General features: G+C 38.2%; 2 long non-coding RNA genes across 2 annotated transcripts; both read right to left on the bottom strand.

Annotated features, from left to right (window-relative positions):
• Positions 1-33,273: 33,273 nt before the first annotated feature.
• LOC109249926 (uncharacterized) lies at positions 33,274-39,841 on the bottom strand. The gene is made up of 3 exons (XR_002072817.2): positions 39,564-39,841; positions 34,856-35,244; positions 33,274-33,461 (listed from the first exon to the last, which is right to left on the bottom strand). It is a non-coding gene; the product is annotated as an uncharacterized LOC109249926 (long non-coding RNA).
• A 185-nt stretch (positions 39,842-40,026) lies between these two features.
• LOC109249927 (uncharacterized) lies at positions 40,027-60,525 on the bottom strand. The gene is made up of 3 exons (XR_002072818.2): positions 60,264-60,525; positions 41,889-41,991; positions 40,027-40,411 (listed from the first exon to the last, which is right to left on the bottom strand). It is a non-coding gene; the product is annotated as an uncharacterized LOC109249927 (long non-coding RNA).
• Positions 60,526-72,089: the final 11,564 nt, after the last annotated feature.

Raw genomic sequence — 72,089 nt, 5'->3', positions numbered from 1 at the left:
CAAGGTAAAAATAGCAGAATATCATTCATTGTATTTCTCTTATCCTCTCATTCTTAGTTGAGGGCCTATGATCTCCTACCATAATGTATAGTTTGTATTTGTGTATTTAATTTCAGTAAAATGATATCTGTGGAATCTTGATGACATCTGTGGAATCTTTAGGGCCGGATCCACTTTATAACTAAATCAAGGATACAATAAATGAATGAGCCTATGAAGTTTGACACTTTCTTGATTTATAAATAAGTAAAAAAAAGAACAACTTCTTTCAGACTCTTATAAAGTTGATTAGCTCTGTAGACCCATTAAAAAAAATCGAATTACACTAAACCTTTTTATTTAAGGTCCAAATCACTTCATCTAGATTTGAAAGTCATGTAGGAGTGTCCAAAACCAAGGTAAGGACCACTTTATTATGAAGGTTTAATAGTGTTTTTAGGGTCAAGTTACCGTTAAGTTGATAAAGAATTAAAATAGAAACCAGTAAACCTATTACGAAGTAGTTTATACATGTTCAGATTTTGATAACTTAGAAAGGCAGAAGCCAGTACCCCCATGGGCAAGTTTCTTTCTTCTACTTAACCCCAGTCAGAGCTGATAATCAAAATGGCTTCGATGGCCTTACACAGTTTTCCCAGTTTGGACAGGTCCCATCCTGTCATGTGTAATTTAGATGGCAGGTATCAACACACATACCTTATTAGCTGTTGTTGGTTACAACATCCTGTGATTCTGTGGCTTTTGGAGGAGATACCCATTTCATGGAAGTCTCAGCTTCCATATAAAGCATGAAACAAGTGAAATAGGTTTTAACCCACCCAGGTAGGTTGTGAGTCTCTGTGTGTGGCACAGACCATGTTTTCTGTGACCTGTCACCACATAAAATTCAGCTTAGAATTCAAAACATGGTATGTGTTTCCATAGATACTTTAATGGCAGTTAATGAAAATAATATTTGAGTAGTTTAAGGACTGTGAAAGGCAAACTTTATAATGTATAGGTTTGAAGTCCATTTTTCCAAAGAGATTCTGTGCTTCTTGATGATAGGAATGTAAAATACTCATATCTGTAATACCAACAAATGCTAGTGGAGTAAGTGTGAAACAATCATTTGCCAGTGATCAAAATAAAGTTTATTGAGTGAACCACAATTAAATACAAAATGGGGCAAATACAAAATGGGGTGAGAGTACAAAGAAATATAAATTGAAAAATAACCAATTCCCTGGGGTGCCTGGGTGGCTCAGTCTACTTGCGACTCTTATTTCCGCTCAGGTCATGGTTTGTGAGTTCAAGCCCTGCATCGGACTCTGTGCTGACAGAGTGGAGCCTCCTTGGGATTCTCTCCCTCTTCCTCTGCCCCTCCTCTTCTTGCTGTGTCTCTCCCTCTCCCTCTCCACCCTCTCCCTCCCTCTCCCTCCCTCTCTCTCTCTCTCTCTCTCTCTCTCAAAATAAGTAAATAAACTTAAAAAAAATAAACAATTCCCATTGTAAGAAGACATAGAAATAATAAACTGTCTTGGGAGGGTGGACTGTACTTCCTTCTTGTTAGAAAATTGTTATGTAGGGGCGCCTGGGTGGCTCAGTCGGTTAAGCGTCCGACTTCGGCTCAGGTCACGATCTCGCGGTATGTGAGTTCGAGCCCCGCGTCGGGCTCTGGGCTGACTGCTCAGAGCCTGGAGCCTGTTTCAGATTCTGTGTCTCCCTCTCTCTCTGACCCTCCCCCTTTCATGCTCTGTCTCTCTCTGTCTCAAAAATAAATAAACGTTAAAAAAAAAATTAAAAAAAAATTGTTATGTAAATGAGTAACATTATAATAGTAATTTAGCTTTAAAAGATCAATGGGCAGAGGGAATGCTCCCAGGGAAGTTCAGTATCTTTATGTCTGAAAAGCTTGATGGCCTTCTCTTTGAGGGATGGGGACATTTTCGTCTGTTCTCCAAATGCACACTCACACATAATGATCTGGAACCACTGAGATTAGTGGCCAGCGATAGATGTTAATATATGGAAAGCCAAGTATGTTTTAAGAGTATGGTGGGCCCTTGAAGTGTGCACACTGAGAATACTGTAGGGCAAATGAGCAAAATCCCCAAAGGAAAAAGAAGTGACTTTATTTTTTACCCATCCTACCAAAGGCCAAATTTGCTGCTTTCAAGTAAATCAAGATGAATATAGGTGATTTACTGTCGCAAGTGTGTGTGTGTGTGTGTGTGTGTGTGTGTGTGTGTGTGAGCATGCACGTGTGTGCATCAGCAAGACCTTTCTATTGCCAAGAGGCTACGTATTTCTATATTCACTTAATGAGACTTGATTTCCTCCACTTGCAGTCCAGCTGGGAAGTTTTGCTCTTTTTCCATGTATCCCCAGACACAGGAGAGGTCTGAGGGAGTGTGACGCAGGCAGGGGCCTGTGGCCTGGTTTCTCCCCCCGTCACTGCCTGCCTTTTGGGGCCTGGCCTGGTGTGTGGCTGCTGTTTATACCTGCTGAAGTGCTTTCTGTGTTCGAGTGGCCTCTGCCAGCTTACATGCTTGGAGCCCCAAGCTGTTCATCAGGTCTGTCCCAGAGCTTTGAAACCTATGAGCTGGCGGCTGGGGCGAGAGAATGTCTCTCTCACTTTCTGGGTGAACTCCATGTTTTTTCCAAGAGGTTAGATCACTGTCCACAGTCCAGGCTTGCTAGACAGAATGTAACAGTTACTGTTTGAGACATCCTGAACTTTTAAAGGCAAAAGGCGGAGGGGGAAGGGAAAGAAAGTTCCCAAGGTCAACTCAACAGCTTGAAAATGAGCATTTTTATATCTGGTAAACAAAGATTTTTTTTTTTTTTTTACAGAACTGGAAAGCTTTATCACCAAAGAAGGAAAAAATAACCTTTCTTGTTATGGCAAGAGGGTATGTTGTTCTACCCTTACCAGTTTCATCTCAAGTCGTGTTTGAGACCCAACCAGATTACTCAGCGGTTGTGGCAGGGGTATTAGAAATGATGTAATTTTTGTAGAAATGTACGTGGCCACATCTCTCGTTCTTCCATCGGTCCATAAGGATTCCTAGATTTGTCTTTTTTTCAAGTAGCAAAATTAGGAAAACTCTGACACCCGCTTGTCCTCTGCCCATAGTTGTGTGTTCTTTCTTCCTATTGCCCCCCTGCCTTTTCTTGTTGTTGTTATTATATCAGGAATATCACTGACTGCTTTTTGCCTAAGATTTCTCTTCCCTCATCTCTTTCTATGCGAAGCCTTAGTTCATGGGAGGGATTCTATTTTGGCTATATAAGCTTGAGTGTGGCTAGAAGTATATATTTTCCTTCCATTTATATGTGTGTGAATGAGCGTGTTATAGGTATATAAAAGACACCATACCTGAGAAGCTTGTAAATTATTTCAAAGTGTCACACCAAAGTGTAACAAGTTCCAAGTAGAAAAGTAGACATGTGAAAGAATTAAATTTAAAGCTGAGTATGACTGAATTCTGAGGTTCATAGCAACTTTGTTTATAGGAAAACATAGAAGAGCCCTTGTTACATCCTCTTCCCCTCCAGCCCCAAACAAGCACAAAGTCTATGTTCTTGTAAATATGTTAAGAATTTCATCTGTAATGTTTGTCTATGAAGAACATAAAAATGCCTTTGAATGGGGTTAGTGCCAGTCTTATTTCACCAAGCCAAGGAGAAAAATAATCACCTCTCTTGGGTTTCCACCTAGAGAAATACTAGTGGGAAATGAATAGTCTCTCCTAGACTCTTGAAGGGAGATTTATTCTTGGGTCAACCTCAGTGGTCTTCCATTTTATAGTGACGGCTTCTTCCTACCTCCTTCTTTCTACCTCATTCCCAACCTGCCTCATGCCATTTGCCTGATAAGGCTGAAGGATGTATAAAGGGAACATTTAGTTTGACCTTGACTAGAAGTAATGCCCTTAGAGACTCATGTTGTATCAATTTCAGTGTCATAATGTTCCATCCTATGGGATAGCTTTGTTTGTCATTCAAGAGATTTATTGATGCAATGTGTGTTCCCTGGTCCTTTCTTGAAAAAAATGTTTATACCTGTGGGCATGTCCAGATGGTAGTGAATGATTTGCATTCATGAGAACAGCATTCAGCAATTCATGGTTGCCAAGGTAAGCAGGAAAGGCATGCCCTCTGCCACTCTATTACCTTGTAAAGAAACAGTCTCTAAGGTAACAGACTAGCACCCTTGAGGCCAGAGATCCTTAGTGTTTTAGACTTGGTGGGGAGGTGGAGGTGGGGAGAAAAGAGGAGAGAGACAACATGAAATAATACCCAGAAAAACACTTTATGTTATTGTTCTGGCATTTAAAAAGGGGAAAGAGTGGGGGGAAAGGAGGGGGCTCGGAATTGTCCACTGTGGTTCTCAATAGAGATTTAATTCAGTACTGCCCTGTGCATTGTGAGCATAATGCTCCTTTCAGAGGTTAATTTCAGGGGCATAGGCAACTAATGGTCCAAGGCATGACCGAAGGGGTAGGCTCTGGGCTGTCACTGGCTGTGATTGTCGGGTGGTGAATAGGCAGGCACTCTGATTCTCTTGGAATTTGTGGCATTGTTAGGATTGATTTCTTTCTGTACTGTATCTCCTCCATGCTATGACTGGAATGGTTAAATGTCACCTGAACATTTCCGAAGAATTCTCAAGAACATATTGCTGCCCTGGACTTAACAATTTTGATGGGAAGGATTTTTTTTCATTGGACCACCCCCAAGTGCAGAAAAATCTCTGGTGACAGCTTCTGGCTCTTGCAGCCAGCTGGAGTGTAGATTGTGAACCCATAGGTAATGCTGAAATATTATGTCCTTTACAGAATTTGGCACATTGTTACTGCTCAATACATGATATATTAAGGGCTGGGAAGGGGGAAGGCTTTTTTCATCGATGGGGAAAACAGCTTTAGAATTAGAGAGGTTCTCACATTAAAGGAGGAGAATGGTTTTTGATAACTCAGTTTGTGTTTTTGCGTTACTGGTGAAAAAGAAGTGTTCCTAAATATCACCATTGGAGCCTGGATTATAGAAACATAATTGTTTTTGCTAGCTATCATCTTGTTGATATTATTCAGGTGTTATTGAAATGGCATGAGGGGAAGGACAGGGACTGGCGTGTATGTTACTTTCTAGACCCAAATCGACTGTAATGAACACATCTGGTCGGATTGGCATAATGTCAAACCCAGTCTAAACCTCAAATCTTAAGTGAACTAGGACAGGCTAACAAACGGTCGATCTGGGTTAGGAGAACTTCTGCTTGTTCAAATTCTTTCCCTTTGGTTCACTATTAAGCCAAGCAGTGTATTGGATACTTAACAGAGGACACAATGAATAGATTGGTTCTTTAGCATTCCCTGATGTGACATAGCAAAGGGTCAATGGAGAGGTCAGTGCAGCCTTAACAGGGATCCACAGGTCACAAGGGCAAGACAACTGTCCCCTTTTCATTAACCCCTTTGAATAGGGTTACAGCAGACGATTACCTTTGTGCTAATGGGCTGGGAGAGGGACTCATTAGCAGTCACAAAATCTACTGCCATCTAGGAGATTCCTTGCCATACACAGTTAATATACCACAGTGGACTTCTTCTCACTTATCATCTAGCCACAGTAGGCCTGGGCTTGGTCCACCACAATAAGGTTATATTAACCATGAAAGGTACTAGAAACCATCAGTCATTTCAGATACTGAAATGCTACACATTCCCTGAAAAATCATATTAGGTAGAGGGAAGTTGAGCTGAAGTAAAGCCTTCATGAAGCCCAAATAGGGAAGGCTAGAGAGATACCTTCTCAAGAGCCTGATCACTAAAACCTGTATAAAAATGGGATGATAGAAGGGGCACCTGGGTGGCTCAGTCGGTTAAGCGTCCAACTCTTGGTTTTGGCTCAGGTCATGATCTCATGGTTCATGAAGTCAAGCCCTGCATCGGGTTCTGTGCCAACAGTTCAGAGCCTGCTTGGGATTCTCTCTCTCCCCCTCTCTCTCTGCCCTTGCCCCACTCATGCTGTCTCTGTCTCTAAATAAATAAGATAAATAAATAAATAAATAAACAAACAAACTTAAAAAATGGGATAATAGGGTTCAAAGGAAACTCATAAAATTCTCTTTGTTTAATACTCTGTTTTTAAGCAGTGAATATTTAAGTCATCTAAAAAAGGGAATTAATTGTTCCTTTCTTAAAATTTTCAGAAGGAAATACTATAAATAATTCCCTGAAAGTGAATTCCATGTTTTGGCCCCAAAAGATGTTTTGGGTCAAAAAAAAAAACACACCTGCCTTTTAACATCACACTTATTTCTTACTGTTTATTAGCTGTGTAGAAAGAGAACAATCTATCATTCTACTCAATACAAATTGAACATATTCCTGTAACTTCCTGTCAAGCGAATTTACAGGAGTTCCCAAATAGAATACATATTCCACTTTAAAAGATATTTAGAAATTTACAACTTACATAGAAAAAATACCTTACATACTACTAATAATGGTAACAGTGTTTGTTGCATGCTTACCATGTGCCAGATATAGTTCTAAATGCTTAATGTTCATTAATTCAGTTGTTTCTCTTTAATAATGACATTAGTCAGTACCATCTTCCAAAGATTATTAAAATTGAGGCACAAGGAGATGAAATAACTTTTTCACACTGATAGCAAATAGAGAAATTAAGAATTAAACACATCCTGGCTTGAGAGCATACACACCCAAGATAATGTGTGTGTGTGTGTGTGTGTGTGTGTGTGTGTGTGTGTGTGTCTATGTGTGCATAAATGTTCTCAGATTTCCTTAGGCCCAGAGTCTTTCTTTGTTTTCTGTTTTTCTTAGAACAGTGTGAAACACAAAAGGCATAAGAAAGCTTTTCCTATATCCTCCTCATCTCTGTTTTGGTTGTTTTTTGTGTTTGTTATTAAGATCCTGAAGGAGAGACAGAGCTGTGTATTGACAAGATTTTGGGTGCATAAAGGATCAGAATGGAAAAGTAGACTCGGGGGTCCTGGACTTTTCAGGGGCAGAGGAGGCTTAGAAAGGACAAGGACTGGCCTGCACCATCACCCAGTAGACAAGGTGACAGGGCTGAAGAAAGGGCAGCATGGTGGGCAGGGAGGAGGCAAGAATAAATTCATTGGAGCTCACATTTCTTTACTCTTTCCATTTCTTCATTTTGTGCCAGTAGACTTGTCACAAACACTCCCCTTGGGAAAGAGTTGGAAATGAAAAGAGATAAAAGCTAGAGATGTTAGATTTGTAGAAAGAAGGGGTTGGGATGGGGAGAAAAGCTACGGAGGCTATTTTAGTGAGGGCAGGGATCTGACTATATGTGGCTGGATGGGTAGTTTTTCGTCTTTTTACAATCATCGGCTATAGCTTCCAGGGAGGTCACATTTGGAAATAAGAGTCCAAACCCAACTTGCCAAGAAACCACTTTGGCACAGCCCACACACCAGTGATCTTTAGTACTTCGTAAATATTATTGTACATAGGGTGTCCCTGCAGGAGGTAGACAATTTAAGATCAATGTAGAGTACATTAACAAGGACTAGACAAGAGGGAATGTGTAGGAAGGGTAAAGCAAGCAGAGCTAGCAGAAGGCAGCTGGATGACTTCAGGGCCATGCTTTCTGGTCAGGGAAATGCCTTACTAAACTGCTAAGTCCTGTGGTATTGGTCTATCCCAGAATAAAGGCGGGGGATGAATTACCCAATGCTTGGATGGGAGTTACTTGAGAAAGCTTTTCTCCTTGAAAAAATGAACGGACTTTCTTTTGTCAGCATCAAAAGTTTATAGATCGCCCCCTTCGACTCTGGCTTTTAACTTAGCTGGTATTAGGCGATTTCTGTGTATGTCTAGGGGCCAGCCTAGCTTTGAACTCCAAAAGGGGATGAGGCTAGGCCATGCTGAGGAGTAGAATCAGTAGGCTATCTTCTGTGGGATCCTGAGGGTCATTTTCTGTAATTCTATAAATCAATAGTAAAATTATGACTGGAAAGAAAAAAAAAAAACTATAGTAGAGAAACATGTGAGATACATTCTACATTGACTACCTCAACTTCCTTCATTGGTGATGGAGGGCATTGCCTGAGAATAAGGCAATATTTAATAATAATTATTAATAGCAAATAATTAATAGTAATAGTAATTAATAGTAATAATTAATAGAAAAATGAGACATTTAAACTCTGTGTCTGAGCTATAGGATTAAAAAGATCTTAAATTCATGGACTCTTGCAGGATCTCAACTACGAAGCTTTATTTGTTTTATGGTTGGTTTAGCAGATTATTATCTTTACAGTGATTGTAAGATCTGTCATTTGCCTTAAACGTATTTTGGTGTATGATGGTGAACACACTGGTTTTAAGATACATTCTGATTGCAAGACATTAGAAGGTTACTTACAATCAAGGAAGTACGGTTTTATGTAAAGGGCAACACCTGTATTTTTCACTGTTTCAGCTCACTGCTTTTCACCATTGAAGCTCTGGTTAGATTTGTCAAAAACAATGTTGAATTTTACTTATGTTTCATATTTTTTCATATTTCGGTGAAAGTTTCTTACATGTTATAGTAAGTAAAATTTGGATGCCCCTAATCAAAGAATCATGGAAAAGCCCTCAGTTTTGTCTTCTAGAATATATTTTCACTCCCTGAGTTCCAATAAAACATAGGCATTTTTAAGTTACGTAATTTGGTCTTAGCAGTGAGGAGATATTTTCACGGACTGTAGTGTGATGGAGTAGAGAGAGAGCTAAAGGAAAGTAGAAAGTAGGAAGAGTAAGGGAAGCAAATAACCTGGGTTTTAGTATGTGCTCTGCTATGCATGTGACACTGGGTAAATCATGTTGAAATGCCTGGGGTCTTTCAAAGCCACCAGAGCCTCAACTTTACCGTGAACCACACTATATTAATTTCGCTGGTTTCCACATAATGAGTACAAACTGACCAGAGAGAACCTTTTGAAATTACTTCTATTTAACATAGGATTATTCAATATAAAAAGAATTACTCAATATTAGCTCATTTACTTTATCAAGTCTAAAGCCTGTAGAGGTTACAGGCAGTGATAACTAAATAGATACCTGCAGTGGTCCATCAGCCGTCTTGTAAACGTGGATGTTCCTGGTCTTCCTGTAGCTGCCTCTGCCACTGTGGGGACTGGATCCTGGAAGAGGGCTCATTTTAAAGTGAGGTCCAGAACCTTCTGCTGGAGCCTTGATCTTCCAGCTATAGGAGCATGGAAAGGCATCATGACCTTGCAATGGGAGCAGCGTCATCACTGACTATGAAAGCTCTGGGCTTGTTTCCATATCCTGAAAAGGGAGTTCCATTTTTGCAATTGGTTTCCTTACAGGTGTTACAGCTCATAGCCTCGTTATGTTTGACTACATGCAGATTATTCTAAAATGTTGATCGCAGTGATCATTAGTACAAGTTATGGTCTGGCTATCCTCACCCATATGGTGGGTGACCTAACAGATATAGAAATTAGTTAACCTAATATGTTGATGCTAAGATGTGATTAGACTTAGGTGGCCCTTTTCTATTAGTGTTGTGTTTAGAACTGAGACTTAGGTCGTGATTCATACATTCAATAGGTTTATCAAAAAGAAAAAAAGAAAAAGAAAAAAAAAATGAAGGGGCTGGGTTTGGGTCTCTGTTATCTACAGAAAAAATGAATTTTTAATATGATCTCTAAATTTTCTCCTGGGCCAAGTAAATATTGAAAATATTCCTAATATTTATAATCCAGCAATCTTATTAGATAACAGTATGTTCCTTACTTGAATGAAGGGCAACAGAAAAGTCCCCTTAGTTCCAAATATAATTGCCTGAAAGTTTATTTTTATAAATAATAATGCAGGGCATAACGATGAGGCATGCAAGTCAAACTATCTTTTCTACATTTCTAACCATGCTAATCATGAGTATCAGCATAGAATGTAGCCTTTTAAAAAATTGACCTTTTGAGTGTGAGTTGACCTAGAGAAATCTGAGAGGATTTCCCCCAAATGTACATAAAAATTAAAAATCACGTAAACAAATATGGAATGCTTGACTTCAAAGCTAAATTTTATCCCAATTGTTAAAATGGGTCATTCCCAATCAGAAATGGCTGAATATTAGAAATAGCTGTAGTCCTATTTACATGCTCTTTAAATACCACTGATTAATAATAATAAAAACTATTAGCATGTTCCTGCAAGTTTCCTCAATTAGTTTATATTATATTCATTGGCCCAATTAAAAATGAACATTAAAAAAGAGAAAGTGTTCTAGATTCCATTCCATATACAGAACAATTTCTCTTTAGCTTTAGAGAATTCATCAGTAATAAAGTCATATTAGGTAGAATGTGATAAAATACATTTTAATATTTCTCCTTGTATTTCTTTTTTTTTTAACGTTTATTTATTTTTGAGACAGGGAGAGACAGCATGAATGCGGGAGGGTCAGAGAGAGAGGGAGACACAGAATCCGAAGCAGGCTCCAGGCTCTGAGCTGTCAGCACAGAGCCTGACGCGGGGCTTGAACTCACGGACCACGAGATCATGACCTGAGCCGAAGCCGGATGCTTAACCGACTGAGCCACCCAGGTGCCCCTCTCCTTGTATTTCTGCTTTACTTAGGATCAGGCACTGGAATAAGTACACTGACATCAAATAATAGGTATTTATAAGAAATGAATTGTGTTTGAGATTTCACATGCTGATGGTAAATTTTCTCAATAGACTCTCAGCAATTCCATTCTGAGTGTGGACTGGCAAACAGAAGCTTATATTTCTCCATTGCCAGCAATGGCACCAACTTCTGTCTCTACTTTGACACTCACATCCACGGACATTCTTTTCTTCTCTCATTTTCTTTGTATAGGCATTGGCCTATAATTCTTTCAACTTCAATATTTTTCTGTTCCACTTAAAATTAAGGTGTAAGAACTACCAAATTTTGGCCAAGAGATTCTTTATTTATTCATATAGATTTAAGGCCTCCTTTCGAGGTCTATATGACCTAAAGGGTATGAAAGCTGGATGCTTTTATATGACACCATTCTGCTTATGGCCTCTGTAAAAGTGAAGAAACCATTTCCAAATCATCATCAGCAGCAGCAGCATCATCATCATTTTTAAAATTTTTAAAAAGAGACTTGTATCCATTATGTCAGTGTTAATCAATTGCCAGTACTAAAATAGCACTTATGGCCATTATTTCAAATTAATACTTTAGGTATAAGTAGACACTTTCATAATAAAAAAAATAGATTAATTTATGTTGATTAGCAAAATTGTTTTGGAAATTCCTGAAAAAATTGGAGCTTAGGTTTGTCTTTAGTTTTCAGGAAAATCCAAGCCTGTATCTGTTTCATTTCATTGGAGAGATTATCTGATTGGAAATAGTTCCCTGTTTGCTAAGGTCGTATCTACTATGAGACCAGTAATTTTACATGTAGAAAAAACACATAGGTTTTAATGTTAGCATATTTCCAAAGCCCACAGTTTTGCAGGTGTTTCATCCCTCAAGGAAGCACTCCGGATAAAAATGTATGAACTGTTGCACCCAAAAAGAATTGTGGAAGACTATAGCAAACTCTGGCTGTTCCAAGGAGGTAAAGACTTCCAAACGGAGGAAAAGGATTTGGACAACAAGGTTGCTGAAGCCCTACCCTCTGTTCTATAAAGCAGGTTCTAACATGTGAGGAGCCATTTTATCTTTGGTTAAATGTAAAACATCAGCTAGTCTCTTGACAATTAAAATAATTTATTGTTGAAGAGCACTTAGAAAAACCTGTTAGGGAGTAAGTTATGTTCACCAATAATATACTCTGAGAGGCTGTGTCTACATGATGATGAAAACAGAAACGTTCCCAAGCAGTTAAAATGTGTGCCTTATCCCCTTGGTTTTTATCATCACATTATCAATCATTTAATTTTTTTTATGTGGGAAAATATACATAATTATAAAATTTGCCATTTTAAAGTATATAGTTCAGTAGCATCACACATATTCATATTATTGTGTAGCCATTCCCTTGTTCATCTCCAGGACTTTTTAAACATCTCCTACTGAAACTCTGTACCCATTGAACCATAACTCCCCCTTCCCTCCTACCCAAGCCCCTGGCAACCACTGTTCTAATTTCTGTCTCAGTATTTGACTATTCTAGGTCCGTCATATAAATGGAATCATATAATAATTGTCCTTTTGTGACTGGCTTATTTCACTTAGCATACTGTCTTCAAGTTTATCCATGTTGTAATAAACATCGAAAGCCATAATAAAATTCTCTGAACTCTGAAAGTAAAAGATCTTCATACTAAGAAAGATCTTATAAAAGAGATGAATGATAATGGTAATGGTTTATGTGTCCTGTTTTTTAAGAAAAGCAAGGACTCTAAAATTCTGTTTCAAGAATGATGTCCCATTCCTCCACTTCAGTAAGAAGAACAAGGAAATTCACAAACTGAAATCTAATGCTATGCAAAATAGTGTGCTCTGTTCTCTATGCTTCCTTGGCTTTTGCTTTATTCAGTAGGCATTGCCAGTATACCATTGTCATAGCAGCTTGTCCTCTTTATTTAAAGCTGCTTTAAAAAATATTTTTATGATTTCATTTAAACCAATATAGGGGCACAGAGGTGGTTCAGTTGTTTGAGGGTCTGACTTCAGCTCAGGTCATGATCTCGTGGTCTGTGGGTTCAAGCCCTGTGTTGGGCTCTGTGCTGACAGCTCAGAACCTGGAGCCTCCTTTGTATTCTGTGTCTCCCTCTATCTTTCTACCCTCCCCTCTCTCATACTCTGTCCCTCTCTCTCGCTCAAGAACAAATAAACATTAAGAGAACAATTTTTAATATGAAATTTATTGTCAAATTGGTTTCCATACAACACCCAGTGCTCATCCCAACAGGTGCCCTCCTCAATGCCCATCACCCACTTTCCCCTCCCTCCCACCCCTTTCAATCCTCAGTTTATTCTGTCTTTAAGAGTCTCCTTATGGTTTGCCTCCCTCCCTCTCTAACTTTTTTTTTTTGCCCTTCCCCTCCCCCATGGTCTTCTGTCAAGTTTCTCAAGATCCACATAAGTGAAAACATAACACATTAAGAAAATTAAACCAATATATATTTGTTAGTATCAACCAGGAGCTCAAGGCTATGCTACATTGAGGCTATGGTCCTTACTCTTGAAGAGATGAACAATTTTGAGGAGAAACAAAATGCAAGGTCTTTCCTTAGCATTCTGTTTAGTTTTATTCTTTGGTATCAGACTAAGAAGAACCAATTCACATTAGCTGGGTCATTCTCATGGGGATTATGACTGGATTGAGAAATATTTTAGGACACTTCCAGACTGGTTTAGAACTTTGGGAAGTTCAGGTAAGTATCCTAATTTTTAATATTTATTTCAATTGCTTTTCAAGTATGAATCACCTGATGTTTACTCATCTACTCCAAAAAATTAGTTTTGTCCTTTTAAGGACATTTCAGGTCTTGGTCTAATATTATTTATCTCTGTAGTATTTTTCAGTTATTTTTAGATATATTTCAATATAATTTACTAACTATTACAATTTTGGACAAGTGCAGTATATAATTATAAAGCCTGAGTTATAAAATCTTTTAAATGAAATGGAATAGTATTACTTTTAAACTCACAACCATAACAGACAAATAGCAGAACTGTTTGAATGAGGAGAAATCAAAATCCTGTAATTCACATGTTAATTAGTAGGAAATGTACGTTTTAAAAGTACTTCATGGCGACTCAAGATAATCTGTTTTCCTAATCCCACACATTCAGTGAACATTCATCTGGCTCTTGTTATGTCAGGTTCGGGACTAGAATGTTGTCTGTGTTCTCTGTACCATCAAGAGAAGCGAGGACATTTAAGTTGCTTTGATTGGAGCTCTGTGATGTGAGCCAATCTGTAATTTTGCTGAGGTGCAGTATGAATGGGAGGCTAATGTGGGGGGAGCCACTTGGAAACTATTTCAGCCTGTGTCGTAGAATTTTATAGACAGTACATCTTGAAAACTTGGGGTGACAATTTAAGTGACATTGGGGAAAGGTCATCTGTGATGACCAATAGAAATGGTATTTCAGAGGAAGTCAGAAGCTGTAGAAAATGTGAAGTTGGGGATTTGTGAGTTTTGTTTATGTGGATTATACTTATATTTATGATATTAGAAATCTTATTTGAAGAATATTTAAATTTGTATGTGTTCATTGTTATATTATTAGTTTTAAATTTAATTGTTTATTGTTTCAGGAACTCATTGCATGTAAACATAACATTTTATGAAAATAACTCTATTCTAAAACAAAATTAGTCAGAAAATTGGCATCATTTCACGTTCTAAAAATATCTTTAAAATACTTGGTTTAAAAGCAGACAGCAGAAATTCTTACATCATTTCTGCAAATGCTGTGTGTGTATGTGATACTTCACACCACAGAGGCAGATAAAGTCTTAGTAGTATTATGAAAATAGTTTTGATCTTGGGGTGCCTGGGTGGCTCGTTTGGTTAAGCATCAGGCTCTTGATTTTGGCTCAGGTCATGATCTCGCAGTTCATGGGATCAAGCCCCACGTCAGGCTCTGTGCTGACAGCATGGAGCTTGGTTAGGATTCTCTCTCTCCCTCTCTATCCCTACCCCACTTGCACACACTCTCTCTCTCCCTTGCTCTCTCTTTCTCTCTCAAACATAAGTAAATAAATATTAAAAAAAAAAAGAAAATAGTTTTGATCTCAAAGAACATCTAAAAGGCTGTCAGGGACCCTAGAGGTGCCAGGACCTCACTTAGAGACTGACACCCCTCCTTACACTCAAGGACCCACTGAGAAAGTAGCTGTCATATGAGGCAGGTCATGATAATGGCCTGAAATATATACAGAGAATGAACAGAGGAAAAGAAGAATTAAATGAATATAACCTAAAACAAAACAAAACACATCCAACTCTTGTGCAGATTGGATCTTAAAAGTAACACTTTCAACTTTTGGGTGCTTTGTTTTTCTCACTTTTGATAGGAGCAATAATGATAAGAGCAACAATACAGGATTGTTGCAAGGCTCACATGGGATAATAGGTGTTAAGCATTTGTTTTATTTTAGTTAGAGAGAGATGGAACGAGAGCTAGGGAGAGGGACAGAGGGAGAGAGAATCTTAAGCAGGCTCCATGCTTAGTGCGGAGCCTGATATGGGGCTTGATCCAATGACCCTGGATTGAAATCAAGAGTTAGATTTTCAGCTGACTAGCCACCCAGGCACCCCAGATGTTAAGCATTTAGAACACTGCCTAGCACAAAGTAAGGCTTCAACTAATGATCACCATTATTTTTGTTAAATTCAGCCATTAGGGGTAACAGGAAGGATGCACCTGGGAGAAGGGTACTATGATCAAAGGCTCAGGGGCAAGACGGATGGGATGCATTCTGGGAATTGTGTATGTTCCTCTAGGGTAGGTAGACTGATGTAGGAAAGAAGCAAAAGGTCAGATTGTGGAGGTTCTTTCAGGGTAGATCGGGTAGTTTGGATTTTATTCCCAATGGAATAGGGAAACCATTGAAATTTGGGAGGAGGAAATGTCCGGATGAGATCTGTGCTCACAGCAAGCCTGGAATCAAATTCTACTTGTGTCATATTTCCCGAATTCATTTACCCAGCTACTTCTTCCTTTTTAGGTGTGAGTGGAGAGAAACTTCAAGTCGCTGTCTATATTTCCAATCAAGTGTGAGGTTAAAATTAGCACTGTTATTTCTGTTTTGCGACTGGGCAAAGTGAAGGCTGTGAGGGTTCAGTTATTGAAACTCATACCCTTCATACCCTCCGTTGGTGGTACAGCCACATCTGGGACCCCAGATACCCACTTCTGTGTTTAGCTGGTTGATGGATTAAAAGCTCTTGTCCAGTCATCCGGGGACTGGAGGGTGCTTTTAAGGGAAGTGGGGTTTGACAAGGTCAAGGACAAAAAGAGCTCCTGGAAAAAATAAACAAATAATTTGCATTCAGGATATATTTAAAAAATCCCTCCAGCAGTCTGAGAAAATCATGCTAGCATTGCCAGTGTTCTACTGCAGATCTTTTAGCCAGACCCCAAATAGCAATCTGCCTTAACCATAATTCCTGCATTCATTTACTTTTGCATTGCTTTTTATTACTCGTGGTCAGCTTTTAGCCTTTGAAACTGTGGTACATGAATAGCTTTAATCCTTAGGGTTGTTGTTTTTGTTTTTTATAAGTAAGTCATAATTGAACTTTATTTTGAAAGCTGCCCAAAGGCCTAAGGATTTTGCATCTTTATTACCTCAAAGGGATGTTGTGAGATAAAGTGAGATAACATAAGTAAAAGTGTTTTCAATGGGTCTGTATGGGTTTACAGATAGGGAGGTAGTTTAGAGGTGTATGTGGGTGTTTCTTTTGTCTTTAGTAGTTTGGGCTTCAAAGGAAAGCAGGTTCAATGCAATAAGATTTTTCAGTTAATTTGGAAACGCAGGCTGTATCAAAATTCCATGGAACGAACTCAAGAGGCTTTTTTTTTGACATGCTAATAGGTTATGTTTGAAAGAAGTCTAGCAATGGCTGTAGTTGGGAATGTTTTAATGTCTTTACAAAAAAACAAAAACAACAAAAACAAAAACAAAATCCACAAAAATAAAAGAAACGAATCATTTTCTCTTCATGTATTTTTTTCTTAGTCTCAGCTAGTGGACTTGGAAGTTTTAAAACTGGAGTTTTTTTGTTTGTTTTTGTTTTTAGCAATAGCAGTATAGTGCCCTTGAGGGATGTCTTCAACATTACATGGAAGAATGTGCTAAAGACAACATTTCAGATTCTCACAGAAATGGGGAAAGAATTCTACAACCGTGGCAGCTTTCAAGACATAGCTATAGTTCTCACATTGCTGTATGTGTAGTTAAGGCCATTTAGTGCTAGGTTGAAAATTCAATTAGTTTAGGCAAGAAGGTGTCAATTATTCTTGTGATGTACCAATATATTTTTCATTCTCTTTTAAAAGAGAATATGTATTCTTCCGATTATAAAAATAATACATGTCTTTGTTAGAACTTTATAAACACACACAAGTATAAAGCAAAAATGAAAATTACTTACCACTTTCTTACCAGGTAGGAATAATTACTTTGACCTTTCCATATATTTTCTTCTAACTTTTCTATCTATATGTATTTGACTGGTTAGCAAAATTGGGATAATGCCACATATAAATTTTTGTGTAATGATTTCCCCCCTAATATAATGTAAGCATATTCCACATTATTAAGTAGTGTTTGAAAACATTTTAATGACCGTCTCAGGTCCCATTTTATGGATAGATATGGGAGGTAATATGTGTAGGAATTAAGACCATGGATTCTAGAATCAGACTGCCTGGGTTTGAATCCCAGCTCTGCTCCTCACCAGCTGGGTGCCTTTGGGAATGTTACTTAACTTCTCAGTATCTCAGTTTCCACACCTCTAAACTGAGATAAAAAATAATAGTACAGTTTATAGGGCTGTTGTAAGGATTAAATGGGTTAATCTGTATTTATCAAAGGATTTAGAATAATTCCTGGTGCAAAGTAAGCTTATTATCGCTATAATAATAAAATAAGACATTATAAATTATTATTGATAATTTTAATAGTCACTAGTAATTAGCCATTATTATTATGTAATAATAAAATAATCCATTGTCTTTTTAAGCATGGTTAATATAATGTTAGGTAGGCTATGTCTCTCTTTTTTTTTTAAGTGTATTCATTTTGAGAGAGAGTGTGTGTGTGAGCGAGTGGGGGAGGAGCAGAGAGAGGGAGAGAGAAATCCCAAGCAGGCCCCATATTGACAGCAAAGAGCTCGATGCAGGATTCAAACCCACGAACCAAACCATGAGATCGTGACCTGTGCCGAAACCAAGAGTCGGACACTTAACCAACTGAGCCACCTAGGAGCCCCTAACATTTAACTCTTAAGCCCATTTGGAATGTATATTGATTATGATTTGAGGTAAGAATTTAATGGTATATGGGGCACCTGGGTGTCTCAGTCGGTTAAGTGTCCGACTTCGGCTCAAGTCATGATCTCACGGTCCATGAGTTCGAGCCCCGTGTCGGGTACTGTGCTGACAGCTCAGAGCCTGGAGACTGCTTCAGATTCTGTGTCTCCCTCTCTCTCTGACCCTCCCCCGTTCATGCTCTGTCTCTCTCTGTCTCAAAAATAAATAAAAAAAACATTAAAAAAATTAAAAAAAAAAGAATTAATGGTATGTATTCTCTAAATAGCTAACCATTTTTCATAGAATTATTTACCGAGTAAACCTTCCTTTTTTATAGACTTACAAAGTCAACTCTTTAATATGCTAAGCATATTATACTATGCTGACTGTAATTACTGAGCAAGCCTGTTTCTGGCATGTTTCTTTGCTTCTGTACCATTGAAACTTTATATGGGACATTTTGGTATCTGTCGGTGCAAGTCAGTTACTTCTCCTATGTTGTCACACACTAAGTACCATTCTGTAAAGTCCCCAGACCATTCTAATCTCCTTTTCCTATATCTTCCTCTACATGAATGCTGGGAAGTCTACATCTCACTCTTCCAGCTTCCCTTGCACCTGTATCTGGTCATGTGCCCAAGGTCAAGCCAAAGAGCCAAGATCAGAAGCCTGTAGGGGATTTTCTACCAGGGGAAAACTAGGGGACATTCTAGTTTTGGTTTGTTATGGTCTTCCAGAGATGGAAGGCTAACAATCCTATTGTCATTCTTTTTCTCCCAATAGAGCTATAACAAGTATGAAACCTTGTTAAGCACCATTTCCTGTGGCAATGTTTCTCCCACATAGTGTTCTTTAGATGTTAATAGATACTTCCTACCAAAAGGAGTCCACGGTCAGTTGGCAGTGGAATCCTATACCCTTGGAAATATATCTTGTATCTTAGCTTATCAAAGCATCTGAATATAAACATTTTAACATTATTAAACCAGGAATTTCAAAACCAGTGTGAGCATGCAGAGTCACTCCCTCCTTTCCTTTTTTTGAGAGAAACACTTTAAAGGTGGGGGGAACATTTTAAGGTGTTTGTTGTTTGTAACAGTGTAAATTATTTTATTCACTAGATAAATGACTAAAAATATAGACTGTGCCCACTTGATTCAAATTACATCTATCTTAGTAATTAGAAAAAAAAAAGTCTTCTTCAGTACAGTTTTTTTGTTTTTTTTTTTAGGTAATCTCTATACCCAATGTAGGGCTCAAACTCATAACCCCAAGATTAAGAGTCACATGCTCTACCAACTGAGCCAGTCAGGCACCCCTCTCTAGTACAGTTTTTATCTAAGAATGAACTAACTGTGTAGTGAGTTCTCTAACAGTTTATCATACCATAGTAGTTATACACATATATCGTGACTACAGACATTATATGAGTAAAGCTATAGGTGGTTTCATATTTGGGGGAAACTAAAAGAGACACTGCCCAAGTATCCATTTCCTCATGTTTTTGGACATCTTCTCTTTTATTCTGGTTTGCATTCTGTTTCTGTGTTCCTTGCCAGTCCCTATTGGATTAGTCACTATTGCCAAATTATCAGTCTCTGTTGTCACTCTTTGGCAGTCACTGTTGCCAAATTCTCAGTCTGTATGTCTACAGCAGCCAATCTTCAGTTGGATAATTGGTATTTTTTGCGAACCAAATTTTGTGAATAGTGTTCTTTGTTCTTAAATTTTCTCTGTTAATTATATAGAGATGGGGGTGGGGTTGGGGAAGAGGAATTTGCCTCATGTGAACCTAGTACTTACGTGCTGTAAAATGCCTGGACATGGTTTACACAAGAACTTTATGACTTTAGTCTCAGTTCGACTAGGTGAGGGTTCCCTGGACACTCTTCCTTTTACTCAGAAAGATCTGCTTCCATAATGTAGCTTTCAGTCTCTCTTGTATCCCATTCTTTTGTACTGTAGTAACTAGAGGGACAGCAGTCTACTTACTGTGATGTGGATACTTAAGATGCTAAAATTATAGGTCTTAAGGAATCAGGTTTTATGGTATATATCTTCACAGTTACATAATGAGGAACTTAATCAGTGATTCCTGGTAATGTCAAGATAGGGGCCTGAGAGAAGGCAGATCAAATGGTTGTCCTGCTGTGGGAGATAGTCATTGACAGCCTTGCCATAGGAAGTAACTGTCAAGGTTTGGAACATGGATGCTATTGCCTTCAATTTCAAAGAGTTGAGTGAGGATTATGATTTGTTCAATTTCAGAGGAAGTATCGTTTAATACAGTAGGCCATAAGTGGGAAAAAGCCCAAGGATTTATTGTAAGGAACCCGCAACAATACATGTGTAGTATGTGTATTGTTTGTAGGCTGAATATAGTAGATGTTTTACAAATTAGATGCTTCAAGAATACAGTGGTTAACAGGGTAGATAGGTGCCCTGCTTATATTTTGGGGTGGGGGGAAGACAGGCAATAAATGAATAAAGAATAGCAATAGTAGTAGATACAGATAAAATTGCTCTGCAGAGGATTCCAAGGAGGAAATGTGATAGAGAATGACTGGATGGCTGTTTAAATAGGGTGGCCAGAGAAGGACTTTCTGAAGTGTTGTCCTTTAAACTGAGATAAGATAACTAAAGAGGAGGCAGCCATGCGCAGATCTAGAGGAAGCACATGCCGGATGGAAGATTAGCAAGGGCAACCATCCTGTGGAGGCTAGAAGCTTAGTCTGAGGATCAGAAGGAAAACTAGAGGGTTAGGCAGGGGCCAGATCATGAAGGGCATTGTAGGCTTAGGCAAGAAGTTGGTATGTTATTCTTGGCTTGGTAGGAAATCTTACATAAATTTGTGTTTTATGACCTGATCGGATTCAGGTTTAAAGGTGACCACTCCTTATGCTGTGTGCTTTGAAGAGGGACAAAATTGGGAGCAGGGGGATCGTGTAGTAGTCTGCTTGTGAGTTACTATATTTGGAGTAAGAATTGCGTCAACAATACTCATAGCTAATGTTTATTCTGTACTATGATGTACAGGCATCCTGCTAGGCATAACATGCATTATCTAATTTAGTCAAATATGGACTATTTTTCAAAGATATGAGAGGCTCTTGTGATCCCCCAAAATGATTCCCATAGATTAAAAATACTCCTAATGGTACTTTTTATTACCTAATAAAAATATTAAAATCATAATTACACATGGAGAAGTCTGTGTAATTTCTTCACCTTAAAGTGGCCCTTATATTTGAAAATACTGGGAATGAATATGTGAGGTGGGAAAGAATATCAAGTCCTACTCAGTGACTGTCAGGAATGGCTCCCAAGAGGGTCACACTGCAATGTGGAAACCAGGAGGATCCTGAAGGGACTAAGCTTAGCAGAAGGAAGTAATGGAGGCAGGATAAGCTATAGATCCTTCCACCTCAATAAAGGGACTGCAACCCACAAAACCCAAAATTCAGGAAGTGTGGTGAAAATGCCATTCCAACATAGATAGGTATTGACCTCTGTGGGGAAAGGGCCTTATTGGAAGAGAAGAGCTGGAGACAGAGTATGGGGGGCTTTTTGTAATAGCCAAATACTAAGACGTGTAGTTTGAGTTGTTAACTAGGGAAGGTGGTCTGATTTAGGGTTAAGCGAATTGGAGATACATTTTAACTCTAGGAGGCAAGAGTATAGTAGACATGAAGAAAAATAGTAGGCCCCTTGTTAGCCATCTTGGCCAGACACTGTAGAGTGTCAATTAGATGCAGAGTCAGGGCCCAGAAGGAGGTCTACAGTGGGAGAAATAGGAATAGAATAGAATAGAAATAGGAATAGAATAGAATAATAGAATAGTTAACCAGGAAGGTCAACTGGACTCTCCAAAGTACAGACAAGAGTTTACCTACCCAAAGTTAATCTCAGTGCTCCGGCTTCATAATTCCTTGGCTTGTTGGTCACTAGATATAGATAACGAAGGTGTCCAGAACCAATTACACTCAGGAGGGAAGGATAACCCTTTCTGACACATTTGGTTGGTTTTAGAATGGAGACAGGGTGGCAGAATCTGGTTTATACCTCTGTTCAATGACATCATCCAGTTGGTTTAACTGTACACCAGTCGTTGGCATAATTCACAGGTGACGGGATATGATATATCAACGGTACCTAATTCTGGGAGATATAATTTTAGGTGAAAATTTACCCCAGGGGTTTTGTAACAGCAATCTTAATGATTATTGCAGATTGCTGACATAGCAAGGACTGTGCAGTAGGACTGATAATCCACTCTAGCTTACCTTGAAAATATATCAGAAATCTTTTATATCACCTTCCTTAAAATAAGCCCTGGTGAAAATATGCTACAGGGATAAGAATCAGTGATGTAGTCTTAGCTGGAACAACATGGTGTCAACCATAGGGTGCATGTGCAGTCACACAATATTTTTAGGTGAATAGAAAGTCTGACTTTTCTTTTTAAATTCAGAAGTACAGACTGATGTTATTACATTTCTTACAAACTTTGAAAGCTGGTTTAACAAAAGATCTAAGGAACTATATTACTACACAGTTGAATATTTCCACAATAATTTAAAAGTGATTTGCTGCCTTGCCTTTATCTATTTCAAGCTAAAGTTCAAGGCAAACCAGTTACCTGAACATTAAAGCATTGTAAAGTTCATAGTGACAAGTATAATTTCCCTGGATAGTGTTCCACTTAGAATGTTAGCCTGATATGAAATTAAAATTGAAACATAACTTCAGGAGGTAATGGTGAAATACTCAAGTTCAGGTGTTTGCTATTTTCTCCACCTTTTTTGAAATATTCAAAACAAACTGCTCAATTATAAAACCCTTCCTATGACGGGATTTCCATAGAGCGTGGTCAACTTTCTGGGAAAATTAGATTGAGATCAAGAATTTTGAAATCTGAACATCAAGCCTGCTGGATTTCCTGTTGGTTTCAGATTTTCTTTCAAATGTTTTATTGCACATTGACTCAGCATTCTCAAGAAATCAAAATATAATAATAAGGGTTACAGGTATTCTATGTAAAGTACACCCATCTGGAACTCATTTTTATTCTAAAAGAGCATATCTTCAATGTTAAACCAAATTTTGGAAAATTCTTTTGCTTGAATTATACTTATGAATTATTTGGGTCTTTCCATTTTCTTCTGCAAAATATTTTAAAATTCCTCTTGATAACCAGGACTGTTTCTTTGAAATTTAATAGGAATCAGGTGTCTCCAGCAACTCGTCTTAATACTCAGAAAATTCCTTTCCCCCTTCCTCTCTATACCCTTCCTTGTACTCTTTTTGAATGCATGCTACTGAATGCACACATTCAAAAAGCCAAGGCAAGCTTCTGTTCCACACCCTCCTGCCCTTGATATCGACACCACATCAAGCTTTCCTCCACCCAGATTCCTTTTTAGCCACAGTAACCATGAACATTTAACATTCGTCTTTACCTTTCTCTCTTTGGTCTTCAAGCCAGGTATGAGCTATAAATTGAGGTAGAATGTACAGCTGAGTCAATAAAGGGTGGGGACAAAAATTAAATAGGTTTCCTATCGTTTTTCACAAAGTTTGAGAAACAAGGTTGGCAAAGAGGAAAAAAATAAAACAGGAAGCAGGATTACACATATAAATTAAATATTTTCACCCCAACCCTTTTTAGATAGCCCAGGGGTATTAGGAGTGTATGTTTTGGATGGGCTCAGCAAGCATTCCAACAGTAAATGGCTTCCTGTTCAGCGTGTTCGAAGTCAGGCTGTCTTTTGGGGTTGGTTAAAAATATGTGTGAACTATGTGCTTTTATTTCAAGCCAAGTCAAATGTTTTCAATCATCCCCCCCTTACTTGCTTCTCCTCTCTTCCTATCCTGTCATTTCTTGCCCCCTTGACAGTAAAATATACCCCAAAATGTGTTTTTTCCCCAAAAGGAAGTTTAGTGATTAATTACGAGTTACATGTAAACATATATTATTGACCTCGAAGGTATTCACCAAGAACCTGGCCACTGTCACTCCTGGCTGGCATTTTTAAGTGTTAGATCCTGGTGAATAGAAGTTAGAGAAGCATGCAAAGAAACCAGGTATTTGGCTCAGGCACAACAGGCAACCAATGGATAATTGAGGGTGAGAAATGGTCTATAACTTTTCACCCCAGTGGTGATGAACCTATAATTCTCAAATTGTTTGTGTAATTTTCTATTTCTACCACATCAGTGGCAAATATTATTTTGTACTGCATGTTCCTTGTGGATTTTTTTTTTCATCAGTAAGGTCCAATTAGGATGCCTGAAAGGAAAATAGCATACCTGGGCCCATCATACCTAGTAAGAAATGCCACAGATGTACCCAGGAGGAAAAATATAGACTTCTGGTGGAAGCCACAGAGTCCCTTCTGCAAAATGCTGCTCCAGTGTTGATAGACTTTAAAAATATATGTCATATGATCTAATTAGAGGAAACTCTCAGATATTCAAATTTGACACCAAGCTGTCGAGGAACCTTTTATGTTTGGCATAGGCTACTGAGGCTGCAAATACTCTCTACAAAAGGCTAGTACTGGCTTTGTTTGCCCACTCCTCCATTAGACTGAGCCTATTTAACTTCCGGAGTGTTCTTAGACAACTATGTTTCCTTATGGTATTAGGTATCAGAGTTCACCCTTTCCGTATTTTAAAATTTATTTAGTGTAAGAGGTGATTTTTTAGAAATCCTATGTGAGTTACATGGCTTGTGTGTGTGGTGGGAGGTGGGGAAGTCAGCCTTTCCAAATGAATCTCTAAGGATAATTTGTTCAAGGAATGTTTCTTGACATGTGATTCCAGGATTTTGGTGTTTGCTGTTTTCAAATTGGTTTAACTTAGCAAACATTTATTAAATTGTTGACTGTGCAGAGCTCAATGATGTTTAAAGAATGTTAGTGACTTGGAAATAATTCAGCTTGACAAAGTCTAACACTTTTTAATTATAAGAACTGTCAGAAATCAGTTCCCTTTTAGAGAACTTCTGCTATATGATGAAAGACATTTATAAAAAAACGAACTAATAAACAAAAAACAACCCACAGCTAACGTCATACTCAATGGTGAAAGACTGAAAGCTTCCCTCATAAGGTTAGGAACAGAACAAGGATCTCCACTTTTACCATTGCTATTCAATATAGTTCTGGAAGTACTAGCTAGAGCAATTAGACAAGAAAAAAAAATTAAAAGATCCAAATTGGGAAGGAAGAAGTAAAAGTATTTTTGTTCACAGATGACATGATGTTATATATAGAAAATCCTAAAGAATCCACAAGAAAACTACAAGGGGTAATAAACAAATTCAACAAAGTTGCAATTGCCCCATGTTTTAGCACTTAGTGTCCTCACTAAATAAGTCTAATGGCTTATCCTCAGACCAACATTTAATGTTTTAAAAAGTGAATATAGAAAAAAAATTATGAATATGGAAGTTCTCTTATTATATAGTGAAAAGTAATTCTGTTTGCTGCCCTCATATTCAGCTTAGTGTGTGAAATTCTCATGAGATTACTTTGGCAGTAGGTCAGATTTTGGTTAGGTTCAAATACTTATGGAACTAATAGCCCAGAAAGTCTCATTATGCCTTGAAAAAGACTCATTACTGGGTTATTTCCTGAAAGCAGGCGATACTGGGTTAAAAATTGAGGGAGAAGAGTGAAGATTACCCTTGAAGTCAAGTCTGGAGAGAGGGACAGAGACATGAGAGAAACTTTAAAGGAAGGTGAGGAAAGTAGGGACAGAGGAATCAATAAACAAAAGATACCATAGACCTTTGTTGTTCATTATGGTAGCCATGAGCCATATGTGACTACTTAAATTTAAATTAATTAAAATGAAATAAAATGAGAAATTAAGTGCCTTAGTGTCATCATCCACATTTCTAATGTGTGGTTATTATATGTGGCTAGTGACTATCATCTTGGACTGCATGGATATAGAATATATCACCACGGAAAGTGTCTTGAAGAGTTCTGGTGTAGGGGGTATTTTGTCCTTATTTAACTCAATAATATATAGCAAATATGTTTTTTGTCACAAATATGTTCATTTGTCACAAATGATCTTAAATTCAATTTTTAATGATTGGATAGTATTTGATTATACGAATACATCATGACTTTTACAAATAAAATCAGCTATTACAAAAGGAGCTTTTGTGTAACTTTCTGTTATAATAAATATGAATATGATTTTTAAGAAGCTCTGGTAGTAGAATTTTTTCATTCATCTTTATTTATTTAGAATAAATTCATAGACATAAAATGCCTAGATCAAATATCGTGAAGATATTTTTTAAAGCGTTTGACATGTGTGGCCAATTTCCTGTCCAGAAAGTTTGTCTGTTTACATACCCTAAGCATAAGTGACAGGAGACTCATTTAATTCCGAAAGAAAAAGAATTATACCCTAAAAAGCAATAACAAAACAAAACAGACTGGTTGCATAGCTGCCTCTGTGAAGAACAGAATTTCAAATTTGGGTAGGAAAGAACTGTGAAGAGGTAAGCTGTGAAAAACAACAGCAACATAATAAATAAGTAACCCCTTTTTGCAGTATTCCTACCTGGTGGGCACCATGTAGGCATTTTATATGGCAGTCCAATCCTCAGATAACCTTGTGAGTTAGGCATTACTGTTACTACCTTCATGTAGATAGAAGCAAACGAAAAATAAGCAAACAAGCAACAAGAGCAACAGCAAACTGAGGCACTGGGAGTTAAGTTACTTGTGTAAGATCACACACGAGGCAGCAAAGCTAGGATATAAATTTACCTGAGTTCATTCAGACTGGTAAGTGTTCAAGAGTCCATGCCTTTAACAACTATGCTCCATTACCACTCAACCATTGTATTCAAATCCCAATGGAATTAAGTATTATGGATTGGATTGTGGGCCCCCCTCCCCCCCCCCCCCCCCCCCCCCCGCCGCAAAAGATACGTTGAAAGTCTTAACGTCTAGTACTTCAGAACGTGACCTGATTTGGGAATAAGGTCACTATAGATGTAATTAGTTCAGAGGAGGTCATAATCAAGTACAGTGGACTCCTAATCCAATATGACCAGTGTCCTTATAAGAAGACAGCCCTGTGACAACACAGGCTTATAAGGAGAACACCGTGTGACGTTGGAGTTATGCAGATATAATCAAAGAATGCCAAAGATTGCCAGCAATCTGTCAGAAGTTAGGAATAGACAAGGAAAGATTCCCCTACAGGTTTTAGAGGGAACATGGCCTTGCTGAAACCCTAATTTCGGACCTCCAATCTCCAGAAGTCTGAGATGATACATTTCTGTTATTTTAAGACACTAAGTTGTGGTACTTTGTTATGGCAATCATAGGAAACTAATATACCAAGTAACTTAGAAAGACATTCCAGGGTCTGACCAGATGCTTCTTAGCCCATGAACACATCTCACCTACTTTTTGCCCCAGGATCACATTTCTCAGATAACTACTTGGTGTCTGATCACATGGGCTGAAGGCCAAAGACAATATATTTGCAATTGAGACTGCATGTCTTGGAAATATCAAAGAGCACTCTGACTCACAAAGAATATTTTATTGAATTTGCCAACATTTTATTCACTTTCTGGGAAGCTAATAATTGTATATTTTTGTTTGGAAGGACAGTAATTCACTAAGACATATGAACTATGCTGGTACCACATAGTAGTATTTAGATGTATCTACTTTGTAGGAAAAACTGAGGTTTAAATAGCTCTAGATTATACATGGATTTGTCATTTTGTGCTGATTTCCACTGCCAGATTCAGTTATATTGTAGTTTATTCAATTTTGGAAAATCAGTATGCTTCTTGGCTGAAAAAAGTTAACCAATAGTTTATTCTGTACTCTGATAAAAATAAATCTTTACAATGAAAGTAACTGGAAGTTATCTTATACTGAATGAGCATCTGAAATATGATTTTCAAATGTTAAATATATGATTTTCTAATTTCTATTTATAATATCAGAAAGGGAGAAGAGTCCAGAAGTGTCAGGAATCTCACAGGATACCTTGCTCTCAAACATACTTCCCCCCCACCCCCAACCATCAGTTCATACTCCTAATTTATTCTCCTCCTCTGAAGGGATACCCTCTCCAGCCTATGAGGGTGCCTGAAATTTTAAAAGCAATCATTTTTTTTTAATTAGGCATTACCTTCTCCTGGCAAACCTTATTTAAAAGAAAAATTAATAATAGCTTCTTTACAATGCCTTTACTATGCCAAGCATTGTGCTAAATGTATTTACATAGATCATTACACTTGAACTTCATAAAAACTCCATGAAGAGTAATGAGATAGGTATTGATGAGGAATCCAAAGCTCAAATTAAGTTCTGTTACAAGGTCTAGCAAGTGGCCCTTCAGGTTTCAAATCCCAGGATGTTTGAATCACAATGTACTTCCATGCCCTATGCAAGAGTCTGGGCAATAAAACACTGGGACCCTGAAAGAGGAAGCAGGAGAGAAAGTGGAGAAAAGAGAGAAGACGAGCATTAAAGACAAACTTCTGGCATCTTCTAATTTTGCCTGGGACTTCCCTTGAAGTTTTTAGATTTATTCTGTCTAGTATGGCAGCCACTAGATGTATGGGACTACTGAGCACTTGAAATGAGGCTAATACAGATTGAGATGTGCTAGAAGTTTAAAATGCATACTAGATTTTGAAGACTTCAGATAAAAAAAGGATGCAAAATATCTCAATATCTTTATATTGATTACATGGTGAATGATAATATTTAGATATATTGGCTTAAATAAGATATATTATTAAAATATATTTTACCTGTTTCTTTTTACTTTTTTAAAACTGTGGCTCCTGTCGGGGTGCTTGGGTGGCTCAGTTGGTTAAGCATCCAACTCTTGGTTTTGGCTCAGGTCATGATCTCACAGTTTCTTGAGTTCGAGCCCCCTGTTGGGCTCTGTGCTGGCAGAGCAGAGCCTGCTTGGGATTCTCTCTCTCCCTCTCTCTGCCCCTCTCCCCCTCGCCCTGTCTCCGTCTCTCTCAAAATAAGTAAATAAACTTTAAAAACATGTGACTTCTATTAAAAATGTGAAATTATGTATGTGACTCTCATTATGTAGCTATCCAACAACACCTCTTCGACGTCCAGATAACATGGACACCCTGAATAATGTTCACCTAATTTAAATGAAAAAAAAAATAGGTTTTAATGTTTTGAGAAAGGTAAATAGTACTGGAATTCAAAACTAACTTTTAAAGCACACAACATGCTGTTTTTATCTTCAAGGTAATACCGTTGTTCAGTTTTTAAACCTAAAAAGATTATAACAGTGAGATGTGAAGCTTTTAGTCTTTGTGGTAGATTGCTTGCAACCCTGGACTCAGCTCCTCCTTCCTTTGACTTGAGCTAGTTGGCAGGTGCTCTCAGGAGGGGGTGGGTCTATTTTCCTACTCTGTAAATCTTCAACCACAAGGGTTGGTCTTGTGAGTTGGTTGGCCAACAGAATATGGCAGAATGATGGTGTGCCAGTTTGAGGCTTAGATGTATCGACAGACTTTGCACTCTGTCCACCCACTGCTTTGGTATCTGGCCCACTTTTTATCTGAGTGGACCCTGAGAGAGCCTACTGGAGGGTGAGAAACCACGTGGAACAGAGACAGATGCTCCCAGACAAGACCACCTGTATTCGTTTTCTATGGTTCCTACAGCAAATTACCACAAATTTCGTGGCTTAAAACAACACCAGTTTATTGTCTACAGTCCTGTAGGTTAGAAGTCCAGCATGGGTCTCACTGTATTACAATCAACGTATCAACAGAAATGTGTTCTTTTCTGGAAGAAGATGAGTCTTCTCATCTCACTTCACTTTGACCTCCTTTGACTCTCTTTTACACCTTTGAGGACGCTTGTTATTTTTTGGGCTGACCCAAATAATCCAGGATAATCTTATTTTCAAATGACCTGATTAACCTTGATTCCATCTGCAATCATAATCTCCCTTTGTCACATATTCAACCTCTCAAGCTGTTTAATAATACTTTTAGCTCTTTTTTAACAAGAAGAAACGTTAAATGTTAATGTTGGATTCAACATGCAGTGACTTACTTTTGGTTTGCACTCTGTGGTGTAGATTACACATCAACTTTTGGAAGAATCCGCATTTTGTTTATCATTAGGGGAAAGCCTGGATATGCCTCCCAGTGTAAATTCTCTGCTTCAACTGTGAAACAGAAAAGAAAACTAAGTCAAGGAGTTTTCTGTTAGGCATGACATTTTAGCCTCCTGAGTACAGCCTCAGAGAAACTGGGGCTAAAAAAAAAAAAGTTTCAAATGGAAAATATGAACCAAGCAGAATAACTTCTAATTGAGCTCCATGAAGTTTTTACCGTGTAATGTTTTTACCTTGTAATGTTTGATCTATGATCCCAAGATTTCCATTTCGCGTATTTACTAGCATAATATGAAGGAGCACTGGGTCCACATCATCAGTTTCGTGGCAGAGTCTTGTAAAATGGTACCCATTTGCCTACTGTAGCCTCATGCCATAAAAGTGCCACTAGATGTGTGTGTCAGTGGTATGGGGTTTTTCGTTACCTGCAAAATTTATTAGTAAAGATCCCGAACCTGGAAAGGAATAAACAAAGTAATTATTTGGCACCTAAACAAAATTCACACATTCAAAACTCTTGGAAATTTAAGACACCTGCCAATGATTCCCAGTATAACAAGTAAATCAAGGAAATGTATTTAAGGATAAATAAATAACTTGCATCATTGAAATTTCTTGGTTTTTTGCTTTTCCTTCTTAAGAGTGTTTTGAACTTTGTCACCAAGAAATCTTCTGAGAGGGATATAAAAGAATTTGCATTGTTTTCTACGTTTTCCCATAGAAGGCAGGATGGATTTGGAGTGGCCTATGAAATTCTGAGTGTTTTCTACATTGGGCTACATACTGAGATTGATCGGTTTCTTAATATCATTATTATTATGTTTCTATTGGGAGTCATGGAACCAGAGGTTGGCCTCAGGAGGATGTCACAATGTCTTTTGAACTGTGAATTAGATAAAGGCTTCTTTCTTCTATGTGGCTAAACACATTCCTATTTGAAAACGGCTTTGCTGCTCACCAACAATTAAGCGCAAAATAGTTCACTTAGTCAGCGACTTGGGGTACTGGGGAGCTCTAAACAAAACTGTGTTGTAGTGATACTGCGTGACTCTGTGTTTGTTTACTAAGTGGGACTGGACAGAGCAACTCGCACGTCAGCACATATGTGTGATGTGTGTACCCATGTGCAAATATGCACTCATGCCTATTGGAAAATGAGGTGAGGAAACATGGGTTTTCCTGCTTGCAGGAAAAGGTCAATGCGCTTAGCAGGGCTTTGAAGGGTTTTTACTTTATGTATTAAAACAGCATTAATTTGGGGCACCTGGGTGGCTCAGTCTGTTAAGCGTCCAACTTCAGCTCAGGTCAAGGTCTCCTGGTTCGTGGGTTCGAGCCCCGCATCGGGCTCTGTACTGAGAGCTCAGAGCCTAGAGCCTGCTTTGGATTCTGGGTCCCCCTCTCTCTCTGCGCCCCTCCACTGCTCGTGCTCTGTCTCTCTCTCAAAAATAAATAAACATAAAAAAATTAATTCAATTTAATTAATCTAATAAGTTCAAATGCTAGGTAAATGAAGATGAAAGGGAGACAGAAGGAGAAAAGACGTTTGTCGAGCACCTATAGTTTGGGCACTGCCATTACCATTGCTATATTAATGTTGGCACCAATAGGTATTACATTTTCGGTGTATGAATAAGGAAACAGTTCAGGGAGATCAAACCACTTTCTATGTCAGAGCTAGGATTCAAACTCAATTGATTACAAATCCTATGTTGTGGTCACTATTCTATGATGCCTCTTCACCTAATAGGAGTTAATAGTTTAGTCTAGTGTAATGTTCGTCGACATTTACAGACACTTTCTTGATTATGACGTAGGAAGATTTTACACACACTGTCAGAAATGATGGAAGAAAACAAATGAAGTTATAAAAATACCTTTATGAAATTCATAGTCACCAACATATTAACATAAAAGGAGTCTCCTAATTAAGTTTTAAAAGCTCTACACCTGCTTTTTTCTTGTGTTTAATGAGAACTGGACTGAATGTAGCAGAGATAAAGATATTACTTAAGTCCTTTAAAGAGATCTTATTAACATTCATATGTATCTGATATTGTTTATCTTTTAAAATATATTTCTTAATGGGGCACCTGGGTGGCTCAGTTGGTTAAGCCTCCAACTTTGGCTCAGGTCATGATCTCACAGTTCGTGGGTTCGAGGCCTGCATTGGGCCCTGTGCTGACAGCTCAGAGCTTGGAGCCTGCTTCGGATTCTGTGTTTTCCTCTCTCTATGCCCCTCCCCCACTTGTGCTCTGTCTCTGTCTCTCTCTCTCTCAAAAATAAACATTTAAAAAAAATTAAATATATTCTAAAAATGTTTTAAAACAGCTTTTAAGGATAAGACCATAATTGTTGTCCTTTCTGAAGTATCTACCCCTTATTTTGAAAATGCAAAATATTTGGCTTACGCATATCTTATGTTTAGTCCTTTCAACTACTCTGAATAGTAGGTATTAATATCCAGTTTAAAAAAAATGAAAGTCTTGGGGTGCTTGGGAGGCTTAATCGGTTAAGCGTCTCTCGATTTCAGGCATGACCTTGAGATCCAGCCCACCCTTGGGCTCCACGCTGAGCATGGAACCTGCTTAAGATTTTCTCTCTGTGTCCCTCTATCCCTCCCGTACTCATGCTCTCACTCTCTCTCTGTCTAAAAAAAAAAAAAAAAAAAAAAAAAAAAAAAAAAAAAAGGAAGGAAAAAAAATAAATGAGAATCTCAAGGCTGTAGAGATTAAGTAACTTATAAACATTAGTACTAAGTGTAAGCCAGTCTTACAGAAGACCCATACTGTTCCTCACATACCTCACATTGCCTTCTCGTATACAGACTTGAATATCATGAATAAGGTTCAAGATAGCCTTATGATTGAGGCTATAAGAATGATTGCTGCATTGATTTGACTTAGAAAGTTCAGAGAATGGACAACAGAATGAGAAACACAAAAGAATAGTTGGTGTTTTTTTTTTTTCAAATCACTGGATTAGAATAGCAGAAAAAAGAATTCAGAAGACAAAAAGTGGTTAATTAGCTAGCTGTATCAAAAGTAGCTATGGGAATGACATCGCCAGGAAAGAGAAGAGTAAATATTTCACAAGACAATCTAACTCAAGGCTAATAGATCTAAAGCAAAAGGTTTATTGATAACCCTCCATTTTCTCTTCCTGGCGAAAGTGGTGGAAAGAGCTACAAGAACATAAGACTGAATTGTTCTTCAAGGCCAGGTGACAGGCAGCTGGTTCATGGTTAACTGCTGGAGCCCCGTTGGAGTTGTAAATACTGTTAGTCTTTGCAGTTTCATGACAGATACCTGAAGAACACAGATGTTTATGTAGTGAGTCAGAAGTTTATTTCTTGGAACCTTTTTTACGTATTCACTAGATAAACACTGAGCAACAATGATTTGCATGGAAAATCTGTTTAACAGAGAAATAGACGTGTAGTGGTTCTTGAGCTCTCGATTCTCTGTCACACACACAAAAATTCTATCCCTCTGTCCCACTTACTAGCTGTGTCTGTGTTTTCCTGTCAGTACAAGGCATGTAAGGTTCTTGGGACAAGCTTATTGTATAAGTTAAATAAATGGATGTACAGTTGACTCTTGAACAACATGGGTTTGGACTGCATGGGTCTGCTTATACGTGGAATTTTTTTTATAAATATAGTACAATATTATAAATATATATTCTCTTATGACTTTCTTAATAAACATTTTCCCTCGCTTACATTCTTAAATTGTAAGAATATAGTATGTAATACTGTACAAAATTTGTGTTAATTGTTTATATTATCAAGGCTTCTCATCAATAGTAGGCTATTAGTTAATTCTGGAGGGAGTCAAAAGCTATACATGGATTTCCAACTGTAGGTGAGGTCAGCACTCCTAATCCCCACGTTGTTCAAAGGTCAACTGTATATAAAACACTTGGCATGGTGCCTAGAACAGAATAAGAAACCAAACAATAGTTGTTATTCATACATATATTGTAAGATGTAATGTTCTGCTGACTCTTCTCAAAAGGAAACCAATATCCAAATTTGTCTCGAGTATTGGTCTCTCGATGCTCTCAGGATGATTGATCCCTGAAGGCCACTAAGCAGAGTCCAATGGGAGAAAAACCAGTGTCTGACTTGTAGCTGTGGAAGGCTGGTATTTAGGTGTGAGCTCTTGTCTTTGGTCCCTTTTAATCTGGCCAAACTCGTGCTTCAGCAGCGTAAAACTGTTTCTTCCAAAGGTTTTCATTTGCAGAAACAAGAAGACCCTTGAGGCCAATAACTTGATATTTATTTTTAAATGTTTCAAAATAAAAATAATAGTGTGAGGCTTTGCTTCAGCTTTCTTTCTGAAATGACCCTTGACAGGAACTGGAAATAGTTCTTGTCAATGCAGCCATTATCTCTTGTGACCAAACGGGATGTGGGAGGTAGGGTGGAATTTCTGAGTGCTTTGTACATAGGAATAAAATGTCTGTCACTTAGTTAAAATAAATTATTGATTTTTAAATCAAATCAAAATATTGAGTCAAACAAGCAGGTACTGTACTTGGATTTTCCCTTATTTGTAAGAACTGTTTTTCACCATTTTATGAATAGTGGGAAAAAAATAAGGAGTTATAAATAGCAAAAAACATGTTTTGGGCTCCATGAAATCCATACAGGCAAATAATTATAGGGCAGTCTGAAAAAAAAAAAAGGTTAAATTACCATTGTTTCCTAGGAAAATGATTCTCATTCTTGCCTTATCAGGTAAGCAAGCTGACAGAATGTTCAGAGTACTTAGGTCCCATTCCCACTGGATGCTGGTACATGAAGCTTAAACCATTCCTTCCCCACACCAGCCTTCTCCTCTTCTTGGAAACAAGGGTGTTAAGTGTCCTCAGCATCCCTCAGGGCTTGGGCTTGGGCAACTGGAGAGCAAAGCAAATGACTGGGTGAGCTGGAAGGGAAATAGAGGAAGCTGGACATGTATTAAAGTGGAATAATGACAGATGCTTTAACAGGGCAATTGTTGATTTCTTCCAGGTATTGAGATGACACAGTCTGGGGTGACCATGTTGTTGCTTCAGGACGTGCCAAATTTAAGTATCCATGGCCTGGGAGTAAAGAAAGTAAAAGATTGAGCAATGAATGATCACATTTGCTTCTTGCTTAAATTTCCTCCAAAGCTCTAATTGTTTTAAGAAATAACTTCCAAACCCTCAGCCTGAGATTCTGGCGTTTTCTTGCTCTCGCTTCTACCCACTTATCCAGTTCCTGTGGTTGTCTTTTTTTCTTTGAACCTTGGACTTCACATGCTCTACTCATAAAAAAAAAAAAAAGAAAGAAAGAAAGCAGTATCACTGGACTATATCAGAAATGTGTTTCTTTGCCTTGAATGTCATACTCCTTTTATCCAGAGTGCTCCTACTTCCTTTATTTCCTAGGCTAACTGATAAATCATCATTTAAAACACTCTACTCATACATGAATCTGGGTTGTGTGTACTTTCTATGTTCTTTACTTTTGTCAGTCATTTCATTTGTCATATTATAATCCTGTTTTATTGTTTGCATCAATCACCAAGCCAGTGTCTTTGATTTGAGTGGTTTGATTTAATACGTGGGGCCTCATCTGTGGTCTGTTTTAAAAGCTCCCTGGTGATTCTGGGTTACAACAAGGATTAAAACCCACTGAACCAGACTGAGAGCTCCATGAAGACAGGATGGTTGACTGTCTAGTTCAACATCACACCCCATTTTCTAGCTCAGTGCCAGAAACATAGTAAATGCTCAGGAAATATCTATGGATCAAATGTCATTGTAGTCCCAATGCTTGATGTGGTATTAAGCATAATTGTTGAATGAATGAATGAATGAATAGCTTAAATTCTACAAGGATTACACAAATTAGTAAATCACAGATCCTATTTTTAAAAAATTACAGTTGGGAGCAAGTGAGGGGAACTGGAGAAGCACACATTCTGATATAATCACTTACACAACCAATGATAGAAATGTTTGCAGTGGTTGTGATGATTTGTTATGGAGAATCTCTCTCACCGTGAGGATTCTTCTTTCTGAATGCAGAAATTTTCCAAGTGGTTTGGCGGATGTCCAGTTAATTGAAGCTTTGAGCAAACTCCCTTTAAGTTTTTTAGAAAACTGCTAAATCTTCTGAGGTCATTCCAGACCATTTGCCTTTCTCTGTTATGCACTAAGGCAGGAAATGTTTTCCTCCGTTTTGAAATGAGCAATTCAAGGGGCCAGTAAAGAATGCATGTGGTGGGGCGCTATCAGCCCCCTCCAGCTGTTTACCAGGGTCCTTTTCATTCTTAACAGGGACATCAAGTTCTTTTGGATACTAGTTAGGTTTTATACATAAGACAAAATAAACATTTCCTGGAGGGCTTCAGAGGGTAACTACTCTTCCGTCTTATCTTGCATTTGCCTTCAATCAGAAAAGGAAAAAATAAGATTTAATGTGAGAGGGGCCTACCATTTATCAGGTTGGCTGTAGTCAGTTGATACATTAAAACATTTTCTTGAGCCTGAAAGCAGTAAAACCTCTCCATTTTCTCCATCTTGCTTGCTTAATTTTTTATGCTTGTGAATTGTCCGGGCCCCAGCCCAAGGTCATCTGAGAACAATAGTACCTGAGTCATTAACGTTCTTAAGGTCTTGTTTAGGAGGGGTTGTTTGGGGCTGCTGTAGTCTGACCTGAGTCATCCCACACTGGGCCAGGGAGGCTAAAAAACTGGACTCTTCCCAAAGGAACGGTTGTTATTATAGTGAATCTCCAGAAGGAAACGTCGTTAGTGCTAACTGAACATGTATTTTGCCTCAGATTTACTGTTGGGCAGGGACAGATCATGACCTTTTAATCAGAATAGGCTTAGATTGAGTTTTTTTGGTACAAAATAAATTCGCTTCTGGTAGGATTTGCCAGAGACCACCCTGGGGGAAGGTTCGATGGTTCATTTGGAGATCTTGGGATTTGGAGTCAGGTAAGACTGAAGTTTAAATCCTGTCTCTTGCCAATGTACTATGTGAGTTAGGTAAGATAACTGTTTGGGGCTCAGGGTTCTCATGTATAAAAGAAAATAACTAACAAAGAAATGCAATATCACTAATTTTGTCAGATGCTCCCTTGCCTAAAAAATATTAGTTAAAACTATGTTATGTGCTTTCCAAAAGTGTCCTCCTCCCACCCAGGTATTGTAATCTATGTTATTATAGAGAAGCATGTAGAGAATGACAAACACTTGAATAAGGTGGAACAAAAGAATATGATGGAAAAAGCATTGAATTTGGAATTGAAAGACCTCATTCTTAAACTCAACCCTAGCTGTGTGTCTTGAGGCTCGCTTATAAAATAGAAGTAATATCTCCCTTCATATTATTATTTAGAAAGTCAGATGGTATAATGTTTATAGATCTACTGTGAAAGAGTCAAGAGCACAGTGCCCATATTAATTATTATGAAGGTTGTATTTCTTCTCCTACTAACCAAAACCAGGTTTAAGAGTGGGGAACAGTACACAGTTGGGAAAGGGGTATTTTTTCAAGCCAGAAAGGAAGGTAGTGATTCAGGATGCGATCTGAAAGCAGTGTTTACATTTTCGCAGCTGCCCCTTGGAGCGGAGCTAAACCTCATGTAGACAGCCCAATGTTGGCTTTAGTGGGGCAGTTAGGGGGGACTGAGATATAGACGTGCCTGGAAATAGAGCAATCCTGCATAAATTTTGTGCGATGTCCTCATGAAAAGGATTGTGTTGTGTAAAACTATCGAGAGCAAGACTGAGGACTTAAAGAGAACAGAGGTTTGTGGGAAGAGTAATAAAAATAGTGTATATGTGCACTTATTTTAAAGTCACAGTTCATAATAGTTCTTGAAGGCATCCATTACTGAAACAGACAGAGTTTATTGGTGCTAAAAAGCTGCTCCAATGGGTAATCATTTTCCTGACTGTCCTCCTGAATCGTTCTGGAAGTCTTCCAAAACAGTCTTCCGTGAGTCATCTCTTACAAACTCATTTTACAGCTTTCAGGTCCCATTGACTTGGCGTTTAGCATTTTTTGCACTTATATTTTCATTTTGTTAATTTCTTCAAGTATTAGGAAAATGGGTAGCCCTTCCACCTGGGCCTGGTCTTCAGTCCCCATCATACGAAGGTGGAACCTAAACGGGTCTGTCTTTTAATTTTTTTTTTTAACGTTTTTATTTATTTTTGAGACAGAGAGAGACAGAGCATGAATGGGGGAGGGGCAGAGAGAGAGGGAGACACAGAATCGGAAGCAGGCTCCAGGCTCTGAGCCATCAGCCCAGAGCCCGACGCCGGGCTCGAGCTCACAGACTGTGAGATCGTGACCTGAGCCGAAGTCGGACGCTTAACCGACTGAGCCACCCAGGCGCCCCTGGGTCTGTCTTTTATACTGCATGCCCCTTCTCTTTGGGAGTCCAGAGAAAGAGCAGCAATGAGACTTGGGCGTTTTTGTTTGGAAGAAATCAAGTACACAAAATACAGGTAAAAATAGTGCAGATGTTAAATTGTCATACAAACGCAAAATTGCATATTCTTCCAATTGTCATTTGAAGCCCACATACAATGAGTCACTCATTTGGGTGATATCTCAGGAAATAGCATGGTCTGTTATTGTGAAGGGAGAAAACACCATTTATCATTTATAGGCATTCACTCCAAGTAAGTTTATCAGAGAAACTCCGGTATTTTCTGATAAATTTTCCTGTGAATCTAAAACTGCTCTAGAAAAGAAAAAAAAAGATGAAAAAGAAAAAGAAAACAAGCCCCCCCCCCCAAAAAAAAGGCACAACAAACTGGGTGAGGTGTGAGAACAAAGGACCATGGAAGTTTTGAGATGGGAAAATTACTTCAGACTTGGTTTTGGAAAGTAGGGGACAGAGGTGGAGTAAGAGCTCACTAAGATGTCAAACCTGAGCTTGACCTTGAAGGAGAGGTCTTGGAGTGTGGAAAGGAATGAGCAGCAGCACTGAAGCCACTGAAGAGGGGGAACATTCGCGTCACAGAAGTGGCGTGGTCGGATTGCAAAGACTCGGGCGACTATTGGTGGCAGCTGCTGTCATGTTAAATATTTCTTCCTGAACTTAGAGGGGAAATTGGACTCAACAGCATATTAATTAGAAGCTCTTTTAAGTGTTATTTATGCATATTACTAATATGGGACACAGGAGATCTAGAAAAGAATGATGAAAAAATTAGTAAAATAATGCCTTTAATATTCCTATTTAAAAATGTTGATTTTTAGGCTTTTTTTTTTTTTTTACTTTGTGAAGCGTTATTTTACACATTTAGCTTAGAAGTATTTTATTGGATATTTTCCCATGTCATTAAAATATTAGCCACACTTTTTTTTTTAAAGTAAAATCATTAAATAATAATTAAATAATTATTTACCTAGAAACAGCATAATAGTTGAGCAGCTACTAAGGGACCTCTCGTGGTGAACAGATACCCCTCGGAAGCCTCTGATGCCTCATAGAGAAGGTCAAGAGAAAACAACAGCTCAGTGGGGTGAATTGTTGAAATCTGGAGGTGTAACTGGATTCATATTTTCTGATTCTTTTCTGTAAATCAGTTAAATATTCTTTTCCAATTTATTAATGTGACACTAAACAAAGAGAAGTTTAAAAAATTCACAGTCCTCATTCAGACACTACGTTCTTTTGATTTTATGATTTTGCTATAAAAATAAACAACATCATTGAGATAAAGGAGACACGAGGTGAGCCCTACTGTTTCCCCGTTGTTGTTGTTGTTGTTGTTGTTGTTTTTTTTTTTTGCCTGGGACTGCTTCTTGCCATGGCACAGGGTGGGGAGCCCAAGCAGATTTACAGTCATGCTGAGTTTTGGGGTCTAAGATTGGAATTTGTGGCTGCCTGAAGCATCTGGAATTTGCAAGCCAGTGGTATTCAGAGAAGAGGAAGCTGCACAGAGGGTGGGCACCAAAACTCTGTGTGAGGATTCGCCTGGGATCTCTGCTGGGGGTTAACCAGGCTTGTGTAAGGCAAGATTCCATGAAATCTACCAAGGATCTGCTGCAGGGGTGAACGGTGATTTCTGAGGTTGTGCAAGGTTGTGTGTGGCTGAGAGAGGTTGGAGAGCTGGCCCAATCAGCAAATAGAAGATACGTACACAGAATTTTCAGGGTATGCTACATCCATGTGCCTCTCTCTCTTCTTCTCTCTCTCTAATTTGTCCATATGAAAGTGTGTGTCCTCTTCCAGGTCCTGCTGAAGTAATTCCTAGGAACAGAATTACCCATTATTTACCCAGTCTTACTATTATGAAATTAACATTTATTTGTAAAACAACGGGTAAGAAACACCACCTGATTTCTAGATACAGTCTTAATCTAGTACTGAATCAAAGCAGAGGGAGTTTGAATGCACACTATTCAAATTATTTTGAGAGTGATCTGGGTTTGACAGTTCTCAAAACTAATTTTTTGGTAAACTTTCAGCTTTATTTTTTAAGAATTAGGATTTCAAGGGAAATTAGCTTTCTACTTTTGCTTTAAATACCAATTTTTTTCCTTCTGTACAAATCCTTTTGCATGGAGTTAAAAAACATTGAAAAGACTTTTAAAAATTGATGGGGTGCCTGAATGGCTCCGTCGGTTCCGTGTCTGACTTCGGCTTAGGTCATGATCTTTCCTTCATGAGTTTGAGCCCCGCGTCAGGATCTCTGCTGTCAGCTCAGATCCTGCCTTGGATCCTCTGTCCTCCTCTGTCTCTGCCCCTCTCCCAGGTGTGCTGTCTCACTCTCTGTCTCAAAAATAAATAAAAACACTAAAAAAAAAGTAAAGACTTAAAAATCGAGAACAAAAGGATATTAAAGTGTTCAGGAATTATTTTGAGTTTAAGTAAAAGCCTATAATATTCTTGAGTTGAAAACTTTACACCTAAAATATTTTCAAACTTTGGAAAATAAAAACTAGTCATTGTTTTATTTAGAATGATGTTACTTTTAGGGGGCCTCGGTTGAGCATCCGATTCGGATCTCACAGCTTGTAAATTCAAGCCCCGTGTTGGGCTCTGTGCTGATGGCTCAGAGCCTGGAGGCTGCTTCAGATTCTGTCTCTGTCTCTGTCTCTCTGTCTCTGTCTCTCTCTCTCTCTCTCTCTCTCTGCCTCTCTCCTGCTTGTGCTCTTTCTGTCTTTCAAAAATAAACATTAAAAAATTAGAATAATGTTACTTTCAACATAGTTAAATAATAGTAACATAGTTTGATACTAAGATAATGCAGATTATTGGTGTAAGGCAAGCAGTCTTGAATTATTAGCAGTGGAACAAAAATAAGAAAGATCTCATGGTATAAAATAGCCTTGACCCAGTGGCTAAATGTACTTTTACAGCTGTTTGGACTTTTCAAGAGTCTTGCTATCTTTATAATGCACACTTTTAGTTTTCTGTATTGCACTGTGTGTATTTATGATCATTCATGCTGAACAGAGAACAGTTTATGTATGTTTACTCCTAGCATCCAAGCAACTTGGCTGGTACTTTTTTTTTTTTTTTTTTTTTTTTTGGTCATTTTCTGTTAGCTCAGATGTTTGCAAGCCTATTTGCATAGAAAGGGGGGAAAACCTGGGTAGAGTGGCTGTCTGTGTTGCCTAGGGATAACAGAAATCCATTCACAATTGCTTATTAAGTTTAAAAGTCCTTATAAGGAGTATATTCTATAAAGATGTGTATGAGAACAAAGAATATATGGTTTTACCTTTTATTGGATAATCACCATCCTAATAAACTTGCCTTTTCATTTGGCCAGATATTGGTCTTCCCAGCCTCTAACATATCGAGGTTTTCCCAGTTCCATATACCTAGTAAACAGGATAGGTACTCTTAGAGTTTTTTAGCCGTGAGATGTTGCCTATGAATTGGACTCGTTGTTTTCATCCTTTAGCTCTAAAAAGAAACCATTTTTACACATATTATTAAAAACATAGCATACTACTGTTGCCCCCTACATTAACTGAAGATTTATATATCAATATGTGTAATTTACCTATATGTTTTAGACAAATTTTCTTTTTTTTCCCTTCCCCCTCCCCCTTCCCCCCCCCCCCCCCCCCCCCCCCCCGCCACAGGTTCATTTGTACACACAGCACAGGACACCAGCCCCATGCGAAGCCCAGGGGTCATACTCGTTCTTCTATAGAAGGTTATCTGCATAATTTTGTGACACCTGAACTGTGTGTATTCCTTCAGGTAGGATATTGTTTCCTTTAGCCAAGCATCCTGGGACATGATTTACCTAGTAATGCTTTAATTATTTTGAGTTTCCTCAGATCCCACAGGTAACCAGTTTGAACCCGATAAACCTGTAGTTTTGGGGGTGCCTGAGTGACTCAGTTAAGTGTCCATTTCTTGGTTTTGGTTCAGATCATGATCTCATGGTTCCTGGGTTCAAGCCCTGCATCAGGCTCTCAGCACAGAGCCCACCTTGGATCCTCTGTCTCCCTCTCTATCTACTCATCCCCTGCTTGTGTGCTCTTTCTCTGTCTCTCTCTCAAAACTAAATGAATATGAAAAACCAACAACTGTAGTTTTGAATATTTTCCCCTCAAGCCCACACAAAGATAAAGAAGTTTTCTTGACACTTCTCATCAGGAGATAAATATTTTCTAGGCGCTCTGGCCTGCCCCCGGTCTGGAAAGGTCCATGCTTATGGCCAGAATCTTAATTTTTTTTTAACATTTATTCATTTTTGAGAAACAGAGCACAAGCAGGGGAGGGGGCAGAGAGAGAGGGAGATACAGAATCTGAAACAGGCTCCAGGCTCTGAGCTGTTACATTTTAACTCACCATCTTGCAAGTATCTAAAAGTAAAAAGTCACTGCACTCTAAGTTCTTGGGATGAGCAAATGCCCTCAGGGCACTATTTCATTTCAACCTTCACATATCCCTCCATTAACTGCTTCCTCTTCCTGGTTGGACCCTGGTGTTTTTTCTTTCTTTCTTGTTCAGCAGTGCTTTTTCATTTGGAAAATGTTTACTTAAGTGTAATACCCATACAGAAAAATTACAAGCACAAATTATAAGTAATACAGTGTGAGGAGTTGTTACAAACTAAACATGTTCATGTAACTATCATATAAATCAAGACAAAGACTATTACCAGAGCCCCAGGAACCTTCTGACCCTTTGTAAAGGCATCAGCCACTTAACTATAATAGCCTCTATCCTTTTATTTTTATAAATTAGCTTTGCCTGTTTTTGAATTTTAGGTAAATGGAATCATATAGTATATATTCTTTTGTCTATGAATTTATTTGCATGACATCATATTTGTGAACCTTACACATATTTTCATGTGTAGCATTAAAATTTTTTTTTAACATTTATTTATTTTTGAGAGAGAGAGAGAGAGACAGAGTGTGAGCAAGAGAGGGGCAGAGAGAAGGAGACCCAGAATCTGAAGCAGACTCCAGGCTCCAAGCTGTCAGCACAGAGCCCGATGTGGGGCTTGAACTCAGTGATCATGACCTGAGCCCAAGTCGGATGATTGACCAACTGAGCCACCCAGGTGCCCCAGTAGCTTTAAAAAAAAATTTTTTTTAAATTTTATGACTGTACTACAACTTATCCAGTCTATTTATTGATGGACAATTGAGTTGTTGAAAATTTGGGGTCATCACAAATAATGCTGCTGTGAGCATTCTTATAGAAGTCTCTTAGTGAACATATACATTCATTTCCATTTGGTATATAGCTATGAGTGGAATTGCTCGGGTGTACATATGTTCTTTGGCACTTTTCCAAAGTGGTTGCTCGTGGTTACGTTCAGTGAGCAGCGTGGGAAAGCCGCAGTAATTCTGCGTCCTCCCTGACACTTGGTACCGCTGGGCGTGTTTGTTTGTTTAAATATTAGCCATTCTGATGAGGGAGAGGAAACTCACCACTTTAACTGACATCTCTCTGTAGGTTAATTATTGTGAATACCTTACCTAATGCTTATTAGACAGCCATTCGCTTTTTTTTTTTTTTTTTTTACTTTCTTAGTTCTGTTCTGTGCATGAGGTCTTCTTAATATATATATATATAGCAAATATCTTCTCCCACTCTGTGACTTCACTGTCTTACTGTTGTTTAGATGAGTAAAATTGCTTAATTTTAATGAAATCCAGTTTTTCATAGTTTTCCTTTCTGGTGAATGTGTTCTTTGGCGCTGTTTAAGAAGTCTGTTCCTCCTTAATTCTTGAGGAAAATCTTTACCTGCTTAAATCTTTATGGCTTTGCCTTTCATATTTACACATCACAATTCGCATGGAATTGGTTTTTGGTTGTCATAAATCGAGAGACCATATATTTGACTGACTGTTTCTAGATTCTGTCTTCTTTTCCACTGGTCTGTTTGCTCATGTGCAAATACCACCCTCTTATTTACCATAACCTCACAGTAAATCTTGAAATCTAGTAGTGTGAGTTCCCCAACTTTATTTTTCTTCAAGAATTGTTTAACTGTGCTTGACCCTTGCTGTATTCATACAAATTTTAGCACCAGATTTTCAGTTTCTGTTGAAATACCTATTAAGATTTTAGTTGGATGTTATCAAATTTGTAAATTAATTTAAGGATATTCAAAGTTTTACAGTATTGATTCAACTAATTCATGAATATTTATTAAAATCTTTTAAATTTCAGTAATATTTTATAGTCTTATACAGAAGTCTTACACATCTTTTGTTAAATTTATTCCTACATATTCAATACTTTATGGTCTTGTGTTATCATTTTTTTTAAAACTGCATTTTCCAACTGTTTTTGCTAGCATATGCAAATACAAATGATTTTTATACCCAGAAACCTTGTTAGATTCACTTACTAATTCTGTCAATGCCTTATCAATAAAAATTTAGATTTTTTACATTCACAATCATGTATTCTGATTCTTATATGTTTCATTCTTTTTTCTTTCATTTTTTAACTGGATAGTGAATAGATGTGGTTTTATCGAACACACTTGTTCTATCTCTAAACTCTGAGGTAAGCTGTCCATTGTCCACCAGTAAGTATTACGTTTACTGAAGGTTTTTGTGGAGATCTATTATCAGGCTAGGGAAATCCCTGTCTATTGCTGTTTGCTAATAGCTTTTATAATGAATTTCTGTTACATTTTATCAAAATTGCTGTGCAATTGTTTTTTCTATTGTATTTTTATGATTCATTTTCTATATAAGGTAAAAGTTTAGTTCTCTGCTTGAGTAAAACAGGCAGTCATCTATCTGGTCAGGATGTGGGTAGTTTTATACATTTCCCTTTTTTTTATGTTTATTTATTTTTGAGAGAGAGAGAAGGTAAAACTTTAGTTCTTTGCTTGAGTAAAACAGGCAGTCATCTATCTGGTCAGGATGTGGGTAGTTTTATACATTTTTTTTTATGTTTATTTATTTCTTTTTGAGAGAGCGAGCGAGTGAGGGAGGGGCAGAGAGAGAGGGAGACACAGATCTGAAGGAAGCTCCAGGCTCTGAGCTGTCAGCACAGAGCCAGACTCGGGAAGCTTGAGATCATGACCTGAGCCGAAGTCAGAAGCTTAACCCACTGAGCCACCCAGGCGCCCCAGGATGTGGATAGTTTTCAATGTCTGTTTCTTTTCAGGGCACCTGGGTGACTCAGTTGAGTGCCCAAATTCTGCTCAGGTCATGATCTCAGGATTCATGGGTTTGTGCCCTGGATCGAACTCGCTGCTGTCAGTGCAGAGCCGGCTCTGGATCCTTTGTTCCCCTCTCTCTCTGCCCCTCCCCTGCTCACTCTCTCAAAATTAAATAAACATAAGATAAATTAATAAGTGCCTGTTTCTTTTAAAGACTTCAATCTACTCCTCCTGTTTTGAGTTCCCCCACTGTCCACTCCCATGCATTTTTATACCCCCCACTTTGGGAGCACTTAATGCCTTTAATTCCTTATAGTTTCCAGGATTGCGTGTGCCACAGGTTATCTCTCTTTCGTGGCTTCCTCATTCCTGTCCTCTTTTCCTCCAGCCCTGTTGATGTTTAGCACTTAATTTTCTGTAAGTTGCTAAGTTATCTACCATTATCCCCTCAGCTTTTCAGCCTCCAAAATTCTTATTCATTCATTTGACAACTGTCTTGCAGTTAGGATGACCAGATTTGGTGAATAAAATCCCAGGATACCCAGTTAGATTTGAATTCTACACAAACAGCAGATGGGATCTCTCTGTACTCAGACATTATCTGCTGTTTATCTGAGGTTAGTTGGTCATCCTGCCTTTTACCTGGCATTCTTATTGTGAGTACCAATTGGTTTAGGTATTGTAGGTGTAGGTGATACATGAGAGATTAAAAATGTTCAAAAATCCCTGCTCTCAGGAGGTTACATTCTGCCGGTAAGACAGATATTGTACATGTGTAAATTATGTAGCATGTTAGTGATATGTGCTATGGAAAAGAAATGAAGTGGGCTAATGGATGTCAGATATATAAAGATTGAGATTGCACTTAAGGTGCGTCGGAAAAAATATCAAGGAGAGAGTGAAGCTACAGTAATTTTAGGGAGAAGTGTACCCCAGGCAGAAGGGGCAGCACATGAAGCCCGAGGCAGGAGTGTAGCTAGTATGTTTGAGGCGGGAGGCCATGATGGTCCAAGTGGGTTAGCAAGATAAGGTCAGGAGCAGGACAGGAACGGGAGTCCAGACCAGGTAAGGCATTGTGGGCCATTGTGAAAACAAGGCTTCTCCTCTCAGTCAGGAAGGAAGACAGTGGAGTGTTTAAACACGAGTGATGTTGTTGAAAGAAGCAATCTGGCTTCTTTCTGGCTTCTATGCGGAGAATGCGCAGTGGTGGCTCAGGGGAGGCTAAGGAAGAAGAGATTACTGCAGTAACCTAGGCAAGAGATGATGGTAGCCTTGACTAGTGTGGAGCGGTGGAAATGGTGAAAAATGTCAAAATTCTCGATCTATTTTGATGGTAGATCTAACAGGATTTCCCGACGGGTAGGATATAAGTATTAGCAAAACTGTGGAATCATGGATAATGCTATTTTTGATCTGAGCACTTGCAAGCAGGGTTCAGTTCTACGCCATCTCTCATCTATTTTAATCTTCTCTTATTTTTATCTTCATTGCTTTATGTTTGTTTATATCCGTTAATGATAGTTTAGGGAGGCTTTGGGTTGAAGCAGTGATAAACCTGTGTGTTGAAATCAACATGTGTATCCAGAAATCCATATAGTTATTTTGATAAATTAATTTTATTTAGTTTTGATTTGTGGGGAATAAGCACCTTTGGAATTTAACTGTAATGTGATACCTTATTTTGATAAAGGTGATGGAAAATAAATGTGACCAAAACAATGTGGCTCATATCCATGTAATGTAAGACATGTGATTCAATTAGAATTTCCTTGTTGCATTTGGTTTCTGTAGAGAGAGATTATTTTTTACCCTTGTGCCACTGCCAAAATGATACCCATGAATTAACTTCTCTGCCATGAAACTAGTCCATTTTTGTATTTTGAAATGACTGATGGAAATGATCCATTTTATGTGCCCAAAGAGACATCATATACCCTGCATAATTCCACAAGGAATTGGAAAAGGTCCAGCTAATCAGATCAGATATTTTTTTTTTAATTTTTAAAAAATGTTTATTCTTGAGAGAGAGAAAGTGAGCATGAGCAGAGGACAGAAAGAGAGGGGGACAGAGGATCTGAAGGGGGCTCTGCGCTGACAGCAGAAAGCCCAATGTGGGGCTCACGTACCATGAGATCATGACCTGAGCTGAAGTCAGAAACTTAACACTAAGAGCAGATATTTTTAATGCTTCTTATTGAGAAATATGAGCATGAACTTCTGGATAAATATATAGATTATTATAATCAGTCCTTTTTTTTTTTTTGATCAGTACTTTGTTAATTAACTTTGTTTCCTGTCTGAGCACAGCAAGGCAGAGTTTTATGCTATTAATGGCTACTCACTGCTTTTTCTTCTTACTTTGTAAAGAATGTCAAAACTTAACTAGATTTGCTTATATCTTTTAGGTATTTCCCATATTTCCCTGTCTTTTCTATGGCCTAACCTGATCCACTAAAAAAATAAAGAAAGAAAGAAAAAACAAATGACCATGTATTTTAAAACTACATACTGTAAAATGTTCTTTATACAAAAACCTGAAAACTTTGATGAGAGTGATTTGGGCAGCCTGAGGCATTAATTGAAGACCTATATGATAACTTTCAGTTATGTTGAGAATCAGATATACCTTCTGAATAAATTAACAAATAAAATTCTCCAAATTAAAAGTACACTTAATCACATTTTAATTCTTTTCAAATTGTTGATACACATGAAAATTATCAGAGAACCAGAATATTCAAGATTTATCCGCACTGTGCCTCCTAGTTCATAACTCTGTGTTAAATAATTTGTGTAATCTTTTTCAGTGACAGTATGCTAATTGGACTTCTATTTATATTTCCTGTTGTCATGCTTATCAAATTGGAATAACTGAACCTGTGGGAACCCATGCCAGGTCACTGGCAATTGATACCCCGGGATGAACAAAGTAAATCTTCCTAGGGCATCTGTTTTTTGTTTTGTTTTGTTTTTTTTGTGTGTGTGAAAACTTTCTGTACTTAAGCAGATATATATTGGTGTGTAACACAAAGTGTAAAGGAGACATAAAAGAAATTTTTACTTGCTACAAGTAGACTTTGGACTTTACCTCAGCCTACCATCGATCTCCTGTACTGCTTTGACATAAATGTTTGAGCGGCTCAATTTGGAAGTCTTCAGGAAAGATCCTGTGATTCTAGCATGTTGTTCAGATATTTCCAGGGTTAGATCCTGATATCATATTTTATAGCTCTTGTAAAAGTGCAAAATATTCTAGAATAGCTTGCAGAGTACAATGTAAATGTCTAGTTATCCTACTAAGTTAGCCAGTCTTCCTTTTTTCCCGGAACGTGCCTAATTTTGCATCAAGTAAGTCAATTCCCTTACCTTGGATGACATTTTCAATGTTCTATGGAAAATAACTATAACAGATATGAATTGAGAGCTTTGTTTACATTAAGAGCCCCTCTGTATTCTCTCTTTTAACCATGATAGCAATCCTCTGAGTTAGATACTAGTTTGATTTGTTTCTACAGATGAGAACTTGGACACAGAGTGGTCAGGTTACATTCTCCAGGTCATACAGCCTTGGAAGAAAAGGATCCGGGATTTGAACCCAAGTTGTCCTCTTTGGAGGCCCTACCTACCTTTAAACATTATTCTTTGTCCATAAATAATCTTGAGTTAACACACTCTTTTGTTTAAAAAAAAAAACAAAGGAAATCTTTTTAATTATGGATAGCAGGGCTGACTTCTGCAACGTGATGTGATCCTTAACTGGTGGGATGAGCTGCACACAGTACCCAGTGTACATGAACGGTATAGACTTAACACACATTCAGAGGTACACGGTGAATCTCAAACCAGACTATGAAGTTGATGAAATTCATGTTCCATTTCCACAGGCCTCAACTTCCACATTCTTGACTTCTCTCAGCACTTTCTCTCCAACTGCTTTCTAACCTTCCCCTCTTGTGTAAACTGAACAGAATGTGATACCAGCCTTTATAATGTGGTTGATGGATTCCACTTTACATGGGTGTGAATAAATTCCAGTAATGTGCATTATCTCCACTAGGCATCTTCATTCAAACCTTTGGCTTTATCTCTAATAGAAAGATTTGAGTCCATTAAAATGCCAGCCCCAGTAACCATGTGGTAAGATAACTTGAGAGTGGTAGACCCTTGATCTGACTCTATACCTTCCTAAGCTGCTTTATGGAATGAGACTGACCAAGGGTATAGATGGCCTAAAGGAAGACCACCACACAGCTTCTTTGCTTATTTAAAACTATCATCCTTCGGTGAAACTAACAGTGACCTATCAGTTGCAGCGCTAAGCATTTTCCAGGAGTTTCTGGAGAGCAGAAGAGCACCTATCTCATTGTTACCATTTTCTGCCGAGACTGGAACAGTTGGCTACGGCACATGTGTTCCTTCTAGGTGCTGTGCCCACCATCACTGCCTATACAGAGGCTTCAAGATTAAACACCTCTGGCCTCCTGTTCATTCTGATGTTGTGACATTTTGGTAACAAGCATTGAGTAGTAGCTTTTATAGAAACCCTGCTCTTTGGATACCCGGAAATGCCTCTATCTTTTGTATTACTTTGATCTCTGATAAGAAGTTGCTAAAAATTAAATTACCTTCCTTATTAAAAGAGGTGCTGCAGTGGAATTTTCTTCTTTCACACAGGTTTTTTTTTTTTTTGTTTCCTCTGTTTATATGTTTATCTTTCCCACTTGACTCGGTCTCACTGGACTGTTTTTCTTTTCTCTTTGCATCCCAACTGCCTAGTACAGCACTTGACAGAGTAATGGAAATGTGGAATGAAGGAATTCATGGATGAGGGAGTGAATAAACAAGTTTTTTGAGTCTGTGTATAACTTTAGCCTCTGTAGAGGCTATGTATGTGTAGAATAATGCTTCAAACACAAAATATCCAATGGTATTAGGTAGCATAATTGATGCTATTGGAATAAGATATTGGCTTAGGCAAAATTCGTTTCATTTATTAACAAAAATTTAGAACTCAGGTTTTAAGTAAGTACTGATTTTAGACTATTTTCCAGGCAGGCTCCAATTTGTGGAACATTTTTAAGAGTTCCACAAAAAGTTTCAAACTGGCTTTTCTTATTTATGGCTGAAATTGTATTAAAGAAAGCACAGTAGCCCTTCATTACTTATCACAGGTTTTAGTCCTCTCTGGACTATATCTAGCTCAACTCTTCCCTTCCAATCTGATATCCTTCCACTTTCCACATGCAGCATTTCTCTGTGCAAACCAGTATCCTCCGTAATCTCCCGTTACCCCAACACCTTGGACTCTTTATGGCCTTTATTCATCCAGCCCTTACCCTCTCATCAACCCTTTCCCAATCCTTCCTCAGTCCTACTCCATCAGTTTTTACCCATCTTCCTCCACCATGAATTCTTCCCTGACAACTCTTACCAAATGGTTTTTTGTGCTCTTTTTCTGAGTTCTTAGTACACATATGGCTAGTGCCACAGTTACAACCTGACTTTATTTCTGTTTGCTCTGTTGGTTTTCTCCCCAGATGTAAACTCTTTGAACGCAACGATTCTGTCAGTGCCTCCAAGTCTCCCATAATACCAAATAAAATATTAAACATACAAAAAGCGTGCTCAGAGCCAAGGTGACAAAAGCACAAAAATTAACAAGTGAGACTTCATGAAAGGAAAAAGTCTCACAGCAAAGAAAACGGTCAACAAAATGGAAAGACAACCTATGGAACGGGAGAAAGTATTTGGAAATCACATATCTGATGAAGAGTTAATATTTAAAATATAGAAAGAACTCATACAACTCAATAGCAAACAAATCTGATTTAAAATGGGCAGAGAATCTGAAGACATTTTTCCACAGAAGACATACAAATGGTTAACATGTACAAAAAGAGGTGCTCAGCATCACTAATCACAAGCGAAATGCAAATCAAAACCACAACGAGATATTAGTTATACCAGTGAGAAGGGCCATCATCAAAAAGACAACAGATGAGTTGTGAGCATGTGGAGAAAAGGGAAGCCTTGTGTATTTTTGATGGCATTGTAAATTGGTGCAACCACTATGGAAAACAGTATGACGTTTTCCTCAAAAAATTAAAAACCCAGCCAACCCACTTTTGGCTACATATCTAAAGGAAATGAAAATAGGATATTTAAGAGATCTCTGCACTTCCATGTTTATTGCAACATTATTCACAATAGCCAGGATATGGAAACAACCTGTCAGTAGCTGGGTGAATGGATAAAGCAGCCATGACATGTGTATACAATGTAATGTTCAGCCATAAGACAGAAAGTAGGAAATCCTGCCATTTGTCCTAGCATGGATGGAACTTGAAGGCCTTATATGCTAAGTGAAATAAGCCAGACAGAGAAAGACAAATACTGGATGGTGTCACATATAAATAAGTGGAATTTTTTTTAGTCAAATTCATAAAACTGGTAGAAAAGTTGTTGTCAGGGATGGGGGGAGCAGAACATGGAAAGGTTGGTAGAAGGGTGCAAGCAAGATTTCAGCTACAAGATCAATAAGGTTTGAGTATCTAAGGTACAACATGGTGACCGTAGTTGATAATACTATATTGTATAATTGAAATGTGCTGAGAGTGAAACTTGAATGTTTTCACCAAAAGAAAAGAGAAGAAAAAAGGAAAGAAAGGAAAGGAAAAGAAACAAGAGAAAAAGGAGAAAAGAGCAAAAAAGAAAAGACAAGGAAAAAGGAAAATGGAAATGTGAGGTGATGGATGTATTAGTTAACTAGGTGGGGGTATCATTTCACAACGTACGTACGTTAAATCAGCATGATGTACACTTTAAATATCTTACTGTTTTGTCAGTTATACCTCAGTAAAGCTGAAATTAAAAAAATATATACTTGGCAGTGTTGTTTATTGGCAAGAGGAGGGTTTTTTTTATGTTTCACTGACCCCTTTATTGATACTTTTCATATCCATTTCCTATTTGATCTTTAAAAATTAAAATCACTTGTCAAAATCATTTTTATAATCTGTCACATCTCAGTGCTATGTCTTAATCAGATGATATTCAAACCTGTCTGAAAGGAAAGTTTGCCTTCCTATTTGGAAACTTACACAACATTCTGCCCACCAGATGTCAATGCTTCTTTTGGAAACACTTCTTGTATGGTTCTCTTATCATGCAAAGGGCACAGTCTGTAGTTTAAAGATCCTGACAATTTTAACATCTGGGAGTGACCTAAATCCAGGAAACTATATGGCCATAATGATAAGAATAAACAAAGAATATACTAAAGATAGTCTTACTAGAGAGAATATTTCCCCCCACTTTTCACTTAAAGCTAGGAAGTGAAATGAATAGGGAATTGAAGGGTAACCTATAAGTCTGAAACAGCACTTTTCCAGGTGCAGGAGAGGATATGAAATTGCTGACATTGGTTTTAAAAAGTTCAAACTGTAAAGAAAAGGGAAATAGTACCTGGAATGGTGGTTTTTCACTGAAGCTAAGATCAAAGCTTACCATTTCTAAGTACAAAGTAAATGGAGTCTTTGGGAATTGCTCTAATTTTAATATAAGACAATTTTCTAATTTTTGTTCACTTTCTACTGGCTCATGCCTGTGTTTGCAGTAACACTGATTTGAAATGTCTATATTTGTGAGAAAAAAAATTTAACCACTTGTTTTTTAACTTGGTAGTATGATACAGTGAGGTCCATCTGTTTAACATCTGGACTACTGTAATACTAATTAGAAAGGACAGTATATTTTTCAGTTCTCCACATACCTTTGTACAGCAAACCTTCTAATATGTCTCATTGTACTTGTCACAGTGCAAGGTGTGGCATTATCGGTAGCTATGATGGAAAGACTTCATTTCTTGATTTAAAACTTAGAAGAGTAATTGCCTAGATCTTAAATGAGCTCTGCCTATTTTGACAAGGGGAAATGAAGTAAATGAAGATTTCACTCTTTCTATTTTACTTAGTATGAGGAAATTATAGAGGGAGACTGAGCTTCAAGTCTGGTTCTGGGCCACTGCAAAACCCTGCCTTCACATTTTGTATTTTCTACTCTTCTGCTCTTTGAAATGCCTTGGCACCTTTAAAAATTTTTTTTAAATATTTACTTAGAGAGAGAGGGAGACAGAGAGACAGAGTGTGAGTGGCAGAGGGGCAGAGAGAGAGGGAGACACAGAATTCAAAGCAGGCTCCAGGCTCTGAGCTGTCAGCAGAGAGCCTGATGTGGGGCTTGAACTCACAGACTAGGAGATCATGACCTGAGCCAAAGTCGGTCGCTTAACGGACTAAGCCACCCAGGCACCCCATTTTTGGCACTTTTTAAAAACAAGTAGGTCAAGATTTTTTTTTTTAAAGTTCTGCTCTTCAGACTTAAGACTTTATAAGTACATGAGTTAACATCATGAATACCATGACTGATTATGCTCTGTGCAATTGATCAAATTTCCATTTTATCTACGGATTTTGGTGGCAGATAACACAGCTTTGATGAGTGATTAATTGGCCAGGAGGAAGGTGGGCTCTTAGGGCTAGATTGATAGGGTCATGGGAAATACCACAAATGCAGAGAAATTGAAATGAGTACCCCCCATAAAAACTCTTTGAAGACTACATTTAAATTAGAAAATATAGTCAATTATGTGCATATGCTTCTTACAGGGGGCAGAGTCCATTTACATAAGCATTTTATTTGCTTATTTTTTTAATGTTTATTTTTGAGAGAGAGAGAGAGAGAGAGAGAGAGAGAGAGACCTAGTGAGAGCGGGGGAGGGGCAGAGAGAGAGGGAGACTCAGAATCCAAAGCAGGCACCAGGCTCTGAGCTGTCAGCACAGAGCCCCGAAGCAGGGCTCAAACCCACAAACCAAGAGATCATGACCTGAGCGGAAGCCGGTTGCTTAACTTACTAGGCCACCCAGGTGCCCCTACATAAGCATTTTAATAGCTCCTTTGGATATCCGCTAAACTTTCAGAAGAAAAAGAATTAATGTGGATACTCTCATGTTGAAAGGAGTAAAAGAAGGATTTTTTTTGAAGTAAAAGCAATGTAGAAAATTCAATTAAAAACAGCTTTATTTAGGCACTGTGAACTTTGTGTGAAAGTTTCAAATGCCTGAAATAAAGCCTTTGTGTATGCAAGTCATTGGGCTTTGATTGGCATGGACTTTGAGCTAGCAAAAAAAAAAGTAACAAACTGTTTTGGAGTGTCTAAGGAGTTCAACACTACAATTACTACACTTCTGTTTCCTTGATTTGGGGTAGGTTTATATTTCCTAGAACAAAAGTAAAAAAAAAAACAAAAACAAAAACAAAACTTCTAGGACAATTGTTTCAATCACTTTCCTATTTCTGATTTCAGGAAAAACTTTATTATTTACACATGTTTTAAAGGTAAACTGAGGCACATTACAATTTTTCAAGTGTATTTGAGCGTTAATTCAAATTGGGGAATGCCAAACCAAAGATGGTTAGAAGAGCTCCACCCATAGGAGCTAGGGGCAAAGTTTTTGTAGAAAAAAACACTGAACCAAAGCAAAGAAATTATTTGATTGGCTATAGCTTAAGTGGTTGCCTTATTTGGGAAAGCTTCCTGTACTGTTTGTGATTAGTTGTTCTTAAGTTTCCTTATTTTGGATTGGAGTGCATTGACTCTGGGCTTAGATTTTGTTCACTTCTGTATGTTGCTGCTGCATTAGAAACATCTCCGTGCGATGGCCTCCTTGTTTAAATACTTTAGTACTTACAGCCATTAGTTATTTTTTTCTGATTTGCCCTTTAAATATGGATCAGGCTAAAATTCAAAATTCTGTACCATACTAGTCAACATTAAATATCACATAACATCATTGTTGTGTATCCAGTTATTTCTATGCATCATGTGCTCTGAACAGATTTATTTATTCTAAGACTCTTCAATTTAAGTCATTAAAACTGTATTCAGAAAAACATATAGCATCTAACTTCTCAACTGCAGACCTAGGGATTCAGGTCAAGAAAAGAATTATAGCCACATCGAACTAGAGGGACAGTCATGTGCATCTGAGTTCGAGATGTGGTAATCTTGGCAAAGGCAAGTTATCTAGGTTTAAAAGACATGGTAATCCTTTAGAATTGTATTTTGCTACCACAATCAAGAGGTGTAAATTTTCTTCTTCTGAGTAGCCTATTTATAGGTTTTTGCTGCTGTTACAGCCTTTATCCTCATACGTGTTGGAAATATTTCCTCCCAATCTATTACCCTTTTCATTTATGGTATCTTTTGATCCATAGAACTCTTTTTGATCTGGAAGTTTATTATGTACACCAGTCTAGTTTGCTTTTTAAGAAAGTATCCACATATCATTAATTATGTTCTGTGACATTAAACATTCCCTTAAATGTTAAAAAAAGAGACGGAGGGGCGCCTGGGTGGCTCAGTTGGTTAAGCGTCCGACTTCGGCTCAGGTCACGATCTCGCGGTATGTGAGTTCGAGCCCCGCATCGGGCTCTGTGCTGACTGCTCAGAGCCTGGAGCCCGTTTCAGATTCTGTGTCTCCCTCTCTCTCTGACCCTCCCCCATTCATGCTCTGTCTCTCTCTGTCTCAAAAATAAATAAATGTTAAAAAAAAAATTTAAAAAAAAAAAAAAAAAAAAAAAGAGACGGAGACGGAAGTTTTCATCATGTGTTTTCTCCTGAATATGTAACACGAATGAGAAACATTTTTAAATTCAGAGATTGATACCTCAAAATCCCCTTTACAAATATGGTAATAGTTTACTGATAACTAAACAAGAAAATTTTGCAGTTGTACCTGTCTTCATGTATTTGTTTCTTATATGCAAAATTTATTCGTTTCTATTCCAAGAAAAAATACCTAAGTAACAATATGGAATATGTCTTACGTCCACTTCTTTGCATAGGAGAAAAAAGAACAAGTCAATTTTCTTTGTTCCCAAGATTTAAAAAAAAAATGATTCTGTGGATTCAACTTGGTGTTGTCTGTGTGTCCTTCTAATAGCTGCCTTTCTTATTGGCTTTCTAGATGTCCTTCTGAACAGACCTTTAGATGAACCATGTTTGTTCCTGGAGAATGCAGAGTGACCACACAGATTTCGTCAAAATAATGAGCATTCCTTTAAAGGCCAGCCGAGAGAGAGAAGGGTTTTGCTCAGCACATTTTTACTACTGATGCAACTCTCTCTCTCTCTCTCTCTCTCTCTCTCTCTCTCTTTTGCTCATACGAAACATCACATCATTCCTAAGGATGAGAAACTCACAGGCTAAAAATGTAAGGCTTTCTGTGTGTCTGGAGCGAAATTTTGTCATTTAAAAGAAAATAGCTCTGACTAGGCAGGATAGTCTTCCTGAGTATTTCATTCCTAGGACTGTTTGCATTCTTTCCCAGTGAGCTGGAGTGATAGGCACTGGATCCTATTTATAACAGGCAAGATGAGCTCTTAAGCTATTTGGTGCTGGGTTAAGAATAAAAGCTTCAAGGGATTGGTTGGAATTTCTGTGCACCTCTTCTCAGCAAGCGTCCTTTGCCCTTTTGGGGGAGATGTGGCTGTATGTTAGGTTTGTGAGAACCCAACTCAGGAATAGCATGTGATGTGAAAATGGAAAACAGTTGGATTGAAACCATACATGGTGAAGTAAAAAAGATGCTCTTTCTTGAGCTGTTGCTGAAATATGCTGGGGTTATTTCAGTGCTTGAAGAATAAATAGAACTTGAGGCACCCTGGAGGATAATGGAAAAAGTATGTGAGAGGACTCTGTGAATTTTCCCAGCTGCATCTCAGCCAGTTATCATTCAGCTTTCACTCTGACTTTAGAAAACATTATTTCCGAGCAGCAGAGTCTGAGCCCTTTGTGAAACTACCCTGCGTGTTTGAAGACGTGAGAGGGGCACCTGGGTGGCTCAGTCGGTTAAGTGCCTGACTCTAGATCTCAGCTGAGGTCATGATCTCACTGTTGGTGGGTTCAAGCCCCACATCGGGCTCTGCGCTGACAGTGCGGAGGCTGCTTGGGATTCTCTCTCTCCCTCTGCCCCTCCCCCACTCATTCACATACACACACACACTCTCTCTCTCTCTCAAAATAAATAAATAAAAAACTTAAAAAAGAGCCGTGAAGGAAGTTTCTACCTAACCCTGTATTCCTCACGATTGCTGTGAATCAAAGCACTGAAGCAAAACCAAAGAAACAAAACAACAACAAACCCCCCCAATAAGCACAAGAAGACATTGCAAATGACGTGATAACTAATCATAAACTACACAGAGTTATAAGATGTTCGGCACCTAAAGGTCTTAGTCCAAGCTCTTCTTCAGATGAAGGAAGCAAGACCATAATTAAAATAATCTAATAACCACTGATGACAGAATGGAATCACTTCTCGTGGCTTCCTGTCTCCCTGTCGAAGGGTACCCTTCATTGGGAAATGCTCAATAGCAAAACTTACAAATGGAAAGCATGTCTGTAAGGTGTTTGGACAGTGCAGTCCATTGGCAGTCTCTAGATTTACTGGGTCTGTGGCCCCGTAGCTGTGTAACAGCCCTAAAGAAACTACAGCATCTTGGTGTTACAAGTACTTAGACTCATCCGGTTTGGTTATCCCCAGGGAGAATAAAGGAGCTGGATATTTTTAGGAACGTTTAGCCATTCAAATTAAAGGGAGGGTGGTCCTGGTGCTGGGAAAAATGACGGAGATACAGGTCTAGGTGGTTCAGAATGACGGCGGATCAGAGGAGACATTCTTCTCTGCATTGTTTTTAACTTTATGTATGAAGCATCGAGATGTTCTTGCTGAATTAGTTAGGATTTAGTACAATGAGAATCGGTCTGTTGAATACAGCCCATTCTTTTAAGCTTGCCTCCAGCACTAAGCTTAATCTCCTAGCTGAAACTGTATATGAGAAATATACTCGTTCCTCTCTATGAATGTTTATTTAAATTGATATCTTGAGCTCTCCTGTGTGTCGGTGAGGATCTCAGCATCCCAGAAGCACATCACTAGAGGATGGTACTTGTTAATCGAGAGGCAAGGGCACGGCAACAGAGAGAAACTTTGTTTTCTGATTCAACACTGCTAAGCCGTCAGACCTGCACTAGAAAACAATTTTTGAATATAGATCAGTTTGTGTTAGGAATCTGAGACTTCAGGCTGAGAGTCTTTCCTAAGCTGTCCATGTGTCTACCTCAATATCGCAAAACATCTTCAGAATGAAGGAGAAGGAAACTCCCGATCAGCCTTTAGGTTATTCAGAGTTTTATCTTAGCGATTTTTGAGTAGATCGAATGATAACGTATACATACAAATGACAGCTTATTGTGGTGTCTTTAACCATTAACTTGAGGAAGTTGATTTTAGTAGATAGTGTCAAAATATAGAAAGGGATAAATATATGTCAGGAAATTATAATAATGGTACATGTATTACCTTAGCCATAGACCTGAGTATGTAAATTGAGGTCTCATATGATTTTCTCAACCCTGTAACAGTAACCATTATTATTATTTCCATTCTTTATTTGTGAAAATTGAGGCTTTAGAAGGTCATGCAACTAATAAGTGGCAATGCCACTGATCTTTATGGTTTTCGAATATATACTTTTGACCACCAGGTTCTATTACTTGAAATAAAAGTTACACTTCCCATTGTGTCATAAAAACACATAGTAAATAACTTTGTAACTCTGCTGGTTGTGTGCTAAGCCTCTCAGGTTTTGATTGGTTTTGTTGGTTAGGTCTTTTTGTTTTGTTTTGTTTTGTTTTGATGAAAAATCTTGAAAGATTTAAACTATCCTATGTTCTTTATGAAGAGAGATCAGAACAAAGTAGACTGTCAGCAACTGGCAAGCATCAGTGATTCATGTGAAAGACTATTGTCTCTGGTGATACAATGAGTGCTGGGCTAAGAGCCCAGCGACAGGAATCTGCCATATCCTGGCTTTGAGATTTATGTAAACAATATAACTGGGATACATTATCTATAGTTTTTTTGTTTTTTTGTTTTTTTTAAAATCTCTGGGATGCCATGATTCTCATATAAAACTCTACATTTGAAGGTCTGGCATTGTTTATTTAAAAGGCATATGTAGTTTTTTTTCATGTTTATTTATTTATTTTGAGAGAGAGAGACAGAGCACAAGCAGGGGAGGGGCAGAGAGAGAGAGAGAATACCAAGCAGGCTGTGTGCTGTCAGCATAGAGCCTGACGTGCGACTCAATCCCACGAACCACAAGATCATGACCTGAACTGAAATCAAGAGCTGGTCATTTAACCGACAGAGCCACCCAAGTGCCCCTAAAAGGCATACGTAGTTTAATTCACAGGAAGAAAATAATGGTATCAATATAGAATTAAATTCACACTTCCAGAGTACCATATTCCATGGCAACATTATTTCTCAGAAAAGTAGGGCCAGCGCATTGGTTGTAAAATGCCTGAAGTAAAAATGTAGTAATGAGTAGTATGAGACACTCTGATAACTGTTGCTGGTATAAGAAGAGGCTTACCTCAAGGAGGAAGAGTAGTGTATCATTTTGGAGCAGAGCTTGTGAGCATCATTCCTCCCAAGTCCTCTCCTAATATGGCAGCCTTAGCGCAGGGCTGAAGCCGTGGGAAGTGTTCAATACATATTTACCCTGAAGGTGTTCTGCCTCGAGAGAGAGAGATGTCATTTTGAACTTCAACCCAATTTTTCCAACTTCACATTCTGCAACCTTTTTTCACTTTTCGATCATTTTCCTTGTCATCTTGTGCATATAAGAACTGAGCAGAAGGACATACGTTACTTTTCCCCGGTCACCCAGTCACTGGCAGAACTGAAACCAGAGTCTAGATGCACACATTGCTACTAAGTGGCACAATGATAAAAAGACACGCTTGACTTTGAAATATTTTAATTTAACACTATAATGACTTGTATAGATGCAGCACTTGAAACTTACCCTGCATTTCTGGGTTCAGTTACTGCAGGGGACAATTGCGGATGTTTTTGTTTATGGGCATTGGGTTTGCCTGCTTTTATTTCTCCCCCCTCCACTTTTCACAAGACAATTAATTTGAGATTATAAATAGATCACCATTGCTAGAAAATAAGACAGTAGGGTCAATTTATAAATGAAGAACGCCATATTTTATTCTTCTGTATACACACAGACACACATGTACAAATTTTCTCCAGACATCAAGATCTTTCCTACATCTTTAGACCTCAGCCTGCTAAGAATGTTTTAGGATATCTCCTGCTAACATTAAAAACAAAACAAAACAAAACAAAAAACTGGGAAATTCCTGATTCTTTAGCAAAATGAGAATTTGTAATTGACCTAAGTAGGTGGTTTTTCTAGTATCGATGCTATGCAATTCTGACATCAGAAGTCACATTACTTCTCAAGAGATACTCCCATTCACCCAGCAACAATGTCTTAATGAAGGAGGCTTGTTCACACACACACACACACACACACACACACACACACACACACACAAAACCTCAGAGTATGTTTGCAAATAATGATAATACTAGGTGTATGTTGGAGTGGATATTACTCCCCAAGAATTCTGCATGCATTTCATTTTTAGGATGGGAAATTTCTATTTAGTCTGTGGCTTGGTGTGAGAATGTGAGCCAGTTTCTTATTCAGAAGCTGATGATGGCATATTTTTTCTATATTGATTATTTTCTTGGGATTTCTGGACATCCTGTTTAGGCGCCTGCCGCTGGCAGGTGAGTCTCGTCGACATCCAAACGATGCAGGGATTGAGATGCTCTGTAAATGCCTGCCTGGGGAGGTTAGAGTAACTTTCCTCTTTGGCAAATATCCACAGGGCACAAGACCACAAAAACATATGCCTAGCCTTTGGCAACATCTCTGTAGAATATTTTTTCCCCTAAGAGATTCCTGCCCCATTCCCTCAAGCCTTTTTAAAAATATGGATTTCTTTTCACACCTAGATTGATTTTACCCATTGTAGATGAATATTATTCAAGGAAGAATTATTTTGTATAGAAAATACTGAAACTGGACAAAAGCAAACACACACACCTTTATCACAGGTGAGACTTTCAGATAGCCCTTTTTCTCTCTTATGTGCTGTATCATATTAAGAAAACTTTCATTTATAATTTGCAAATGTGAAGACTTATTGCCATGATCTGAAATGTGTGCCTCCCCAACCCCGCAATCCACATGTTGGAACCCTAACCCCCAATGTGATGGTGCTTGGAGAAGGAGTCTTTGTGAGATAATTAGGTTTAGATGAGGTCATGAGAATGGTCTTTCCTAGTGAGATTAGTGCCCTTATAAGAAGAGACACCAGAGAACTTGTGCTCTCTTTCCCTTTCCCTGCTGTGTGAGGACACAGGGAGAAGGGATCCATCTCTAAGCCCGTAAAGAGAGCTCCCACTGGAAAGTGAACCCTGTTAGACCTTGATCCTGGACTTTGCAATCGCCAGAACTATGAGAGAATTTATTTCTCTTGTCTGAGCACCTGGTCTATGGGATTTTTTTAGGGCAGCATGGACTGATAGAGACACTCGTCATATAGCATATATCAATGTGTAAATACCGTCGGTTAGTTTGATTTGCAAAGTGGCCAAGTTTCATTATCCATTTAAAAATTCATTTGCAGTTAACTACGCAAAACACCAAGAGGTTCTATCTATAGGAAAAGTTGCCACAGTTTGTCTCAGAAAACTCTCAACCTCTCTCACAGCCTTAGAGACTTTTTTTCAAGTCTAATAACCTGTAGGTAGTCTTGAATTTTTTATATAGACAACCATGCCATTTACAAATAAAGTTTGTTTTGTTTTTCTTTATGGTCTAAGCCATTTTATTTAATTGCCTTGTGTTATTATATTGGCTAGCATGCCTAATATATTATTGAATAAAAGAGACAGTGAAAGTTTCCTTGTATGGTATTTGCTGGAGAGTTTTGATAGGAATCCTTTATCTATTTAAGCATGTTTCTCTTCTATTCCTATTTGCTAAATTTTTGTTTTTCTACATGAGTGAGTATTGAATTAATGTCATCACTTATTGGGAATATTATATGGTAATTATTCTTTAAGGGGTGTGTTACATTGCATTGCATTCTGAAATAAATCATCACTTTATTTTTAGGATTAAAATTTAATATTTTAATTTTTTTCTCTTTATTTTGTAATTATTTTTTGTTTAATTTTATTTTTTTTAATTTGCATCCAAATTAGCATATAGTGCAACAATGATTTCAGAAGTAGATTCCTTAATGCCCCTTATTCATTTAGCCCATCCCTCCTCCCACAACCCCTCCAGGAACCCTCTGTTTATTCTCCATATTTAAGAGTCTCTTATGTTTTGTCCCCTCCCTGTTTTTATATTATTTTTGCTTCCCTTTCCTTGTGTTCATCTATTCTGTGTCTGAAAGTCCTCATATGAGTGAAAACATATGATATCTGTCTTTCTCTGACTGACTAATTTCGCTTAGCACAATACCCTCTAGTTCCATCCACGTAGTTGCAAATGGCAAGATTTCATTCTTTTTGATTGATGAGTAATACTCCATTGTATATATATATCACATCTTCTTTATCCATTCATCCATCAATGGACATTTGGGCTCTTTCCATACTTTGGCTATTGCTGATGGTGCTGCTATAAACATTGGGGTGCATGTGCCCCTTTGAAACAGCATACCTGTATCCCTTGGATAAATACCTAGTAGTGTAATTGCTGGGTTGTAGGGTAGTTCTATTTTTAACTTTTTCAGGAACCTCCATACTGTTTTCCAGAGTGGCTGCATCAGCTTGCATTCCCATCAGCAATGCAAAAGAGATCCTCTTTCTCTGCATCCTCACCAACATCTGTTGTTGCCTGAGTTGTTCATGTTAGCCATTCTGACAGGTGTGAGGTGATATCTCATTGTGGTTTTTATTTGTATTTCCCTGATGATGAGTGATGTTGAGCATTTTTTCATGTGTCGGTTGGCCATCTGGACGTCTTCTTTGGAGAAGTGTCTATTCATGTCTTTTGCCCATTTCTTCCCTGAATTATTTGCTTTTTGGGTGTTGAGTTTGAGAAGTTCTTTATAGATTTTGGATACTAACCTTTTATTTCATATATTGTTTGCAAATATCTTCTCCCATTCTGTCAGTTGCCTTTTAGTTTTGCTGCTTGTTTCCTTCGCTGTGCAGAAGCTTTTTATTTTAATGAGGTCCCAATAGTTTATTTTTGCTTTTGTTTCCCTTGCCTCTGGAGACATGTTGAGTAAGAAGTTGCTGAGGCCAAGATCAAAGAGTTTTTTGCCTGCTTTCTCCTCGAGGATTTTGATGGCTTCCTGTCTTATATTTAGGTCTTTCATCCATTTTAAGTTTATTTCTGTATATAGTGTAAGAGAGTGGTCCAGGTTCATTCTTCTGCATGTCGCTGTCCAGTTTTCCCAGTACCACTTGCTAAAGGGACTGTCTTTATTCCATTGGATATTCTTTCCTGTTTTGTCAAAGGTTAGTTGGCCATATGACTGTGTGTCCACTTTTGGGTTCTCTATTCTGTTCCATTGATCTGAGTATCTTTTTTGTGCCGTTTAATATTTTAATATTAAATTTTAATATTTATGTAAGAAATATAAGGGGAATGTTTATTTCTTTTTTGTGTGAGTCCAAGTAGGTGGTCTGGTCAGAGGTAGCCTTTTAAACTCTAGCTTTTTCATATGCATTCCAGCCAGTTGGAAGGAATATGGGAAGGAGGAAGAGAGGCCTACATTTTATAAGGACATACATTTCTTTTTATAATACTCCAGTGACCATAATTTGCTCACATGGCCAGTCTTAGTTATAAGAGAAGCCACATTTCACCATTTTCTATTTAATATTTCCTGGACCCTATTTTATTTTGGTATTTTCTATTATCTATTGCTTAGCATTCTGGGTCAAAAACAATTTTTTTTTTGAGAGAGAGAGAGAACGAGAGAGAGAGAGAGAGAGAGAGAGAGAGAGAGAGAGAGGGAATGAGCCTGGGGCGGGGGGAGGCAGAAGGAGTGGGAGAGAGAGAGAATCTTAAGCAGACTGCACATCCAGCTCAAGCCTGACATGGGGCTTGATCTCACGATCTTGAGATCATGACCTGAGAGCAAATCAAGAGTCAGATGCTTAACACACTGAGCCACCCAGGCATCCCTAATGGGTAAAATTTTTAGCTCATTTATGCTTTTTCTTTTTTTTTTACTTTGTTAATAAAATTACAGAGGACTAAAAATAAATGTTCCTTGAAAATCACTTAGGTGCATCTCACAAGTTTGAGATATAATACACCAACTGTTGCTCAGTTCTATACATTTTATAATATTCATTTGTGAATTCCATTTCAAACCATTGATTAGAGAGTGTGTGCTTTTTTATTTCTGTATGGTTTAAGAATATATTTTAATGTTTATTTCTTATATAATTGCCCGAAGAACATGAAATATACACTGGTGATTCTTTAATGCTTATTGAGGTTGCTTTATCATTTAATATGTGGTCACATCTTTCAGCTGTCCCTTTTGTACTTGAAAGAAATGTGTTTTTTCTATTTCCTGGATCCAGGAGTTCTATTGATCAAGATTATTAATTATGCCACTTGAGTTCTTCCATATAGGTGTTAATTTTTATCTGCTTCTGCTTTATTTCTGCAGATTTCTAATAAAAGTATGTTAAAATTTTTTATTGATTGTGGGTTTGTCCATTTTTCCTGAAGTTTTTTTCTTAAATTTGTCTTTATTCACATTTCATTACTGATAATATCATCTATGTGAATTTTTCTATTAATTTTTACTTTAACTTCTAATGTATCTCTCATTAATATTGTTAAATTAGCTTTGCATCTTCATTTGCCTCTAATATATTTTTGTATCCCTTTATTGTCAAGTTTTGTGTTCTTTGTTTTAGGTATGTTTCTTAAAATAGAATTAGCTGGACTTCTATAAAATCACTTTAATAATTCCTTGTTTTAATATATTAGTTTAATATATTTGCATTTATTATGTTTACTGATTAGAACATCTTACTTTGATTTTTCCTTCCATACATTTGCCTTATTTTTCCTCTTTTCTGCATTTTGTTTCATTAAAAAATCTTAGAAAATTTACCTTTATTTCCTTTCCTTTGCTGATTTGGAACCTATAGATTATATTTATTTTCGTTTAGTGGACACCTATGAAGTCTACGCTCATTATTTAAGCATACATTCTTTTAACAAAGTTCAAAGTTATTCAAAATGTCTACACTTATTTCATGCATGATATGGATCTCAGTATGCTTTAATCACACAATACCCAATCCCATATCGTTCTTATTAACTATTATATTGAATTTATCTATCATTTGAGAGTAGCAAATACTCTTTTTTTTAAATTTATTTATTTTTTTAATATATGATATTTACTGTCAAATTGGTTTCCATACAACACCCAGTGCTCATCCCAAAAGGTGCCGTCCTCAATACCCATCACCCACCCTCCCCTCCCTTCCACCTCCCCTCAACCCTCAGTTTATTCTCAGTTTTTAAGAGTCTCTTATGCTTTGGCTCTCTCCCACTCTAACCTCTTCTTTTTTTTTTTTCCTTCCCCTCCCCCATGGGTTTCTGTTAAGTTTCTCAGGATCCACATAAGAGTGAAACCATATGGTATCTGTCTTTCTCTGTATGGCTTATTTCACTTAGCATCACACTCTCCAGTTCCATCCACGTTGCTACAAAGGGCCATATTTCGTTCTTTCTCATTGCCACGTAGTACTCCATTGTGTATATAAACCACAATTTCTTTATCCATACATCAGTTGATGGACATTTAGGCTCTTTCCATAATTTGGCTATTGTTGAGAGTGCTGCTATAAACATTGGGATACAAGTGCCCCTATGCATCAGTACTCCTGTATCCCTTGGGTAAATTCCTAGCAGTGCTATTGCTGGGTCATAGGGTAGGTCTATTTTTAATTTTCTGAGGAACCTCCACACTGTTTTCCAGAGCGGCTGCACCAATTTGCATTCCCACCAACAGTGCAAGAGGGTTCCCGTTTCTCCACATCCTCTCCAGCATCTATAGTCTCCTGATTTGTTCATTTTGGCCACTCTGACTGGCGTGAGGTGATATCTGAGTGTGGTTTTGATTTGTATTTCCCTGATGAGGAGCGACGTTGAGCATCTGACCTGTTGACCATTCAGATGTCTTCTTTAGAGGAGTGTCTATTCATGTTTTCTGCCCATTTCTTCACTGGATTATTTGTTTTTTCGGTGTGGAGTTTGGTGAGCTCTTTATAGATTTTGGATACTAGCCCTTTGTCCAATATGTCATTTGCAAATATCTTTTCCCATTCCGTTGGTTGCCTTTTAGTTTTGTTGATTGTTTCCTTTGCTGTGCAGAAGCTTTTTATCTTCATGAGGTCCCAGTAGTTCATTTTTGCTTTTTAATTCCCTTGCCTTTGGGGATGTGTCAAGTAAGAAATTGCTAAGACTGAGGTCAGAGAGGTCTTTTCCTGCTTTCTCCTCTAGGGTTTTGATGGTTTCCTGTCTCCCATTCAGATCCTTTATCCATTTTGAGTTTATTTTTGTGAATGGTGTGAGAAAGTGGTCTACTTTTAATCTTCTGCATGTTGCTGTCCAGTTCTCGCAGCACCATTTGTTAAAGAGACTGTCTTTTTTCCATTGGGTGTTCTTTCCTGCTTTGTCAAAGATTAGTTGCCCATACGTTTGTGGGTCTAGTTCTGGGGTTTCTATTCTATTCCATTGGTCTATGTGTCTGTTTTTGTGCCAATACCATGCTGTCTTGATGATTACAGCTTTGTAGTAGAGGCTAAAGTCTGGGATTGTAATGCCTCCTGCTTTGGTCTTCTTCAAAATTAGTTTGGCTATTCGGGGCCTTTTGTGGTCCATATGAATTTTAGGATTGCTTATTCTAGCTTCGAGACGAATGCTGGTGCAATTTTGATTGGGATTGCATTGAATGTGTAGATAGCTTTGGGTAGTATTGACATTTTAACAATATTTATTCTTCCAATCCATGAGCATGGAATGTTTTTCCATTTTTTATATCTTCTTCAATTTCCTTCATAAGCTTTCTATAGTTTTCAGCATACAGATCTTTTACATCTTTGGTTAGATTTATCCCTAGGTATTTTATGCTTCTTGGTGCAATTGTGAATGGGATCAGTTTCTTTATTTGTCTTTCTGTTGCTTCATTATTAGTGTATAAGAATGCAACTGATTTCTGTACATTGATTTTGCATCCTGCAACTTTGCTAAATTCATGTATCAGTTCTAGCAGACTTTTGGTGGAGTCCATCGGATTTTCCATGTGTAATGTCATGTCATCTGCAAAAAGTGAAAGCTTAACTTTATATTTGCCAATTTTGATGTCTTTGATTTCCTTTTGTTGTCTGATTGCTGATGCTAGAACTTCCAACACTATGTTAAACAACAGCGGTGAGAGTGGACATCCCTTTCGTGTTCCTGATCTCAGGGAAAAAACTCTCAGTTTTTCCCCATTGAGGATGATGTTAGCTGTGGGCTTTTTATAAATGGCTTTTATGATGTTTAAGTATGTTCCTTCTATCCCGACTTTCTTGAGGGTTTTTATTAAGAAAGTTTGCTGAAATTTTGTCAAAGGCCTTTTCTGCATCGATTGACAGGATCATATGGTTCTTATCTTTTCTTTTATTAATGTGATGTATCACGTTGATTGATTTGCGAATGTTGAACCAGCCCTGCATCCCAGGAATGAATCCCACTTGATCATGGTGAATAATTCTTTTTATATGCTGTTACATTCGATTTGCTAGTATCTTATTGAGAATTTTTGCATCCATATTCATCAGGGATATTGGCCTGTAGTTCTCTTTTTTTACTGGGTCTCTGTCTGGTTTAGGAATCAAAGTAATACTGGCTTCATAGAATGAGTCTGGAAGTTTTCCTTCCCTTTCTATTTTTTGGAATAACTTGAGAAGGATAGGTATTATCTCTGCTTTAAATGTCTGGTAGAACTCCCCTGGGAAGCCATCTGGTCCTGGACTCTTATTCGTTGGGAGATTTTTGATAACTGATTCAATTTCTTCACTGGTTATGGGTCTGTTCAAGCTTTCTATTTCCTCCTGATTGAGTTTTGGAAGTGTGTGGGTGTTTAGGAATTTGTCCATTTCTTCCAGGTTGTCCAGTTTGTTGGCATATAATTTTTCATAGTATTCCCTGATAATTGCTTGTATCTCTGAGGGATTGGTTGTAATAATTCCATTTTCATTCATGATTTTATCTATTTGGGTCATCTCCCTTTTCTTTTTGAGAAGCCTGGCTACAGGTTTATCAATTTTGTTTATTTTTTCAAAAAACCAACTCTTGGTTTCGTTGATCTGCTCTACCGTTTTTTTAGATTCTATATTGTTTATTTCTGCTATGATCTTTATTATTTCTCTTCTTCTGCTGGTTTTAGGCTGTCTATGCTGTTCTGCTTCTATTTCCTTTAGGTGTGCTGTTAGATTTTGTATTTGGGATTTTTCTTGTTTCTTGAGATAGGCCTGGATTGCAATGTATTTTCCTCTTAGGACTGCCTTCGCTGCATCCCAAAGCGTTTGGATTGTTGTGTTTTCATTTTCGTTTGTTTCCATATATTTTTAAATTTCTTCTCTAATTGCCTGGTTGATCCATTCATTCTTTAACCTCCATGCTTTTGGAGGTTTTCCAGACTTTTTCCGGTGGTTGATTTCAAGCTTCATAGCATTGTGGTCTGAAAGTATGCATGGTATGATCTCAATTCTTGTATACTTATGAAGGGCTGTTTTGTGACCCAGTGTGTGATCTATCTTGGAGAATGTTCCATGTGCACTCGAGAAGAAAGTATATTCTGTTGCTTTGGGATGCAGAGTTCTAAATATATCTGTCAAGTCCATCTGATCCAATGTATCATTCAGGGCCCTTGTTTCTTTATTGACCGTGTGTCTAGATGATCTATCCATTTCTGTAAGTGGAGTGTTAAAATCCCCTGCAATTACCACATTCTTATCAATAAGGTTGCTTATGTTTGTGAGTAATTGTTTTATATATTTGGGGGCTCTTGTATTCGGTGCATAGGCATTTATAATTGTTAGTTTTTCTTGATGGAGAGACCCTATAATTATTATATAATGCCCTTCTTCATCTCTTGTTACAGGCTTTAATTTAAAGTCTAGTTTGTGTGATATAAGTATGGCTACTCCAGCTTTCTTTCGACTTTCAGTAGCATAATAAATAGTTCTCTATCCCCTCACTTTCCATCTGAAGTTGTCCTCAGGTCTAAAATGAGTCTCTTGTAGACAGCAAATAGATGGGTCTTGTTTTTTTATCCATTCTGATACCCTATGTCTTTTGGTGGCACATTTAGTCCATTTACGTTCAGTGTTATTATAGAAAGATATGGGTTTAGAGTCATTGTGATGTCTGTAGGTTTCATGCTTGTAGCGATGTCTCTGGTACTTTGTCTCACAGGATCCCCCTTAGGATCTCCTGTAGGGGTGGTTTAGTGGTGACGAATTCCTTCAGTTTTTGTTTGTTTGGGAAGATGTTTATCTCTCCTTCTATTCTAAATGACAGACTTGCTGGATAAAGGATTCTCAGCTGCATATTTTTTTCTGTTCATCACATTGAAGATTTCCTGCCATTCCTTTCTGGCCTGCCAAGTTTCAGTAGACAGATTGGTCACGAGTCTTACAGGTCTCCTTTTATACGTTAGAGCACATTTATCCTTAGCTGCTTTCAGAATTTTCTCTTTATCCTTGTGTTTTGCCAGTTTCACTATGATATGTCGTGCAGAAGGTCGATTCAAGTTACTTCTGAAGGGAATTCTCTGTGCCTGTTGGATTTCAATGCCTTTTTCCTTCCCCAGATCAGGGAAGTTCTCAGCTATTATTTCTTCAAGTACACCTTCAGCACCTTTCCCTCTCTCTTCCTCCTCTGGAATACCAATTATGCGTAGATTATTTCTCTTTAGTGCATCACTTAGTTCTCTAATTTTCCCCTCATACTCCTGGATTTTTTTTATCTCTCTTTTTCTCAGCTTCCTCTTTTTCCATGATTTTATCTTCTAGTTCACCTATTCTCTTCTCTGCCTCTTCAATCCAAGCCGTGGTCGTCTCCATTTTATTTTGCAGTTCATTTATAGCATTTTTTAGCTCCTCCTGACTGTTCCTTAGTCCCTGGATCTCTGTAGCAATAGATTCTCTGCTGTCCTCTATACTGTTTTCAAGCCCAAAGATTAATTTTATGACTATTATTCTAAATTCACTTTCTGTTATATTGTTTAAATCCTTTTTGATCAGTTCGTTAGCTGTTGTTATTTCCTGGAGATTCTTTTGAGGGGAATTCTTGTGTTTCGTCATTTTGGCTAGTCCCTGGAGTGGTGCGGGACTGCGGGGCACTTCCCCTGTGCTGCTTGAATAACTTGCGTTGGTGGGCGGAGCCACAGTCAGACCTGACATCTGCCCCCAGCCCACCGCTGGGGCCACAGTCAGACTGGTGTGTGCCTTCTCTTCCCCTCTCCTAGGGGTGGGATTCACTGTGGGGTGGCGTGGCCCGTCTGGGCTACTTGCACACTGCCAGGCTTATGGTGCTGGGGATCTGGGTATTAGCTGGGGTGGATCGGCAAGGTGCACGGGGTGGGAGGGGCAGGCTCAGCTCGCTTTTCCTTTGGAGATCAGCTTTGGGAGCGGCCCTGCGGCACCGGGAGGGAGTCAGACCAGCCAGAGGGATGGATCCATAGAAGCACAGCGTTGGGTGTGTTTTCTCGGTGCAAGCAAGTTCCCTGGCAGGAGCCGGTTCCCTTTGGAATTTTGGCTGGGGGATGGTTGAGGGAGATGGCGCTGGCGATTTGTTTCCCGGCAAACTGAGCTCTGTCGTCCCGGGGCTCAGCAACTCTCCCTCCCGTTGTCCTCCAGCCCTCCTGTTCTCCGAGCAGAGCTGTTAGCTTATAACCTTCCAGATGTGAAGTCCTGCTTGCTGTCAGAACACACTCCGTCTGGCCCCTCCGCTTTTGCAAGCCAGACTCGGGGGCTCTGCTTGGCCAGCAGGCTGCCCCTCCACCCCGGCTCCCTCCCGTCAGTCCGTGTAGCGCGCACCGCCTCGCAGCCCTTCCTACCCTCTTCGTGGGCCTCTTGTCTGCGCTTGGCTTGCTAGTCTTCTGGCGGTTTTCTGGGTTATTTAGGCAGGTGTAGGTTGAATCTAAGTGATCAGCAGGACGCGGTGAGCCCAGAGTCCTCCTATGCCACCATCTTCCTCCCCTCAAACCACAGGTTTTAAAGGGTCCAGAGGGAGGAGGTCTGAGGCCTATGGGGATTAAAATAGTTGTTCCAGGAATATGGA

This window comes from Panthera pardus, unplaced genomic scaffold (genome assembly GCF_024362965.1).
Source record: "Panthera pardus isolate Hobbes unplaced genomic scaffold, ASM2436296v1 HiC_scaffold_17, whole genome shotgun sequence".
In the NCBI taxonomy this organism is placed as follows: Eukaryota; Metazoa; Chordata; class Mammalia; order Carnivora; family Felidae; genus Panthera; species Panthera pardus.
Note: the sequence above shows the minus strand (reverse complement) of the source record. Positions and strands in the feature narration are given on the sequence as shown.